The 71,820-nt window shown below is 41.1% G+C and overlaps 2 protein-coding genes across 2 annotated transcripts; both read left to right on the top strand.

The window, feature by feature from the left end:
* Nucleotides 1-17,004: 17,004 nt before the first annotated feature.
* Nucleotides 17,005-55,389, top strand: NAP1L1 (nucleosome assembly protein 1 like 1). Its single transcript, XM_065838007.2, has 15 exons — nt 17,005-17,123; nt 35,523-35,557; nt 36,145-36,233; nt 38,797-38,899; nt 42,067-42,208; nt 42,669-42,749; nt 42,991-43,119; nt 43,636-43,707; nt 44,359-44,498; nt 47,669-47,814; nt 47,906-47,925; nt 49,160-49,282; nt 50,296-50,328; nt 52,818-52,868; nt 54,664-55,389. The coding sequence occupies exons 2-15, from the start codon at nt 35,541-35,543 to the stop codon at nt 54,697-54,699; spliced, it is 1,182 nt and encodes a 393-aa protein (XP_065694079.1). The 5' UTR covers nt 17,005-17,123; nt 35,523-35,540; the 3' UTR covers nt 54,700-55,389.
* A 940-nt stretch (nt 55,390-56,329) lies between these two features.
* Nucleotides 56,330-67,100, top strand: PHLDA1 (pleckstrin homology like domain family A member 1). Its single transcript, XM_065835902.2, has 3 exons — nt 56,330-56,347; nt 62,264-63,162; nt 63,407-67,100. The coding sequence occupies exons 1-2, from the start codon at nt 56,330-56,332 to the stop codon at nt 63,155-63,157; spliced, it is 912 nt and encodes a 303-aa protein (XP_065691974.1). The 3' UTR covers nt 63,158-63,162; nt 63,407-67,100.
* The last annotated feature ends 4,720 nt before the right edge of the window (nt 67,101-71,820 follow it).

Below are 71,820 nucleotides of genomic sequence, written 5' to 3'. Positions count from 1 at the left end.
CTTGCTTGTGTGCTCATGCCTGGTTCAGAGAGCTGGCAGGAACTGTGTTACTCCTCCATTCTCCACTTCTTCCTTGACTTAGCCAAAATCCAACAACAGCTTACGATGTAGAGTGGGAGAAATGGCACAGGCAAGAGAAAGATTGGTAGGCAGGCAGGCAAAATGAGTAAGTTCATAATTACAATTTCCTGCAGAAAAGAAGCTAAGATTATCTGGATTATTTCACTGATGTTTGAGATCCTGCAAATGAAGATTTAAAATAATTCATGTAAATATTGCATCTAAGGAATGGCATAGCACATTTTCACATAGCCCTTTTTTTCCCTCCTTAGCATCTCTCACCTGAAAACAGTGGTGCTAAATGGCTCTAAGGAGGAAAAACCTTATCCAGGCAAGTTGCTTGACTGCTGAAAATCCATTCCATGCACACACCATCTCTGGGAAAAATTCAGTGTGATCTGAAACTCCATGAAACAGGGAAAAACCATGCCTTCCTTCCTTCCTTCCTTCCTTCCTTCCTTCCTTCCTTCCTTCCTTCCTTCCGACTAAAACATTAGAAACTATGAGGGAGAAAGGCAAAAATATTTATTGCATAGGGTTATTTGTTGCTTCTTCAGAGAATTATTACTAACTCACCTTGCTAAAGTTTTCTCTTATATGGAAGGATCCCTTGTACAGGACACTTGCAATGTGGATCCCAGCATTGGAAGAGCTTGCCCATGTGGATATGCAGCTGTAGCAAAAGGAACAAAACAAAAAACCTGGAAGTCCAGGAAATTTCCCTGTACATAAAGTTCAAAAAACAGAGTTCTGACCAACAGTGCAATAGAGCTTTATTCAATTCACTTGACTGGGAATAAAAGATAACTGAAGAAACGTAAGTGAATAGCAAAAGCTGCCCTGTGAGAGTTAAAAGGAAGGACCCACTCAGTGTGATGATGTCCTGACTTTAAGGACTAAGCACCCATTTTATTTCACCCACTCCAGATTTTGTTCTTACACAGCTCTATTGCAAATCCTTTTTTTTTTTTTTTTTTTTTTGTAAACTCTCCTAAGCTGCCCTGACTTCAACAGTATTCTTAGGGGGATTCTGACTCCCTTATCCTTCCAATGAAAGGATGCTTCTCTGAGCAGAAGCAGGTATCATGTTTCTTTCCTACCTCCCTTCTTGTCACCAACTATTTAATTCACATCTAAGTTATTTAAGGGATTTAGAAGCTTAGTTTTCTAAACCCTGCTTAAATGAAATAAAATTAAAACCACATTCTGAATGGTATCTGAATTCAAAATGAGGGCAACTTGTCTACTCCTGCTCCCAAAAAACAAAATGCAAGTTATGTTTTTGCTGTGAGCTCAATCCTTTCACTGTCTCCTTGATGTGCCTGGGAGGGGATTAATTCCAGACTGACCCTCGGATTTCTCTGTGGCTTTGGACTGAGAGATTTTTCAGGCCACAAACACCCTCTCCCAAAGATCCATGTCACTTTGGGAAGCAGGGGGAGGGCTTTGGGATACAAGCATCCTCCTTGAGGATTCTCCAAATATTTATGAGATTTTTGTTGTAGCTCCTCACACTGTTGTTAGTACTGTTATTGCTAAGGAAAAAGAAACAACAGCAATAATAATAATGATAATTAATACTTATTATGATTGTTACATGTGACATCTTTCAGTCTAGAAAACTAGATTTCCATGTTCTCTTTTTATTTTCACTCATTTTTCTGTTCTGACTTTTCTTCTGTTTTTTCCTCATTAATCAGTCTAATATCCCACTCACAGTCCTTTCCTTGCACTTTCTTGCCTCATTCCACTTTAACCTTGTAACTCATACATTGGCCATTTAGTTGCTGTTCCTGATCTTCACACTCTTCTGTTCCTCTGGAACCTACCAAAGACCACTGCTCATCTCACATGCAACAAAGAGTAAAAATGTTGATGATAACAAAGCCTGAATTAGGGTACATCACCTTCCAGCAGACTTTCCTAGCTGGATAATATGTACATTTCAATATAACCATTAATCACATAACTCTCTGTTGCAAAGAACCATTACCCTGCTGGGTATGTAGGAACAGCACTACTTAGGCAGGAGTAAGGAAAAGAAAAGGAAAGATAAAAATTCCTTAACTATGTGAAAATGCTATAAAACTTTTCAATGTACATAGGAGAACTATATGTTTGTCCCAGGTGTACTAGAGCATGGTGGGACTTTGGGAAAAAGGTGTTGAACCAGATGGAAAAGACACATTTTAAAATATCTTGAGAAGAAGAATCTGTTGCTTTCAGAATAAAATAGACTGAATTCAATATTTGGTTGAACTGACAGTGTCTGAAGGTTGATCACTGAAAGTTCCTTCTCATCCAGCTGTTTATCTTACACTCATGAGAAAAATAAGACAAAAGCTGTTACCACTTCTCTGTTGTTTTGTTAAGGTCTGGGGTTGTTGTCTTGATCTGCCACGCTTTTTTAGCCCTCATTGCAGAAAAACAATAAATGTCTTCCTTATCCCATGAATTTTTAAATTCTCATGAAGATGGGATCTTTCTCTTCTCATTGTGTGAGGCAAGCATTGGCAAAACTGATCCTGAAGCTGAGTCTAAATGTGCCTCAGTTTCCTCTTTCACTTTCTATGAATTACCAAGGAGAAAGAGCACCTATTTAGTATCCTCCAAGAAAACTCTCCTCATGAATATTAGCTAGAGGAAGGCCATGTAGGATCCAAAAAGACTTCCCCAACAAAAAATCAATGGAATATGTATATTTCCAATAAAAGCAAATATTTTTGAGAGTTCACACTTTCCAGTGAACAGCTGTTTCACTGGAAAATTCCTGACCAGCTGTAGCATATGGAAAGACAAGGTCACCATGACTCAGTGTTGTCATATTCTGTCCCTTGGAGGATTAATACGGATCAGTAATAACTGCAGCAGCCAGAGCAATTAATAAATGAAAAGGTACTAATAAGCAGGTTGATGAAGTCAGCAAGAGTCAGAAATTTCTTATCGGTAATATTTTTGTCTCTTTTTGATCCTTTTTACACCACATGTTGAGTAAAAAATAGAGGGTTTCTGTTTGTAAGGCCTGACCACCCTTTAATAAATGGAATTACATTTGATGATACTATGACTGCAAGTAAGTGCCTGGCCACTAAAACCCTGAGTTTCCCCAGTCTTCCTGCAACCTGTGCTTCTCCTTTGAAGTTCCACAAAGTTCATTACACTTTGGGACCTGGGAGCATCTGTATTCTGTACATCAAGTCATCAAAGAGGAGTGACTACACATTCCCTGCACATGGCTTTCTTCTCTCAGGCTGAGCAATCCTGCCTGGTGAGACCCATAATGTTTGCATGGCTGTGAGTAAGATCCACTATGAGCAGAGAAAAATCTTATTCTCTAGGTTCATCTGATGTCTTCATCATAACCTCAGTTTGAGCTGTAATCCAGGAAATCCTTGCTAGATGCTCAGGCTGATGCTCTTTGTTGTCTTCCTCTGCTGAGGGCTTTGGGCTGGACACTGTCTTAATGAAATGACTGTGCTGCATAGGGGAGCTCCTACCTCCCAGGTTGACTCTGCAGGAACAGAATAAACCTGAACTGAGAGCAGCCTGTTGGTTAAATGCAGAATAAGGAATGACAGGGCAAAGGAAGAGAAGAACAAGTAGGTAGTTTCAATTTCGCAGCTGCCTCATCCTTTTCCTTTAGAAAACCCTTATGACATTATATTATTCCTACCCAAATTGTCTTTGGGGGTTTACTGGAGATTTCTTAAATTAGAGTTTGCCTTGTTTATTTTTCACCGCCATACATTTCACTTACGGCACCTGCAAAATGCCATTTGTGCTTGACTGGACTATTCTGAATGCAAAGTACAAATTAAATGCAAGGTCTAGAGCCCTGAAAAGCATTCTAAAAGCATGTCATGATCATAAAGTTAAGAACGGGATACACAGACTGCAAACCTAAACTTTCCCCCTAAAATTACACAGTGGCCGTAGGTAGCCACTTGTCCTACTGAGGAGCTTCTGAAGCACCCCAGGCACCAGTGGAAAGGAGAACAGAGACAGAAGCAGTGTCAAGCTGCATTTCACAGGGCTGCAAGCAGAAATGTCTGTTTCCAACAGGAAGAAACCAATCTGTTAAGAAATAATACAGAGCAATATATAATGTTGCTTTGTAGACAGGAACATTAGAGCAGAGTAGTAAGTCCTACAGCCTACCCAAGAGGGCAAATGCATCAAAACAGCCAATTTGGGAGAGAGCTGGGAAGGCCGATAAGTGTGGCTGATGACACGCCATTACTTGGTAAGGTACAGTGCATTCCTGCTCCAAGTGACCCACTTAATGGTTGCATACTCCCAGCAAACATAACTAATGCAGAGGAGGCAGATGAAATGCACATGCTCGTACTAAGGAAGAAAAGAACTTCAATTCTACTGTTTCAGGGCAATAACCTCATTAAACAAAGGCTGGATACAGGGTAAAAAAAATCAAAGGATGAAAAATCAAAGCGGGAAGCAAATCTAGGTATCACTGAAAGCTGCCAAGCTGTTCAGTTCAGGATCTACGCTTCTAGGGACCAGCACAAAGATGTGTAACTCCATCCTTTGCTGATGCATGCTTTGCCTCCTGCTTGCCCTGAACCTCTGATCAAACAAATACAGAGCTCCCTTTTAAAGTTATTGGTCTTCTGTCACCTGTGTCACATGGGTGTACCTGTGTCAGTGGGAGTCTGTTGTCTAAGTGGGAGAGTGCCACCCTGAGCTCCCAAACACATGGAGGAGCCTTAATCCTGGGTGATTTTCAATCCTCTTGAAGTAGCTATGAGGGACATTCAATACCTGCTTTTTCCATAGATTCACTGGAATGTATGGACACCTAACCTAACACTTCAGCCAGTCTTGACCATGTCCCTCCAAGCTCAAACTTAATGACATTTTACAGTCTGCAAGCCAGCTTCATTATTTTTCTTTCTGAATAATGCACGAGGAAGATTAGGCCCACAATCACCTATCACTGCCTCTGCTTCAAAAGTTTTTTCCAGAAAGAAAAAAAAAAAATACATTGATAAGTATACTACTGAGAGTAAAGACCATACTTATAGACAATGCAAGCAGTTAATTAGCTGCAGCTAGTGAATTAAAATTCAGGAGGCCATACACATTTTTATTTCCTGAGAAGCTGGTCTCTCGTCTTAGTTATGTCTAAGGAGGCTTTTATTAAGGTACCAAAGTTCAAACAGAATATAGTAATTATTTTAATGATTTGTAAAACCTTACATCTTTCCTTACAGGACCCTCAAGTCCTTGCAGATGCACTTTGTTGTACCTGCCTTCCCAACCACCATTTCTACCATTGGTAGAAAAATGAAAACAAATATGGGTAACACTAGTGGGGTAGTCTGACCTTAAATAACAATTATCAGTCATGGTTACTGATTACAGGAACTGAAGGATAGACCCACAGCCAGGGGCCAAGCTCAGAAGGGCAACACTACAGTGTTGCTCGTTTTGTCTCTGGATAAGGAGCCAGCGGAGCTGGGGTCAGACTGGTTATTTAGTAGCAGGAATGTGGGCAAAAGGAACAGAATTGTGGTGGGTATACTCAGCAGCTAACGAGATCCTAGGAGACTGAAAAACATCCAGGTGGCTGGCTACCACCGTCTGCCTCATGGGATTTGGCAGAAATAGCCATATCCTTAGGTATTTTTGGAGTAAGCAATCGGAGGGTCAATTTAATGAAGCAGGACTCCTCCAGTCCATTGAATGTCAAGAGCATATATTTGCAAAGCAGTATTTCATCAGCTCACATTTTATCATTTAAAAAAACCGTAGAGCTTTGAGCATGCTAGACATTCATGAATATTTTGAGCAGTGCTTGCCTATGAATTTATATCCCATTTACAAATGGGATATTGTATTACTATCCCTCTAATATAAATAATTCCACTTTCATGTTTTAAGCTGCTCTGTAATGTGTAAGGTAGTCTAAATAACCATGATATTCTAATGCAGATATTTATGTCTGAATATTTAATAGGGAACAATATTAGAAAAAAAGCTTGAGTGTTAGATCACATAGTAAAATGTAGTAGTTGATAGTAGTAAATGCCAACCAACCAAACAAAAAAACCCCAGCTATTCTAAAGTGGTGCTTTTTTCAAGAAGTTGTTTATGCAACTGTCCTGATTTTGGCTGGGATAGAGTTAATTTTCATGCTAGTAGCTGGTATAGTGCTGTGGTTTTGATTTCAAACTATAATAATGTCGATAACACACTGATGTTTTAGTTGTTGCTAGGTAGTCAAGGACTTTTCAGCTTTTCATAACAAGCTGGAAGGGGGAACAGCCAGGACAGCTGACCCAAATTGGCCAAAGGGATATTCCATGCCATATGACATCATGCTCAGTGTATATCTGGGGGGAAGAAGAAGGAAGGCGGGACATTTGGAGTGATGGAGTTTGTCTTCCCAAGTAACTGTTACCTGTGATGCAGCCCGGCTTTCCTGAAAATAGCTGGACACCTGCCTGCTGATGGGGAGCAGTGAATGAACTCCTTGTTTTGCCTTGCTTGCAGATGTGGCTTTTGCTTTACTTGTTAAGCTGTCTATCTCAGCTGACAAGCTTTCTCACTTTTAGTCCTCTGATTTTCTCCCCTATCCCACCTGGGGGGAGTGAGTGAGCGGTTGCATGGTCTTTAGGTGCTGGCTGAGGTTAAACCACAACAGTAACACATGCACATTTGGATTAAGAAGTCTGCTTTCTGTCTTTTCTCTTTGTGTAGTTTTGCACATCAGATTACCTCTTCACCTGTATGGAGCCTTACTTGGATGAATTCTCCATGCTTAAACACTGCTATATAACCACATATTTTTAGCTCACTGCAGATTTGATCTCCCAAAGGCCACATACTCACTATAGAAGCTCTAGACTACCATCTGAACCTTTCAGTAATCTTGGCCATCTTTCTTGTTCTTCTAGCATTTGCGATAATACTGAGGATTGTGGCTTCCTGGCACAGCAAATTACTGAGAAAAAGTATGCTAAGGACAAAGACCACATCTGCCCCAAAACAGTAAGGCTGTCCTGATGGAAAGGAGCAACACATCTGATAAGACTCGCACGTCTGCCCACACCTGGAGTTTTGTAGCCACCACCAAGTCCCAGCAAGTAATTCCACAGCATCTGAGGAAGAAGTGACACAGGTGGTCACTGACAGCAGATAGGTGACCTTGGCAGGAAAGATCACCCTTACAGCCCAAAGCCCAAGCCAAACCACCAGGCTCTACACATACTCTCTGCATTTCAGAGCCAGACACCACTGTTGAAAACAGAAAGGAAAAACAGCACTAAACATGCAAAATAGGTATACTGGGTGATTTGTGTTCCAGGTGCTCTGGGGCACCACGAGCTTTGGCAGGTAGGAGCTGCCCAGACTACTTCTGCTGTTCAGCTTCCTTTTCTTCACTTTAGATGTTAAAAATAGTGCTAGAGAATTTAGGTTGATTCAGTAAATGCACACACATACATTTGAGTTCATCCTTTAGGATATTTATACAGTCCTAAAATTACATTTGGCCCTTTGAAAGCAACTGTGAGGCTGATGTGGCCCCCAGTGAAAATGAGTTTGATATCCCTGCTCTAGGCCTTGTATTGTCAGTAGACAGAAAAAGGCATTTCTAGGGCACAAGTCATTCCACCTCCAAGCAGACAACTAAAACAGCCCAGGTGAATTACACTGTACAAAAGCTTATATTTCTACGCTATTAAGGCAACCCAGAAAAGTTGAGATATTGAAGCTGAGAACATCTGAAGTCAGGTGGAATTCATTCCACCCGTTACTTTTAAAGGCTTTGGTTACTTCACGTAGCAAATCCCACAGCTTTCAACAAATTTCCTCTTTTATTTTTCTCCCATCCTTTGCAACTTCCCTTGATTTTTCTGCCTAGTTTCTGCCCTTCATACTTTTTCAGCTAATGTAGCAATACCACAGAGTTCTTAAAAATGGCAGGTCTGCTTATTGCAGTGGGAGACAGAGAAAGATTAAAAGTAAAAGCATCAAAATAAAGCAACAAAATGAAATGACAAGCAAAATCTCTCAAGCAGTTTTATCAGTACCCTCAGCCTTTAAATACTGTTTAAAAACTGCCTAAATTAGGCTGCAGATATGATTTGAGATGCATAGAGATTATAAGACTAAATGATGGAGAAGGAGTCTGCTCTTCTGCAGAACACTAAAATGCTATATTTATAACTAGGACCCAGCATGGCATTATAGAAAAAGACCGAACAAACAGCAGAGTATATAGCCAATTTTCAGTTCCCCAAGTATGAAGGTTTTATTTCCCCATGCAAATCTGTCATGCAAATGATGGAGAACAATTTTGATCTGACTTACACATGGACATTTTGGAATTAATCAGACAGACCATGTGAGGCCTGTGTATGTTAGACATGCTGTGCTACTCTTCCAGTGATTTAAAATTAATAGCATTACACTACATTTTTCACTATGAAAAATTTAACTGAGACTTTTTTCACAGCTTTTCAGTCCCACATCCCCAAACACCAAATGTCAACAAGGCTTTTATGTAAATATCACAGAATCACGTAATAGTTGAGGCTGGAAGGGACCTCTGGAGATCACCAAGCCCTGCTCAAAGCAGGAATAGCTAGAGTTGGTTGCTGAGTGCTGTGTCCAACTGGGGTTTGAACATCTCCAAGGATGGAGATTCTGTAGCTCCTCTGGGTAACCTGTGGCAGTATTTCATCAACCTCAGAGTGAAGATTGTTTTTAAGATGTTTAAATGGAATTTCCCATATTTCTATTTGTGCCTATTGCCCCTTGTCTTTTCGCTGAGCACTGCTGAGAAAAGTCTGCCTCTGTCTTTTTTACTACTCCATCAGTTGTTCATAAACATTGATAAGATCCCCATGAGCCTTCTCTTCTAGACACTAAACAGTCCTGGCTGTCTCACTCTGTCCTCATATGAGAGATGTGCCAGTCCCTGACCATATTCATGGCTCTGTTCCAGACAGCATATATTTATGTCCATCTCTCTCCTTTACTGAAGAGCCCAGGACTGGACCCAGCACTCCACATATGTTGCTCCAAAGGTTGCTTCACACCCCTGACCAGTTCTTCCTTGTTTATGAGGTCCAGCAGAATGCCTCCCATCATTGGCTCCTTGATCATCTGTGTCAGGAAGTAACCATCACTGCACTCCAGAAACTGCCTATGTTGCTTGTGCCTTGCTGTGCTGTCCCTTCAGCAGATATTGGGGTGGTTTAAGTTCCCCATGAGGACAAGGGCCTGTGAACATTATGTTTCTACTGGTTGTTTGAAGAGGGTATATAATCTACTTTGTCCTAATTCGGTGGTATACAGCAAACACCCATAATGTTGCCCTTGCTGGTCTGCCCTCAGATCCTGACTGGTAAAGGCTGCACTGGCTCATAATCCATGTATAGGGAGAACCCCACACATTCCTGCTGCTCTCACATAAAGGGCAATTCCTTCTCCTCCCTCTCCTCAAAGGACACCCAATACATCTGTATCTCTCCATGGCAACACTCCAGCCATGTGAGCTCTCCCATTATGTCTCTGCAACCCCAGTGAGATTGCAGAAACAGCACATAGAGCTCAAATTCCTCCTTTTTGCTCCCTGTGCTGCATGTGTTAGTGTACACGCATTTCAGAGAGGTGCACAGTTGTGCTGATTTCCCAGGAAAAGTGTGAGGGCTTACCTCATAATGTTGTCCTCTTGGCACTTCCTTATTTAAGTATAGAAGCTTGAAGCCCCCGTCAGTCCTGTACTGCTGATTTTAAGGTCTCTCTTGTGCACCCTGCCTGTTTCACTTGCCAGCCCAGTCCACCACTTCCTCACTTTACTGTGGGTTGCCATTTCCATCCCCCATCACTCCCAGTTTCAATCTCTCTTTAACAGGTTCACCAGTCTGTTGGCAAAGATGGGTTTGTCCTGCTTAGTCAGTTGGGATCCCATCTCTTCCCAACAGCCTTTGATCCTCACAAAGGATGCCAGTTCATAAAACCCATATCCCTGTCATTGACACCAGCTGTGCAGTCAGATGTTGATCCAGAGGAACCTTCTACTGTCAGTCCCTTCCCCCTCACTGACAGGATAAAGGACAAAACCATTTGTACCTCCATGCCCTTGCCCAGAGTTATGTAGTCATGCTTAATGCAGTCCCCAGGTAGTAGCATTGGTGTCCACCTGGAAGAGCAGCAGGGGTTAACAATCTGAGGGCTGAACAAGTCACATCAATCTCTCCAGAATACTCCAGATCTGAGCCCCAAGGAAGTAGCAAACCTCCTTAGACAGCAGTTCAGGTCAATAGATGGGGGACTTCATGCCCAATATTGCAGCAATATTAATATCCAGCATGATCTTCTGATCAAAAGTTTGCTTTGGTTATTGCAGTAAACAGGATCTGAGCATCTCAGAATCCTATCAGTACAAACTCTTCCAGACGCCCTCTGTGACAGTGTGGGTGTCAGTCCCTGACAGACTGTCCTGAGAAACTGTATCTGGGTACTTGGAGAGAGAAAGTGAGATACTGTAGCCATTGACCCAAACGCAAAGGTCTTCAGCTGAACATCCCTTTCCTCTTTCCCCCTCTCAGCTCTAGCCCTAAGCCAAAGCCAGGGAAGAAGCAGTACAGGATTAAAAAGAGAAAACTATCATTACAAAACGTTTTAAATATGTACCTTTTCTTCCAAATTTACTTAACAGAGTTTGTTTGTATTGCTATCTTGACATTCTTCAGACAGCTTTTGCTATGCAGCTGATCAGCCCTTGAATGCCAGCCACTTGAAGGGCTGTGTTTTGAACAATAATTTATTTTGAGACACTAAGTTATATAAAACCTTAGGTTTTTTTTGCTGACTGAAGTTAGGTAGCTGCAATTCTTCCCAGCCATATTCTGCACTGCTATGTGATGCCAAAGCACCTGCCTTCAGGCAAAACTGTTGCCCGTGTTGCTGAAAAACAAAATCAAAATCAAAGTTTAAAACAATTTATTAAGATCAAGTATTCTGTATCTGTGTCTGTGCTTCTTTAAGGTTCACCATCTTCTGAGAAATCAGGCTGCAAGGGAGGAAGGAACTAGCTCTCCTGTGTCAGGTCATATTCTGACTAGAGGTTCTGAGGACTTTTTTTTAAAGGGCAAGGTCAGAGATTAAATTGGTAATTGCCAAGTCATTGAAAATTAAACTGCTCATCCAAAAGGGTCAGTCTTAGCAAATGTTTGAACTCAGGAGGTGTACGGGACAAAAAGTTCTAAAATTGTCAGGTTTCATTTTGGCATTTTTTAATAATAAAATATAAGATTTGAGCTTTATCATGATTTTTAATTGCAAAAATTGGAATTAATGCTAGTAAGGACAGAGTGAAATGATAAAAATAAAACAAAACAATTGAAGATGATACAAATGGAATGTTTGGATTTGCTCTATCTGTGATTTTTAGTGGGAAAAGGGAGGGAGGGATGACAGTCCATGAGAATGGGTTATTGTCTTTTCCTTCCTATTTGGGATGCTATTTTTTCATATGGCTCAGAACCTTCTCTTGCCCAAGTCTGGGGCTTAATATATATCCTTTCCCTGCTGGGGGTGCTACTGTGGGTGTTTTCAGCAATGACAGAGAGTTCTGGTAGTGTGTAGTATTCCGTCCTGCAGTGAGAAAAGAAATGAAATCAGACCAAACTCCAATTTCCAAATGAAACATGTGAAGGTCAAAGAACCAAAGCAGTTTAAGGGAGTGAGCTTGCTCCTTTCGTGTATAAGGTAACTGTGACAAAGTTGGGCAGCCTTTAGGCAATATATTACGTACATCCTTAGGAGACCCCAGCAAAGCCCTTGACTAAAACTATCAAATTTCATGGCATTTTGTTTTATCATATGAAGTAACCAATAATACTAGAAACAAGTACCCGTCTGGATATAGTTTTACTGTAATGTTAGAGTTAGATCCATTAAGACCAACTACAGGGACTGCAAGAGATACAGCTTTTTCTATTTAATATCTTTTTTTCTTATGGCTTAACTAATTTATATGCATTATAAAAAGATTTGTTCTAATGTAATAATTTAATAATTTATCAGTTTCCACATGCAGCTTCTTTAAAACATCTATTCTGCAGTGATATTTCAGTTAGCACAGCTGTTTTTCTGATAGATTTCACTGTAAATGCAGTATTTTTTAAATAACCCCAACCTGCAGTGAGTTCTAGCCCCCAGCAATAACTCTAAAAAACACCAAGTCCACTGTACTTAAGATTTTAACTTCTGTACTAACTTCAAAGTACTTGTACATCCATTCCTTCATTGATTTCAATACACCCATATAGTCTACTTTTTTCCTCAGTTTATCACTCCACATTGTATCCCTATTTTCTTCACCTCTCCCCTAGTTGTTATTGTTTGTTTTCTTTTTGTTTGTTGTTTGTTTTCTTTTTCCCCTGTTACTTTTGGTTTATATCTTAATCACAATCTAGTCCCTGGAGAATTAAAAATATTCAGATATTAAAGATGTTGAAGGTTTATTATGTCAAAAAGTGTATAATCGCATTTCACTTTTTCCAAACCATGTCATTTTTCTTTGTCTTTTATGACAGTATCTCAAAGGTTGCACACTCTGTATTTCTTTAGTTCATTGCTACCGCTGTCTGCGAACGTGTGCCCTGAGGGAAAATCTGCTCTTGTTTCACAAAGCAGAAGCAAGAGCAAAACAGAAATCTGTGAGAGGTGTTCATTCAGCTCTACATGGGGATTTGCATGACTTGCCATGTGATAGTTCAGCAGAACTCTCTATGCTGTCTGTGGCACTGTTTATGAGCTACGACTTGCTTTCTGGAATGATGTACTTTCCTTTAGAAAACAAGTAGTTCCTCAAAAAGTAAACAATACGTGGAAGAACTAGCAACAGCTCTGTGCTGTATCATTCATTGGCTAGCCATGTAATTTGGAATAATCATTCAGTAAGAGCTGAAAAGAATCGCTTTTTGCCACAAGAAAGCAATTCAGTCTTTTAAAAGGAATACTCTGGATTCACTGTTTTCATTGTGTACTGGTAAACCTAGTACTTCCGCAGAGGATTTCATCGCAATTTCAAACTGTACTGAGGAAAAGGCAGCTCTTTGTGGTACTTTGGGAACCTTGGGATTTTTATTCTGTAAATAGTTCAGTGGGGGTGTTCTCGTTTTCAGTGACTGATGATAACTTCCATGGTGACTGTAACTCAGCCAGCCACCACAGACAGAAGCAGATGAGAAGCAATCATATCATCCCTTGTTGTAACTCGGTGCTCACATGAGGACCCCATCCAACAGATTTCAGGAGGGATAACCTTGGGCAACCAGTACTTTGGAAAACATTCGGGGTGAACTGACCTGAAATCAGCTACGATCAGAACACAACATGAGGCCAGGCTCAGAGAGCTGGGGTTGTTCAGCCTGGAGAAGAGAAGGCTCTGGGGAGACCTTATTGTGGCCTTTCAGTACTTAAAGGGGCCTATGAGAAAGATGGGGACAGGGTTTTTAGCAGGGTCTGTTGCAACAGGATAAGGGGTAATGGTTTTAAACTAAAAGAGGGGAGATTCAGGCCAGGCATAAAGAAGAAATTTTTTACAATGAGGGTGGTGAAACGCTGGCCCAGGTTGCCCAGAGAGGTGATAGATGTCCCATCCTTGGAAACATTCAAGACCAGGCTGGATGGGGCTCTGAGCAACCTCATCTAGTTGAAGATGTCCTTGCTCATTGCAGGGGGGGTGGACTAGATGAACTTTGAAGGTCACTTCCAACCCAAACTATTCTATGATTCTGTGTGGTCACAGCTTTTCATACATCACAGGTTTATGGCACTGAGCAGGATCAGAGTCCTGTAAAACTGAGCCTTTGGTGGGTGCCAAGTGTGCTTGGTATTCTGAAAGCCTATCTAGGTGTGCCTGTAATCAAATCCGTGTCCATACTAAGGACCTTTTGCATTTTTGTTAGTTCAAAAGGGACTGAAAGCAGCTTAGATGTTCACTGAATTGCTTGCTACAGAGGAGTTTTTGATCCGAAGTAAGCATACCGAGCTACATGACCTACACATTTTCCTAAGCCAAAGCACTGTCACGCTAGCTTAGCTGCAGCCTGAATGCAGCTCAAGCACACAGGACGCATGCTGTGCTTAGGCAGACTGAGCCTGGATGTGTCAAACTCATTCATTGCAACAGGCTTGGCCTTCTGCAGCAGCTTCAGTGCTTGACCTTCAGCCCCCTCCAGATACAAACCCAGGCTTGTGCTCCAGCCCGGAGCGTCCTCACGGCCTCTGCCTGGAGATGGCCCCTGCCTGAGCCTCCCTCTGCAGCCAACCTGCAAGTCAGTGATGCAGAAGGTGGGGGGAAGGACTCAGAAGTGAACGCAGCTGATAAGGCCTGTGCACTCCAGGGAGAGGTCAGATTCCCTGATGCTTAATAGCTTAGTGAGTGAGACACTATCCAGGCAGATTGAAACTAAAAGTTGCAGAGCATGCTGTGAAGCATGGGAAACACACAGGAGGATGAAAATTCAAAGCAGAGAAGAATATACACGCCATTAGAGCTCAAGTACAAGTTTAATTTCAACCCAAGTCAAGCTTTAAAGTTTCTTGTTGTCATGGCCACACAAATGTTGGGATAAGTCAAACTATTCTGACCGCAAAACAACCCAAAATAGAAAGATTGAATGTGCATACAAGTCAGGTATTGTAAAAAATAGGCTTGTCTTTTTCTTTCCATAAACGTGTGATGGCAGGTGCCATGTGGAAGCAAGGTGGTGTGTGTATGTCCTCCACCTTGTTCCTTCCTACTTAGCTATTCACAGCAACTGTTGCTTCTCAAAAAATGTTTCTGTAACTGTTCTTCTAAAACTGCTGAAGAGCCCCAATACAAGGACTTTATTTTGCCTCATGAGAAGGGGTTGACCTACCTGACTAATGGTAAAACCCCTAAAAGACATCAGTGAATTTTGGATGAAAAGGCATTTCCCTCCAGTCTAGAAGTAAGTTTCCAGTTTAGACCTGCATAGATCCATCCCTACTCCCTGGCTCCTGCTGTCAGCTAGTTTACTCTCTACTCGACACTGCTGGTTTCTGCATATCTCATCACTCCTCTGTAGGGGTCACTGGGTCTCACCTCTGGGTTCTGCATGTCACGAGGTGGCAGGCTGCAGAAGGACACGCCAGGCGAGCCGCCGCCTTGTGAATCACTTGTTTACAAATGATTGCCACTTTAGCTGATTGAATAAAGGGAATGTCTGCAATAGCATATAATTGGTGTTGCAAGAAATACCAATCGATTGCTCATTTTTATCTGCACAGCTCTGTTCATATACCCAAGCATGGCACATCTCAGATAAATAAATAATTAGCACCTAGTACAATTTTAAAATCTGAGGGTTGCAAGAGGGCTACAGATTTTAAAATCACATAATGTCGCCATCTCTCTCCCTAATTCTTGTCACTTGGACTATGCTGTGCAACCTTTGCCTGGATCCTTTTGCCTCCTTACACTACTGCAGTTTCCAGCTATTTTAAATGGCACGTTATGAAAAAGCCCGCATCCCAAAATTCAATGTACTGGGGAACAGGACATCCTTAAGTTCCCTGCATAAACCTCTGTCTTGCAGGTGGGATTTCTTTACCAGAAAGACATCTGCTTATGGGGGCTGAGACTTTACTGCTGTGCACTGGAACTGGTGTGGCCCTGTACAGTGAAGAATAGAATCCTTTATCTTTTGCTTGTTCTTAACATAGATTGTGTTGCAGATGCTAAGCAAATTTTTTGCTTTCTGTTGTCATTTCTATTATTTAAATAGCTACATTTAGACTGCAGATGATTGCTTTAGACAAGCAGATGCACAAATTTAGTAAAATGCAGAGAACATACAAATATCTGGTGATTTATCCTCAGTAAACAGCTCTTATGCCATTGCCCCATGTGTCTGTCCATCCCTCCTGCCTTTAATAACGTTTGAAATCATCAGCTTATTCCAGCCAAGAGAAGCTAGAAGTCCCAACGACATTTATGTTTCTATAAGTTTAGTGTAGATCACAGATGTCTTCCCCAAGTGTGCTCCATGCTCAAGACCATGTGCACGGGAGAGAAGCCCTGGGAAGTAATCGGTTTTGGGAAAGGCTTCACTTGGAGCTTGCCATTAGGCTTGAGAGGCACTTGCAGAAACCAGGCTGCTTAGATCTCTGGCAGGCAAGCACGGCAAGTTGAAATGGGAGGGCTGAAGCTGTTGCTGCTGGCTGGCTGTCCCGGGCCAAGGCAGGAGCAATCGAAACTGATGAAACAGCGCTTGAAGCACCATGGTTTTGAGCCTGGTCTTTTACGGTAAGCTAGTGCTGACTGTGGTTTTATGGTATCTGTGGCCTTTGTGAATAGGGTTTACCTCTTTGAGTAAATCTGTGTACCTACTTGACAGGCGCTGCTATTTTGCTCTAGTGCCTTCAGAGACCCTCCCAGTTCATGTTTAAAGCAGCACTGAGGTCGTCAGGGTAGCATTACATCCCGGCTCTCTGGCAGGTCCACCTCGGCCACCCTCCCGCCGGGCAGGAGCGGACACAGTGACCCACCGACTGGGGCACAGCTCTGGGTGCCACAGAACACCCCAGGCCGGGCGGCCCCCAGCTCCTGGTGGGTTTGCGGGCAGGATGCCGCCCAGCCGCGGGGCACCCTTCCCCTCGGGCCCGCGGCGGGGACGAGGAGCCGGCCCGAGGTACGTGAGAGGACACACGTCCCGGGGGACGACACGCCCGGGCCTCCCCTGCGCGCGGCCCGGCCCGCCCGGAGCGCGGCAGCGGGCGCGCGGGGGAAGGGCGCCCGCCGGACAAGCTCCAACCGCCTCGGCCAACGGCCGGCGCGCGCCCGAGGCGGGTCGGCCGGCGCGAGCGGGAGGGCGCGCGCGCGTTGCCAGGAGACCCAGGGCGCGCGGGGGAGGGGAGGGAGAGGAGGGAGGGGGGGTTACGTGGTGACGTTAATTCTATATGAGCGCGAGCGGCGGGAGCTCGGGTCTTTTTACCGCCAGCCGCGCGGCGCCTCCTCCTCGCTCCTGAGTCACCGCCAGCCCCGGCCCGCGCAGGTACCGGGCGGGGCGCCGCCGCCCGTCCCGGGGCTGGGGGACGCGGGTGGGGGGCAGCGGCGGGGAGCCCCTGGTCCCCGCTCCCGCGCGGGGAGGCCGCGGGTGCCGGCCCGGCCTAACGGGGTCCCTCGGCCGCCGGGTCGCAGGGGGCCAGCGGTTCCCGCACCGCTCCAGCCTCTCCCTCGCGGCCCGCGGGGCGGCAGCGCCGCTGCTCAGCCGGCCCCTGGGCGGGGAGCGGTGCCCGCAGCCCCTCTCCCTCGCGTCTCCCCGCCGAGGGGCCGGGCTGGGCTAGGCCGGGCCGCTCGGCTCGGGCCGGCGCTGAGGGGAGGCGGGTCTGCCCGGCAACACGTGGGGACGGAGCGGGGCCGACGGGGCGCTGCCGGGGAAGGAGAGGGCGGTGAGGCCGGAAAGCCGCGCCGGGGAGAGCGGGGTGTGCCTGTGTGTGTGTCCGGCCGCGGTGAGGGACGCGGGGTGCGGGGGGGGTGGGTGCCGAGCGGGCGGTGGCTGCGCACATGGCGGGGGGACGGCGGATGGCAGCGCAGTGGCCTTGTGCTGGCTCCCGGGCTCGGAGCGGCGGCTGGGGCGTGCTGTGCTGCTGGCCGCTGGCAGGGGGACCCAAAGATTCAATCAGGGGACCGGCAACTCTCTCTTCCTGCCTCAGGAAACAGCGTTTTTCGGGTTTTTGAAGTTCAACATGTCGCTTCTCTCGGTGTCTGCTAGCTGATATCACCCAAAATGAGGCCCTTGCTTCCCCCCTGCTTGTAGATATGTGCCGTGTAAATGATAGAGATAGGAGGTACAGGAGGTAAATGACGACTGTTATAAAGGAAAACTAAGAAACTGCCTGAGAGATCTAGTAACTACAACTGGAAGTATTGTCTTGTGTTTAGTATTCATATATATTTATCTATCTGCATATAAAATGTATTCTATCTACTCCACATTGGATGTTTAGGGGACTTACACAGCCAATACTTGTGAGACTTTCAGTATTTAATACAAAACCTTTCCCATTTGATTGCAGAAGAAAACACAAGCTTTTTTTCAAATGACTGTGGTATAGCAATAACATGCAGCATATTCCAGAGTTTGTCTCCAAGCACATTGCAATTTTGTGCATGTCCATTTGTGTTTGAAGCCCTATTGAGATACACTTAAATTTCACGTTTTAACTCCTTTGAGGAAGGTAGGAGAAGTGGGCACTGGCTGTGCAAGGTATGACAAATACTTTCCTCTGCTCACCTCCTCTGTTGGAGTTTCAGTGTCTGCTCTTGGAAGTTAAATTAATCAGGCAGGAGGTAGTGCCTGATTATTTTCATTTTGATCATAAAATAAAACTTGGGAGAAGAACTAAGGCCTAAGGCTGCATACAGTTGTAGGTAGTTTCTGATGAGCTTGTTAGTAGCTTGTTAGTAGCTTGTTAGTAGCTTGTTAGTAGCTTGTTAGTAGCTTGTTAGTAGCTTGTTAGTAGCTTGTTAGTAGCTTGTTAGTAGCTTGTTAGTAGCTTGTTAGTAGCTTGTTAGTAGCTTGTTAGTAGCTTGTTAGTAGCTTGTTAGTAGCTTGTTAGTAGCTTGTTAGTAGCTTGTTAGTAGCTTGTTAGTAGCTTGTTAGTAGCTTGTTAGTAGCTTGTTAGTAGCTTGTTAGTAGCTTGTTAGTAGCTTGTTAGTAGCTTGTTAGTAGCTTGTTAGTAGCTTGTTAGTAGCTTGTTAGTAGCTTGTTAGTAGCTTGTTAGTAGCTTGTTAGTAGCTTGTTAGTAGCTTGTTAGTAGCTTGTTAGTAGCTTGTTAGTAGCTTGTTAGTAGCTTGTTAGTAGCTTGTTAGTAGCTTGTTAGTAGCTTGTTAGTAGCTTGTTAGTAGCTTGTTAGTAGCTTGTTAGTAGCTTGTTAGTAGCTTGTTAGTAGCTTGTTAGTAGCTTGTTAGTAGCTTGTTAGTAGCTTGTTAGTAGCTTGTTAGTAGCTTGTTAGTAGCTTGTTAGTAGCTTGTTAGTAGCTTGTTAGTAGCTTGTTAGTAGCTTGTTAGTAGCTTGTTAGTAGCTTGTTAGTAGCTTGTTAGTAGCTTGTTAGTAGCTTGTTAGTAGCTTCTTAGTAGCTTGTTTTACTACTGTACCCATTTTACAATGGGAAACTCCTTAAAGAACAAGAAAGACACTGTGCTTGTATTGAAGTGAGCTAAATGGCTTACAGTCTCTTGGAAATGCAGAAATTACCTTAATTCTTAGGGCAGAATAAAATTTGAAATCTACATAAGCTTGAATGACTTTATTGCCTGTATACCAGCTGAAATTTTGAGTTACTCAGGTTTTCAGGTACCTGAGACATTGATGTAAGTGCTTGGAATAGGCTACTGATACCTGTATTTCCTGTTTGTGTGTCTCACTCCTATAGGAGCAGTGTATACTAACAATCTTCCTTCCCTCCACTTTTCCTGTATTTCGTGACAGGCCTTGCATATCATGTGCTCTGGTTTATGAGGACAGAGGTTTGTTTATTTGAGTGTATGTGGAATCAGGATCTTGTACACAGGTGGTACGATCTGGTGTTTTTCAGGGCCCCTTGTCCTTCTTTGGCATTCACAGGGCTAGGAAGCAAGGGCTGGGGCTGCTGGCAGTGCACAGTAGTCTACGGCATCTGTGCAGCCAGCCCGGTGCTACAGGAAGTGCCAGAAGCACTGGGTCTGCTGTAGTGCTCTGTGTGTACAGCACAGTAATGCTCTTGCCATCATGACATTTCATCGAGCCCCTGCCTCAGTCAAAAACTGTTCCTGGGAGCTGTCAGGGGACTTGGTATGGTGTTCTGCTTACTGAGCACCCTGTAAATGGGTGGTCTTTTTTTTTCTTCTTGCATAGCTGACAATGTACGTGTGTGCACAAGTGAAACTGAAAGCAGGGCATTGTGGACTTGTATGTTATGAAGCTTTTAAACAAACTTTTCATAACCTTGAGTGAGACCTGAGTTTTCCAGGTTGAGACAGTGTTCATTAATACAGAACTCCAGATCTTCAAGTAAACTTTGGCTTACTGTACTATCAGTTGCTTTGTTCTAAGTCTGTTCCTTCACTTAGCTCCTAAAAGTTGAAGTAACTGTAACATGGAGAATTTAACTCACTGTGGCAGAGATTATATTCCTTCAGCGAATAAAATAGCTTGAGGATTTGAATTTCAGTAATGAAGAATCTCAGGGGAGGAAAGACAAGCATCTTCTGTATAGAATTCTTGATCACATCGTTTGGTGAAAGACAGGTTGTTCCAGTAGGCCAGTGGGTATAATGAACATGTTTATGGTATCTATGCCTGTTTGTTAATATCATTTTAACCTGGTTCATCTTTAGATTCTTGTGGCATCATTGCAAACATGCTGAATCTCAAACTGAAAGTTTGGTTTTTGTTTCTTTAAGGAACTTTGGGAATTGGACAGACTGCAGAAAATGGAGATGCAGATGTTCTTAAAATGCCTGTTTTTCTGCTTTTGTATGTGCATTCAATGGAACTTCAGCTCTGGGCTTTTCCATGAACTGATAGTGCTTTGGTATTAGTGTGGTACTTGTAGGCATTTACACAGAAGATAGTACTGTACAGACAGAAACAAGACTTCTAAATGCTGATTGTATTTTGCTGGAGCTGAGGAGTCTTCTGAGTTAGATGGAATGCGTTCACACAGACCAGAAGCTAACTTCTCATTAGGAAACTAGCTAGTAAATAATAGAGCAGAATGGTATTGTACAAGTGGTGTTTAATCTGAGGAACGCTTGTGATGATGGGTTTAAAGCTTATAGGCCGGTTTTCATTTGTAAATTACTTTGAGCTCGAAAGTGATTGTAATTGAAGTTAATTCAATCTAGCTGATCATTACTCAGCTCAGAGGTTTGTGCAGTTCCTCATCACCTCACTTTGTTAATTTGAAGAGCAGATCTGGTGTCATAATGTATTTGTCTGGAAAGCCAGACGTGCCTGACAGGCATCATAGAAGTTGCTTGAAGATTCGTTTGATGACCTTCTGAAAAATTAAGCTGTTTAGAAACAATGCATGAGATTTTTGAGGACTTCCTACACTCAACAAAGATAATGCAAAGGAGAAAAGCGATTATGAATATGGCTTCACATATTTAGTGATAACTTTGACCTTAAATTTTCAGGAACATTACATATGTTGCACAATAAAACTTCAGTTGCATTCAGAAAAGAAAATGAGACTCTGCTAATTTACTTTTGATACTTTGTATTTAGTTTAAAAATATAAATAATTTGAGATTTGAAGTAATTTAAATTCTCCCTAAAGATTAATATTTTAAATGAATTTACGTATCACTAGAACATAATCTGCATCTTAACTACTGTCAAAGGCTAGACTGGAGATCTTTCCTAGATGGAAAGCTGTTTATGTTTTAATATTTGAAATCAGAGGGTACATTTGGGGGCTGAATATATGCTTAAATGTACATTTGCACAGACATAATTTACAGTGGTGATGTCTGAGTTTAAAGCTTAACTTGCAGTAATGACTAGGCAGTTGTACATCAGCTGTTTCACTGGGTCATGTAGACTTTAGACCAAAATATTACCAGTTTATCCTTAGTACCTTTTTAGGACCCAAAGGTGAAAGAAACTTTTTAGATATGAAGACTTCTGTTTCTGGGTGTACCTGTAGCTGTGAAGCCTTCAGTTGCTGATTTGACATTAATTCTTTAAAAACAAAACAAAACAGCAAAAAACACCACTACCAAACTCTCACCCAAAACCTGAGAGATGCTAGAGATGCTCTCATTTTTAAGTGTTGGAAGTTCTGGTTCAGATGTTTGACTAAGCAGATGAGTCTGAAAATGGAGTAGAGCAAAACTCCAAGCTTTGAAGACCCAGGGTAGAACCATAAATGCTTGTCATCTTTTCTCACTGTCTTCAGTAATATTAGTTAACGCCAGTACTTCATCTAGATGTTGTGTAATATACAGTGTTTCAAAGGAAGGGTTCTTTCATGTTTCTTGTGGGATGACTGGCCATTGATGGGAAGCTTCTTTTTAGTTCTGGCTCTGGTTAAAAACCTGGTTTAAGCATTGAAAGGTTAAGATGGGGGGGACACAGGAGGGGACATAAAATAAAACAATAGTTTACATCCACACAAATTTTTAATCAGTTCTTTTTGAGCTTCCTTTAACATAAATATATTAGTGTCATTTATCATTGTTCAACTCTCAAATACTATTAATCTCAGATTTAAGTTGCTTCTGTTCTGCAGGTGTTCCTGTGACTAGACCCTGAACTAGTTTATTTCCTCTCTTCCAGAATGTTCAGCAATGAATACAGTATTTTTTTAAGGATATGACACTGAAGTGTATAATGTTATTTTGCATTGTCTGTTTTAGTCATCATGCAGTCATTTCAGATCTTGCCTACTTCTGCGTGTTGAGTGGAAGTCTTCAGTAGGCTGTGCACAATTATACCTGTGCCTTTGCACAGCGATTTTTTTGCCTTTCGAATTCTAAATTAGTTTGAATTGTTTCTTTTAATATATGTTAGTTTAGCTTTTACTACTATGTATTTTGCCTTGCTTGGATCACCGTTTTAAGTAGATCTTTGCTCCTTCAGTTTTGGAGATTTCTCATCTTGACTTTGGATGGCTGAATATTATTCAATATATTCATTAACAATTTGGACGAGGGAATTGAGTGTACTATCAGCAAGTTTGCTGATGACACTAAGCTGGGAGGAGTGGCTGGCACGCCAGAAGACTGTGCTGCCATCCAGCAAGACCTGGACAGGCTGGAGAGTTGGGCGGGGAATAACCTGATGAAATTTAACAAGGGAAAGTGTAGAGTCCTGCATCTGGGCAGGAACAACCCCAGGTTCCAGTATAGGTTGGGGAATGACCTATTAGAGAGCAGTGTAGGGGAAAGGGACCTGGGGGTCCTGGTGGACAGCAGGATGACCATGAGACAGCACTGTGCCCTTGTGGCCAGGAAGGCCAATGGCATCCTTGGGTGTATTACAAGGGGGGTGGTCAGTAGATCGAGAGAGGTCCTCCTTCCCCTCTACTCCGCCCTGGTGAGACCCCATCTGGAATATTGTGTCCAGTTCTGGGCCCCTCAGTTAAAGAAGAACAGGGAACTGCTGGAGAGGGTCCAGAGTAGGGCAACAAAGATGATTAAGGGAGTGGAGCACCTCCCTTATGAAGAAAGGCTGAGGGAGCTGGGTCTCTTCAGTTTGGAGAAGAGGAGACTGAGGGGTGACCTTATTAATGTTTATAAATATGTAAAGGGTGAATGCCATGAGGATGGAGCCAGGCTCTTCTCAGTGGCAAACAATGATAGGACAAGGGGTAATGGGATCAAGCTGGAACACAAGAGGTTCCACTTCAATTTGAGAAAGAACTTCTTCTCAGTGAGGGTGACAGAGCACTGGAACAGGCTGCCCAGGGAGGTAGTGGAGTCTCCTTCCCTGGAGACATTCAAAACCTGCCTGGACATGTTCCTGTGCGACCTCACCTAGGCGTTCCTGCTCCAGCAAGGATATTGGACTAGATGATCTTTTGAGGTCCCTTCCAATCCCAAACATACTGTGATACTGTGAATATGAGCTGGTATAAGAGCTTTATTTTGTTCCTCGTGTGTGCAAAGTAACATCATCAGAAACCTGCTTGCCGTTTTTGAACTGGGGATATCTTCATGAAATGGCCTTTTGATTCTTTTATCACCTTCACTGTTATGGAGATATCAGGTGGTACTGCTGGTAGTAAAAGCACAATTGAGTGAAATTCACAGGAAAATGCTTCTGAAGATTGCTTTGTAAATAAGGCTCGAGTTCTTTGGCTCTCTACCAGTGTAGTATACCTTACAAGTGCTTTTTAAACTCTGCACCTGTATTCATTTGAAAGTGACTTACTGAAACCATAACCATGTGTATACTTCTGCTGGGTCTACTACCAATTGTAACATCTCACCCCTGACAGCCACCAAAAATGTGTCAAAGTTAGATTGATGTTGTGTGGGTTTTTTTAAGTGAATGCTAGCTTCTTAGTTGAAAACCAGACATTTTAAGATTTGCTGTTTAGTAATGGCTTTGTTTTGATGGAAAAATATTGAAGTGAAGATAGCAAGGAAGTTGCTAAACATGTTTTAGAAATTTTAGTGGCTTTGTGGGGAGTTAATGAATTTACAATATTGCATTCATCAGATGTTCCAGCAAAAAACACCCTTTTGAAACCTATGTACATTTTCCGGTTTGTGTTTTTACTTTCTTTTCAGATACGGATGTTTAGATGTTTTTTTTAAAGTCAAACTGTGTAAAAACTTCAGTGGTGCAGTGTGTGAGCCTTGTAGATAGCAGTGTAACTGCCAGTATGGTTGTGTTTGATTATGTGTCAATCTCAGTAGTCAACTGACACTTTCCTTCATTTGATGTGGCATGCACAAGTTGATCTTTTAAAATGTTAAAATGCACCCTGCTACCTGAATTACTTTGTTAAAACACTATTTTTTTATCACTTTGACACTAACAAGCTGAATACTTGTACCAACATGAACTGTATAGAGAAATACTCACATAGGAAGCTTTAATTCTTTTTTTTATAAATGAAGATTCTGATTTCAGCCCTTCAGCGTGGCTGTTGTTTTTCTGTTATCAGTGATGGAAAGAAGAAACTGCAACAAACTATTCTGATCAGTTTGTTGAAAAGAAAAAATCTTATTTGGGTTTTTCAGATTTGAATTTAAACTTCTGGATTACTTTTCTAATCATGAAAGATTGCCCTAAATAGAAATTGGTAGGTATTCTGCTACAGAATCTTGGCATCCAGAACAAAGGCCACGTTGTGTATTAATTGTCCTATTTTTAGAACACAATCAGGGAGCTCAGATCAGTAGTAGAAACAAGCATGCAGATATAATTCACCCCTCGTTTTAAATTGTAATGCTGTAGTCCATTTCCATATTATGGAGACTCTTGTTTTGCTATGAGAGTAAAGAGTAAGGCACTACCTAGAATTCAATAAAAATGCTACAAAACTGGAGTTCAGTATTTGACTGAATCTTCGTTTCCTGATTTTAAAATTAAGGGGAAAGCTCTAAAACGTGTTTCCACATGAACAAAAGGAAGCCCTGCAGTTACTAGTGGCTAAGTAACTTAGCTATATATAAATGATCACTCAGTCCTGTTTTGACGAATCTGAGTTTTTCCCCATCATGTAACTGGCATTCTCTTGCAAGTTGTAGAGCACTTTAAACTTGAAATGCGGAAAATGTGTTTTCATGCCATAACATGTATTGTGCAGAGACCTGCAAGCAGTAGTGAAATAGTTGCATTGGCAAATGGCTGAAGTTGGTGCCTTTACCTCAGCAGTTACTATGAAAAGTGAAAATTGCCACTTGAATGGGAGAGAGCAGACAGTTTCAGTTAATTGTGTTGTGTTACTAGGTTCAGTCTTATAATGATTTAGTGTTTCTATTCTCAACAACCAAATTCTGAATTTTGCCGTGTTATCACAAGGTAAGATGTTTCACATACTGTTTCACAGTAACTTCGAACTTGTCTAACCGTGTTTGAGAGTTATTCTAAAAGGTACTTACTGGTAGTGGCCTCCTTCGCTTAGCCCTACTGTTACTTATGCAATTGCAGGTCTAGCCCTGTACAATAGAAATCCCCAGCACTTTTTTTTAACTTTACAGCTGTTCAGCCATTGCTGATGAAAGGAGTGGGGTATGCATAGCTAAGGAAGAACTGTGATAAGCTTTCCCAGCAGCATTTGCTGGTTATGTTGGCTTTAGCTGACTGAAAAGGTGGTTCAGCAGAGAAACTTGATGTTCCCTTTACAAAGGGGGTGTATTACTCTCATGGTGATGTGAGTCCTTCCCATCTTGGTCAATTTAGCACTTCCATATAGTTAAATGTTCTGAGTATGTTTTGTGAGACACCACTGCTCCTCTGAATTTCTTATTCTCTGCTTGGTCCAGAGTACCTTACTCAGGCTTCTGCTAAAGATTCCCATATATTGCCATGCCAGTTAGCATTTCTGCTGTTGACTGTGTGTCTTTTGGACCTAGTGGATGAGTTGGTGCTTGCATAATAAAATTGCAGCAAAACAGAACGGTTTGAGTTACTGTATCCAGTTACAGTGTCCACTGGCACATTCTTGTTACTGTATTGAGGAACCTGGATTACTTGCTTCCATTGACCATTAGCTCCTTAATTTCTCTACAAGACCTTGATAGCTTTTATAATAGTACTATCTTGTTTATTATCTCCTGCTCTTGTTTTCTGTGCTTGTATTTTGACAGACGATCTTAATTAGCTACTCCAGATTTGAAAATTTAATTTTGTCAATTTTTGCTCTCCTACATTAACAGTCATAAATATTTTGTTAACAGAAAAACTTTGAGGGGCTTTTAAAAGGAAATTGTCTCTGGAGAGTTCAGTGGCTGATAATGTCTTTCATCAAATAGATGTGGTCTCTTGATGTTCTAGCATAGGACTACTCTCCTCACTTTAAACTGATTTTTTTTTTTTTTTTACCTTCAGCTTTCCTAAGAAGGTGTGGTTTTCAATAATATGGATGCTATAATCCCTGTAACATGTTACTTGTCTACCATGTTAATGATAGGCACAATATCCCCTTGTTACATGACTAGTTCCCATGCTAATAATTTTCATGAATTTGATTACAAAAATAAAAAATAAACACTTGGTCTTCTGCTTCATCACCTTTTCAAAGAGGAGCTAAATGCTTTCTTAGTTACTGCTCAACTGAGTGATTCTTTCTCATCTATGAATTTTTGTTACCATAGCTTCTACTAACAGTTGTGAAATTATTTATATGTGGTTTTTTAGGTCTTAGTGCCAAAAATTTTGAAGTGTGTAACTCTATGCCATGTACTGTGTACTTCTTAAAGAGCTCACCCAGTTCTAACATTGATGTGAATGAAACTGTTCTATGCAGAGCATCTGAGCTCTTTAAAGTTAAACCTCTCTTAGAGGTTTAAGCAAACTACCCCAAACAATTGTTTTGAACATCTACAATCAAATAACATCTTTTGATCATAGAATCATAGAATGGTTTTGGTTAGAAGGGACCTTAAAGATCATAAAGTTCCAAGCCCACTTCTGTGGGCAGGGACACTTTGCTAGACCAGGTTGCTCAAAGCCCTGTCCAACCTGGCCTTGAGTATTTCCAGGGACTGGGGAATCCATGACTTCTCTGAGCAGCCTATTCCAGTGCCTCACCACCCTCATGGTGAAGAATTTCTTCCTTATACCTAATCTAAATCTACCCTCTTTCAGTTTAAAACCATTACTGCTTGTCCTATCACTACATGCCCTTGTAAAATGTAGTTTTCCAGCTTTTTCATATGGCTCCTTCAGGTACTTGAAAGCTGTTATAAGGTCTCCCCGGAGTCTTCTCTCCTCCAGGCTGAACAGCCCCAACTCTCTCAGCCTGTCTTCACAGGAGAGGTGCTCCAGCCCTCTGATCATCTTTGTGGCCCTCCTCTGGACTTGCTTCAACAGGTCCATGTCCTCTTTATGTTCGGGGCCCCAGAGATGAACACAGTGCTCCAGGTGAGGTATCACAAGAGTTAAGTAGCGGGGAGAATCAGCTCCCTTGACCATGCCTCTTGTGATGCAGCCCAGGATACGGTTGGTTTTCTGGGCTGCAAGCGCACATTGCTTACTTATGTTGAGCTTCTCATCAGCCAACTCCCCCAAGTCCTTCTCCAGTCTGCTTTCAATCTGTTCTCCTCCCAACCTCTATTTGTGCTCGGGATTGCCCTGGCCCAGGTGAAGGACTTTGCACTTGACCTTCTTGAACTTCAAGAGGTTTCCGCAGGCCCACCTCTGAAGCCTGTCAAGATCCCTTTGGATGGCATCCCTTCCCTCCAGTGTGTTGACTGCACCACATGGTTTGGTGTCATTGGCAAACTTAGTGAGGGTGCACTCAGTCCCACTATCTATGTCACTGACAAAGATGTTAAATAGTGCCTGTCCCAATACTGGCCCCAAGGAATGTCGCTTGTCACAGGTCTCCACTTGGACATCAAGCTGTTGACTGCAGCTCTCTGAGTGCAACCATCCAGTCAGTTCCTTATCCATGGAATGGTCCATCTATCAAATCCATGTCTCTTCACTTTAGAAATGAGGATGTTTTGCACAAGTCTAGTTAGATGTCATCAGTTGCTCTTCCCTTATCCACCAGTGCTGTAACCCTGTTGTAGAAAGCAACCAAATTTGTGAGGCATGATTTGCCCTTATGGAAGCCATGTTGGCTGCCATCAATTACCTCCTTATTTTCCATGTGCCTTCGTGTAGTTTCCAGGAGGATCTCCTCCATGATTTTGCTGGGCACAGAGGTGAGACTGACTGGCCTGTAGTTCCCTGGGTTTTCCTTTTTTCCGTTTTTTAAAAATGCGGGTTACAATTCCTCTTTTGCCATTAGTGGGAACTTCACTGGACTGCCATGACTTATCAAATATGATGGATAGTGGTTTAGCAACTTCAGTTTCCAGGTTTGTCAGGTCTTGCGGAGTCATCTCAGCAGGTCCCATGAGTTTATGCACCTTCAGGTTTCTTAGATGATCTCAAACTTGATCTTCTACAGTGGGTGGTTCTTCCTTCTCCCAGTCCCTGCCTTTGCCTTCTGTGACTTGAGCAGTGTGGCTGGAGCACTTTCCAGAGAAGACTGAGGCAAAAAAGTCATTGAATACTTCAGCTTTCTCCATATCCTGGGTAACCAGGTCTCCTGTTTCCTTCTGGAGAGAGCCAACATTTTTCCCTAATCTTCCTTTTATCACTGACATACCTATAGCAGATTTTTTTGTTGCCCTTGACATCCCTGGCCAGATTTAATTCTATAAGGGCTTTAGCTTTCCGAACCTGATCCCTGGCTGCTTTCAGTTTCTCTGTATCCCTCCCAGGCTACCGGTCCTTGCTTCCACCCTCTGTAGGCTTCATTTTTGTGTTTGAGTTTGTCCAGGAGCTCCTTATGCATCCATGCAGACCTCCTGACATTCTTGCCTCATTTCCTCTTTGTTTGGATACATTGCTTCTGAGCTTGGAGGAGGTGATCCTTGAATATTAACCAGCTCTCTTGAGTCCCTCTCCCTCCAGGGCTTTGTCCCATGGTACTCTGCCAAGCAGATCCCTGAAAAGGCCGAAGTGTGCTCTCCAGAGGTCCAGGGGAGTGAGCTTGCTGTGTTGCCTACGATCTTGAACTCCACAATTTCATGGTCACTGCAGCCAAGACTGCACTTGAGCTTCATGTTCCTGGTCAGAACAAGGTCCAGCATAGCGTCTCTCCTTGTTGACTCCTCTGTCACTTGGAGAAGGAAGCAATGCATTCCAAGGAACTTCTGGAGTGCTTGCCCCCTGGTGTGTTGTCTGTCTAATAGATATTGGGGTGGTCGAAGTCCCCCATGAGGACTTGGGCTTGTGAATGTGGGGCTGCTGCTGCTCCTGTCTGTCTTAGAGGTCCTCTTCACTTCGTCTTCTTGGTCAAGTGACCTGTAGCAGACCCCCACTATAATGTCATCCATCCCTGCCCTCCCTTTAATCCTGACCCATGAGCTCTCAGTCTGCACCTCATCTACCCCCAGGTGAAGTTCCTTGCACTCCAGCTGGTCATTGACAAAGAGGGTGACACCCCCTTGCTGCTTGTCTTCCCCTGCCTGTCCTTCCTAAAGAGTCTGTATTCTTCTATTCCAAAACTCCAGTCATAGGAGCCATCTCACCACATCTCCATGATGCCAGTAAGATCAGTCTTACAGATGTGTGCATGTCTCTTGTTTATTCCCCATGCAATGTGCATTTGTATAGAGGCATTTAAATTGGGCACCTGATGAAGCTGATTTTGATGGATCTCTACATTACTTTAATTTTTATTTCCTGATGCTGAGTATGTAAAGCAAAATGTTACAAGTTGCCCTCCTGGAATGCTAGGCAAGAACTTGAATTAACTTTCAGTTAATATATTGTTCTTGAGTTTCCCAGTAACAGTTGAACTTGGCTGGTATGATGTCATTTGTCTGGCACTTTTGATTTCTGCATGCATTGCAAATAGTTCGCAAGACTTAATCCTGCTGTACAACTAGCTGTCCTCCAGCTGGACCTCTTTTCTTCACTGACTTCTGACTTAGTCCACTTAATTATTTTATGTTGCAAATTTTTAATCCCACATAGGGTTCGTTTGTTTTAGGTGTTTTCTGTTAATGTGTTACTTTCAGTTGCCCACGGCTTGCCAGAGACAGAGAGAGACTGATGTGCTCTTCTATGGACAGGCTGACTTATTTGCACTGCTCTGGATTATTGACTACTGAGGAAATTAGTTTGGGCAAAAGGGTAGATTCCTTTTAAAGATGTGAGTAAACAAGGCTTGTCTGTAACTTAGGTGAAATATCTTCAAAAAGCCTCATTTGCATCCCTTGAACTACTTCAGAAATTTCTTCTAGTTGCTATTGCAAGCTAACTGTGGGAGCAGTTCCTCTAGAGAAGGCTAAATGGTATTTCCTCAAAGGGAAGGAATGGGTCCTGTTGGTGGTATGGTAGCCAGAGAGATGCTGAACAGCTGAGATCTGTTGGCGGCCTGCCAGCTGTAGGGCTTGTGAAAAAAAAGCTGTTGTTTTGCTGCAGAAACTGTCTTAGGAATGTCTTGCCTCCTCAGCTGACTCCTGATTCACCTCACTGTGACCTGTCTTCCCAAGGCTGAGCGGATGTCAGGGTAATCTCATACTGGCATACTTACTTGGGACACTTGAAGCTGACCTTCAAAAAGAAAAAGCTTCTCAGCGGAGTGTTTGTGTCCTAGCTGTAATGTTGCCGGTGCTGCTGTGCAAATTCAGACTGGTTTCTGTGTGGATAAAGGCAGACTGGGAAGGGCTGAATATTTACAGTTTGTGTTTCTGTTTTCACTTGAGCAAAATTACTTAAAGAACAATAGCCCCTGAGAAGTGTGAAAGCTTACTAGTGGGTAACTTGGGGATCAACACATGGCAATATCATTATTTATTTCTTCATGTATCAAACTACATTTCTTCAAAAAACATGACAAGTCAAAGAGGTGATATCCTTTAAACATCATAAAAATAGCAGATTTTCATACTGCTTAGTAAGATTTAGGTTTGTAGAGAGTTCTGCCAATTTTTTGTAATTCTGCAGGAAGCACTCAAAACTGGCTGAGCTTGTACTGGATTAACAGTCTCCTTTCAATTTTAAAAAAGGACTCATTTCTTGTGATGGCAGGTAGGCTTGTGAGCAAGTTTAAGCTGCCTGTATGAAAGATGTTTAAAACTTCAGTCTTTGGAAAGCATGCACTGCAGTTTGCTTTTCTGTGCTTTTGTTTCCTTTTTTATAGTGTTAACTTCCTATATGTTATCTTTAAAGCCCTGCAAAGATAACTATTTCTTTTCCTCTGCATATTTTTCCATTGCGCAGCAAAACATTTTAAGTGAAGCCTCTGAGCGCCTCTATATTTCACCATAATGCAGTGCTACTGATTGTAGCTGGTTAAATAACAGGGAAACAAAGTATTTTACAAATAAAGAGGTAATTTGCCTGCTGGCTTTTGGACAGGGCAAGAGGCTACACTTTACTGGTAATCATAAAATCTAGGCCCCCTGACAGCAAGAAAATATTCAAGTAGTATCTCAGCACAAAACAGTCACTGAGACACTGAGTCTTGAAGTAACACCAACACACCAACTGTAGCCAGGTTTGTTATAATCCTGCACTGGTAGCGGTGAACTGGTATCTCCCAGGGACTACTTCAAGGAGCAACACCAGTGAATGCTTGCTGCTCACATGCCAAGGTGCAGCTGCTGTTCACAATCTTAAGTGCACCTATGAAACAAACTGGGAAGGATGTCTCTGTCTTTTTTGTGGAAAGCTGAGTGATAGAGTACTACATCCAAATATTTAGTTTTGGGAAGATACTGCAAAACAAATAGTGCAGTGATGTGTTGTAGTATTGCTGATTTGTGGTATAGATCATATCTGAAGCTCTCACTAATAGGTTGGGACCTTGTATTAGGTGGTGTGCAATAACAGTGGAAGCTGTTTGCTCTTAATGCATTTTCTCAATGCTTTTCTGCCTCTACAGGTGGTGTGTGTTTTTTGTGGGTCTTTTGTGGTGTTTGTTTTGTGTGGTTTTTTTTTTTTACCAGTTAAACTGTGTTTGCAGAGAAGCTTATGATTGCTTAGTTATATGACAATAAACTAAAGGTGATGCAACTATATATCCATGCTAGTGGGTTGCAGAGATTAGTCTAAATGTCTGCTAATGTAGTCCTCTTGACATTGTCTCTCATAGCCTCCTCACAAAAGAACTGTTCAGAGCTGGTAGATGACAGAGTCATGAAAAACAGTAGTATCTCCTCAGTTTGAAGAACTGTTTTAACTACAAGTGTTCTGATACTGAGTTGTGTAAAAAGTGGAGGGAAGATTAAAGGATGAGACATGAAGAGATTCACGCAAGGAGGACAAAAAAATGGGAACACAGTGGAGGGAGGCACTGAAGTTGATAGCTACTTGATACAGTCTGGTTTAATTTCCAAAAAGTCTTTAAAGAATGTTATCCAAAGACTGAGTAAACTGGGCCATAGTTGGAAAACATACATTGTTGGCAGAGATTGCATGGTATGTATAAAAGCCCCTTGCAACAAGGGGAGGCAGATGCTGGACTTCACGGGGTTCTGTAATGAGATGAATGCCTTCAGAATTGTCAAAGTGATCTTAAAAGAGGGGAGATCACCGAAAAGATGAAAGTTGGTGATGAAAGACAGTTGTTCAGACTGCTGAAAACAAGGGCCTGCCTAAGAATTCAAGAATGTGGAGGCTGCTGGTGAAACTTTGTCTGCTACAGTGTTGCCCAGCATAGAAAAATTTGACTTATTTATGATCTCTGAGCTGAATGTTGGAACTCAGAAACAGAATTTTAGTGCTTTGATACTTGCATGATACAACATCAGTTTACCTGCACAGTTGCAGGGAAGAGGAGGACTAGTTTATGAAATAAATATTTATTATGAGATTGTCAAATACTTGCACTTCCTGAGTCAGTGTGGTGTTTGTGGTAATGTTTTTGTTTGTGTGGGTTTTCTTTTCCCTTTTTTTTTAAAGATTTTGTTTTGGTGATGTTTTAATGGTGTGTTTTCAATGTGATTGAAAGCTAGAAGAGTTTCTAGAGGAATTATTGCCATGTCGTTGCTTTTTTTTTCTATGTATCTGCTGCTGTTGGAGATGGGATGAATACTTCTGAAAGTTTTTAGGCATCACTTGGTCATAGCTAATCTTGTGTCCTCATTTAGAAAAATGAACTGCAGATGTTGGTCTGTTTCAGCAAACCTGTATCTGAGGTGTTTCAGCTGCTCTTCCATCTAGCCCACTGGCTTGGTGAGACAACAGGGGTTGTGTTGTCACTGGCTACACCTTTGAAAGACTTGCCTCAAGTTTTGTGGAAAGTGAAACTGTATTTGATGGGGAGAATGGACAGAGGAAATGTTAATCTCTGCAAGAAGCAATAACAGTTTGTGAACGTTGTCACATTTGCATAGAAATGTATGATCATACAAGGCAGGTGTACTGTGCACCTCATATTTTTTTGCACAGTGATACTACCGGTCTCCTAGAAAAGGTCCTGCATGAACATGAAGTTAAGAGGAAATGCGTAAGGAAAAAGTTGCATATTTTGCATGGATAAAATCTTTTGCAAATCAGAAATAAAGCTAATTGTTAGCTTTCTCAAGAAATAAGGAGACATCTAAATGTGAGTGGTAATTGTAGTATGTTTTCAGTTTCTATAGGTCTTCAGTCCATGCTGTCTTTTGAGAATGATATCCAAAGCAGAGTCTTTGGAATAGTTTTATACGCCTCTTGCATCCATATGTAAACCTGAAGTGATCCAAACTTGATCTGAATTTTGTAAACTTCAAATGAGTCAAATTTTACTGGAATTCTTGGATTTCTTGTCAAATTGTTAGCTGTCCTTTGATTTATAGTAGCACTACCATTCTATTTGATACCAAATACTGTGCTGTTTTTCTGAAATAGATTGACAAGTAGTTGGTTATTTAGTTTTTCTACATAGTAGGGAATTGAACTTTTTTTTGATCATGTGCAGTCTCCTAAATACTTCATTGACACTGTGAAGTTGTGGTCCTGTATGATCACATTGGATACTTCCTTCCCATGTAATTTTTGGGAAGTAGTTATGATGGTGGAAATATATATTTTGATTATATCTACATAGAGTGTAGCTGTTAAATTATAAAGTTTAGATTCTAACATGTCTCTTTATATTGACTGTTAATCTCCTGACCTTACTAGGATTGTGCTCTTGTGTTTCACACTTTGGATAGATGAAATGCAGTTTTCATATTTTCTGGAACATGTGCCTCCAATGCTTTTACTAAAATTCACATTGGAACACATATTAAGGAGTTGAACTTTCTGAAAGAAACTTGAATTTGTGTAGCGTACTGGACAGCAGTTAAAATGGGGGCTCTAAAGCAGTGATTTCCATGCTTCTTGGACTAGTGGATTATTCTTGGTACTTTGTCTCCTGGAACCATTGGACCTAAGATGGCAGTAACGGGACAGTGGTTTTTTTGTGTGGTATTGCTTTGGTTAGCTTGAAGTCAGGGACATCTTTTTGGACATTAGACTCCTAAGTACCATTTTGCAGGTGGAAAATGTCATTCATCTTGTAGTATGTTTGAGAACATAGGTGTTTCATCGTATAGAAGATTTTCAAGAGTTTCAACATAAAATATTTCTAGTTACTGGAATGTGTTTGTGATGATACTGAGATACTTAAGAAAATCCTCATCAGTTAGGACATGGAAATTAGTTGAGTTAAATAGCTCGGCACCTGGCATCAAGTATTTTTTTTAATGTTGCAGTTCTATGGGTATTCTGAGGAACTACTTGGATTTGTTTTGTAAAGTTGGAATTAAAACTAAATCCACAAAAAAGTGTCTCTAGTATTAAAAGAAAAAGCTATAAGTATCCTCTGCCTGCAATTACGTACTGGAAATGAGTAAATGATTACCAAAAGAGTTGTAGCACCTTTTTTGCTTCTGTTTTTCTCAAAGTTATATTTCAACTTCATACTTGGACAGGACTAGTTTTCAATCTGTGATATTAGTACAGTGCTATAATACAAAATGCAACATGGTATTCTGCTGGTACTTCAATTTATGTGAATAAATCTATTGATTCTAAACCAGAACAAAGTTTTTTAGTATTTCTGTATGCTTTAGAGTGAGACCTTAAAAAGCGCATGGCAGATATGCCACTGTTCAGACTATAATATGTATTCGTCCTATTTATTAAAGCTGACATGGTTTGTGTTCCTTTCCTTTTTAACATTATAGCACTTGCCTGTAGACCTTTTAAGTGAAGTCTAATGCTGATTTTTGTTTTTATTTTCCCTAGGGTTCGAAATCTAGAAGAATGGCAAACATAGACAAGTAAGTAAAATCTGTGCATTATTGAGGCTCTTACTGTGTCATACACTGTACTTCAGATGGCTGTGATCTCCATATACTTGGTAGATATGGTCTAGGTAGTGATCTTGGCATGGTGGCAAGATGTGAGGTTTATATGTTTGTGGGAGAAAAGCTTGAGTTGCTCATACTAAATGGGTTTGGGGTCTTAATTGTAAGTAAATCTAAAACCTGGGACAAGGCACCAGTGAACTTACCATGTTGGTTAGAATTCTGGAGGGGAAAAACCGGTAGTACTGCCAATTACTATTGTTTCACTGTGCATAAGTTTTTCTATACTTTGAATGCTCATATTGTGTGGTATTTATGTAAAGATTAGGTGAACCTACCCTCAATACTCAAGGCCTGTGCATCTTAACAAAGAGAATGCATAGAACAGAAGGAGGCTTTTGACTAGTTGATACAAATGGGTGCTGAAGGAATTATTTTGTAGAAAGAACTAATGCAACAGTTTGCTTCTACCCACATGATCTCTAACTTGAGTTCTTTAGTCTCCTTATAGTATTTTGTAAAATTAACTTCTTGATCCTGTTATTGGATATTCCTAATAGCAAAGAACAGTCTGAACTTGATCAACAGGATATGGAAGATGTTGAAGAAGTAGAAGATGATGAAACTGGTGAAGACGCCAACAACAAAGGTAATGTTGAAACAAGGGTTTCTAAACAGCTGCATACATGTTTTCTAATTAATGTGTTACAAGGTTCTTACTGCTTAAAATAATATGAAATGGTAAAACATAACTACTGATGCATAACTGTATTTAAATTTTGAAGGACTCTTTTGCCAGTTGTGTGATTTTTATTAGTTGTCTTTAGTCCTTTATTTTAGTCATGATTAGTAACAGTTCAGGCAGCACTGGCCACCTGTAAGGATAAATAATTAGAAAAAGAAAGGATTATTGTGGGTATGTGACTAGATACTTTCAAAACTAACAACAGTTAAAGGGTTTTAAAAAGTGAAACTCTGGGTAGAAGAAAATCAGGTGCATATATGTGTGTGTGTCTCTTTTTTGATCAGTTGCTTAGTAATTTGCTGCTGAATTGTTAAGATTGTGAACAGAACAAAAATCATGCTTAGTGTTGCCACTCCTAAAATCAATAAATACTTTTTTTTTTCTCTCAACAAAAATAACCTTAACATGTATCAGAATACTTGTTTTGTCTGTGCTGAACTGTCTTACTCATACTTTGTAGTTAAACATTAGAGGCACAGTTAGAATCTGCAGGGCAAGTAGCTGAAAGAGAACTAACTAATAATAAATAATAAAATTATTTCAACTACCAATAGTGCCATATTATATGACTGCTTGAACAGAATAATAACACTAAAGTAGCATAATTTTGCTCAAGATGATGTTAGAGGCTTTGCTGTATCTATTGAAAAAAGTGTTTTCAAAGCTGGACTGCAAAATTGTGGGGAGCACACTGGTCAGCTGAAGAACAGCTTATAATAATTAAATGGTAGATTTCCAGGTGTCCCAAAGCAACCTAGAGGTGAATCATGTGTATTTTTAGTGATTAATCCCAGCTATTGTAGACAAGGATGTAAGGGCAAATTATGCCATAGGAATCTTGGAGGGAAATTGAATTTTATAAAGCAGAAACATTTTTCAGTAGTAGGGAAACCTGATGCTGTTAAGCAGTTCTTTTGCATCCATAATTCTTGCTTTCTAGTTTTCTGGTATTTTTTTATGCACAATTTTGCTTATATTTTACTGATTTATTTTTTTAAATCTAATTTCATTTTTAAATATGTCAAAGGTCTTTCTGTGGACGATAAGTATAGCAGTCAGGCTTTTAGGAAAAACCTCTTTGAAGACATAGTGTACATGGATCCACAAATTTGCAAAACAGACTGTGTGGTCAGATTTCAGTTACAGGGAATGTGGCTGTTGGCATTGGTATACCATGTGTATACTGATTTGGTGTTAAGGAATAACTGGCAACATACTCAAATGGCACAATTAGGTAGGTTTTCAAGTGTATATGAAAGTAAAATGAATAGAAAGGCCAGAGAGAACTAGATAAATTGGCAAGAAGAGTAGCGTTCACTAATATGAGGTAATACCTTTAAGAAGTAATTACATCTTGTACTGCAAAAATATAAACTGATTACAATTGTTATGGAAAACCAGGACTTTTTTGGATGTTGCTTGGAACATAACTTTTCAGCATGTAATTTCAGTACTAGGACATAAAAGTAGAAGAGAATATTCACATATGGTTACCATACTGAAGGGCATAGAAAAGGAAAATGGTATGCTGTTTCCAAAAGCTTTGTCTATCAGAAAGGATTCCGAAGCTTCACTGTAATTTGGAGGTGTCAGAAGAATGCTATATAAACCTGATATAAGGAGTGCAAGGTACATGTTTGCCTATCTGTAGATGTTGAGGACAGGGGGAAGAAGGCAAAACCAGCATGATAAAAACTGATCCAAAACTCTTACTAAAAAATATGTAGTAGTGAAATTCATTTCTGTGAGTTGAGGCACAGATTTTGAGCAGAAGTAAAAGGGTTGATGTTAATTTGGATGATGAGAACAATTAGGCTAGGAATTTGTGTTTTTTGAATGTACTTTTACCTTGTAGTAAATCTGTCTTGTAGTTTGAAACAGGTTTTCCATTGGGACAGTCTTCCTAAAGGTGATGTAAATGATAGACTTCAGGGACACTAGTACTGATACTCTGCAGTGAATAATGCGTCAGACTATTCTAATGACTAATTATTTTGCAGGAAAAGTTAGCTAAACATGGGTTTGTAAAGCAATTTTAAATGCAAGTCTGAAACTGTCTTATTTCTTTCTTTTTACCTGGGATGGAAGGAAAATCCCAATTCCAATTTTTATTCCCTTAAAATAAAAGAACATTCTTCTACCTTCCCATTCCTTAATGAATTCAAAATTAAAACAGTCAAGGCAAAACATGTTTTTAGGGGCAAGATATAAAACCTTCCATTTTAACAAAAGTGCTCAGTTTGCTGAGTAGTAGCTATTTTAATTCAGATGCTGTTTCCATTTTCAGAATAGGATGGAGTTGATCCATGCTTCCAAAATAGAGAGCTGTTTGAAGTACTTTGCCTATGCTTCTTTTACAAGTTGATATATAGTAAACTTACTGCTCTTTTGTAGCATTTGAGTAGTTTTTATTTCAAGATTAGTCCAAAAGATGCCCTTCGCACTTACATATTTTTCTTTAATTCAGCTCGGCAGTTGACTGTGCAGATGATGCAAAATCCTCAGATTCTTGCAGCCCTTCAGGAAAGACTTGATGGTCTGGTAGGAACATCTACAGGATATATAGAAAGGTACAGTATTTGTTCGGTGTGAGCAGAGTGGTATAAATTTTTTTTTTATTTATGAGCTGTATTGTCTGTAACATTAATAGTAATAAACTACTGTGCTGCTCAGATAGCAGGAAAATTAATATAGTCTGCCTGTAGTGCACATCAGAATTGAAGAGTTTTTACTTAGGCTTTTTTGAAAAAAAAAAAAAAAAATCCTAAAATATTTACAGGGGTTGACCTTATCCCCTACAATGGCAGCATGGCACACTTATAAAAGATACTTTCCTGCTACTTCGAATGTCTTTTGTAGCTTTGTCTTTATCATGAAACATCAGAAGTATGGTAAAATACTTTGAGGCCTAGTGTTTCTAATAGTCATTTTTTTGTTAGAGTGTAACTAGGAGCTAATAAAATTATGGATGGTGTATCTGCGTTTCATGTGGTCTCCTTATGTAGCAAAACTTGAAACAGTCTCTTGCTAAGATTTTCTTCGTCTGTGTTAGCAGGTAGAATTTTCTGGCTCTTATGTGATTTCTGATTGTGTATGAACACTTCACCACATCCACAGGAATAATAAAAAATACAACTGTCTTGCTGTGATGGGCTCCTACATTGCTATTGACATGAACTGTGGCAGCTACTGAGTAACAAGCGTTCTGCTGCTGCTACTCCTACTCATTCCACGTTCCTGTTATAGACCATAGCATGGAAGAAAAGCCCATTAAACCAGCAGCTATCACTAATAAATACTGGTCCAAGAAAGAGCATGGAGTCAAAGTGTACCCATGTTCTTTCTTGGCTAGATGCTGTATACTACAGGCTCTCTATGCCAAATATTTTTTTCTTCTGTTTTTCAACAGATATTAATTAACCTCTACTAATCTTTCAGGTCCTTGATCTAAGAGTGAACAAAAGTGGTAACATTGATTTACATGGCATTCTTCTAGTCAGCTGCTCTCTAAGATACTGTACCATTTCTTCATCAATTCCAAGTACAGTAGTGCATTCTTTATCACAAAAGCATTGCAACTCTGCCCATGTACCAAATGCTTACCTAACTTGCATTGCAAAAATAACTTGAAAATGTGTGTAAACTTGAGCGTGCATTTTCTCAACACATGCATGCTGACTTAACCATGCTTTACAGGTGCCTCTTATGTGCCTTTGCAAGTGTTGTTTTGATCTTATTTAACTACAGAGTCTAGACATTGAGATGGCACAGAAGTCATCAGGAATTGGGGATCCTAAAGGCCTGTTATGTGGGCTGTTAAGGAACATAAGCTAACAGCATAAGCTGCTAGGAAACTAAACAGGTTCTGAGAAAACATCTGTCTGCTCAGGCTTAGAATCTGCTAATTGCTTGGCAGCTGTCCAATAACTTACCTCTTCACCTGTGCCTGGCCACAATAATTTTAATGAAACTTACTCCCATACACTAGAATTTCACTCACCTGCTTGCAGGAGGTTGTATTCTTGTGTGATCATAATACTTGCTAGTGGCTTGTATTCAGAGCAACAGGTTTTACTTGCCATTGTTGTACTTGTGCAGTCCAGTTTGGATTTCTTGGTCTACTTCTCTGTTTTGGGTTTACTTTGTAAAAAGCTGTCTCTTTCATGAAACTACCTTTCTTCTTTTTGAAAAGGACAGAGATGATAAAGGTAGTGGATATACAAATTGTGAAATTTCAACTGGATGGCATGGACTGTGATGAAATGCAGCTTTGACACATGAAAAAGATACTAGATTCTCTAATAAAGGGCTTAAAATCTTTAGCCTGACATACCAGAGTTGGACATGCTACATGTATGGTGCTACCTCTAAGAAATTTCATAATGCTTTATATTCAGTTCCTGGGACCAGTATTCTTAGGCTTGATATATGCATGTGGCATTAAGTAGTCAATTGTTCTGTGACTTATTTGTGTGGTTATATTAGTTTTCTTCCTTAACGATATTTTTTTTCCCCTTGAACTAACTGAACTTGCTACTTAAGCTGTTGTTATTTTTGATCTTGTACTTGAAGATAAAATTACAGCAAGTGATTAACTTGACTAACTGCTGGAAAAATGTCAGAGTAGCAAGAATGTTATCAACCCTTTATGAGCATACATGACTAAATTTAAATGGTTTTGGTAGTCTGTGTAGCAGATATACTTTTGCCTGAATTGGAAGGTTAAGGGAAATCTGGGTGTAATGGTGATATACATTGCCTTAGTAACCACAAATAGTATATTCATGTTGAGCGTAAAGCTGTTTGGGAAGAGGTTTTTGCATTTTAAAATTGGACAAGGATGCTAGAACATGTCCTACCTGATAGAGGTAAGCAAGCTTGAGTAGTACGGTGTTTAAGCTAATATATTCTTGGTTATTTTCTCTAGCCTGGAGCTGGTCCTAACAAAAGCAGTTCTTTAATACTGTGTTCTAAATAACGTGACACAACTGCTTAAAATAAATATGGGAAGTTAACATGGTAAACTCTCTAGCCATGTGCTGGGGTTTGGCCCATCTCACAGGAAAGGGAGGCTGTCAGCAGTCTACCCTGTGAATCTCATCAGTAGCCTAGATGTAGGTAACTTTCTGTCGTAACAGTAAGTCTGTGTTAGCATATTTTACCAAAGTTAAAGCATTAATTGCTTTCCTTTTACACATGTATAATATGGAGGCTCATTTAGCAAAACAGCTCTGGTTCGCTTTGGGAGTGACAGTTAATGTGTTAGACAGTAGTACCAGCTGCTTTCCTTGGTGAAACAAATGTGAATTTTGAAGATTAACTTTCTTAAGCAAAGACTAACTCAATTGTCCTAAACTTACTTTCATAAAACTAAGCCAATTAATGATGACCTTTCTTAATTATGCTCAATCATATGAATGTAATATGCTACTCATTGATAATGTAAACTTATTTTTAGTATGAAGTTTAATTGCACAAGTTTGTCTCATGATTGACCCAGGTCTTTGGAATGCTCTGTTTCAAACTGAGGTTAAGCCTTAGTTTAAGGGCCTGCACTAACAGTTTCAATCTGCATGGTCCAGTGGATCATAGTTTTGATTTGTACAGCTTTCTATAACTTAGAGTGTAAAATCAGCTTTGATGTAGGTCGGCTAACTTGGAAGGGGACTGGATAAGGAGGGGTCAATATGTGCTTAGAATGCTGTGTTAGTAACAGTTCTGTTGCTGAATTTTTCAGCTTGCCAAAAGTTGTTAAAAGACGTGTGAATGCTCTCAAGAACCTTCAAGTTCAATGTGCACAGATAGAAGCAAAATTCTATGAGGAAGTTCACGAGCTGGAAAGAAAGTATGCTGCTCTCTATCAACCCTTATTTGACAAGGTATTTTAATGCTAATCTGATTTGTACCTAAAAGCTTTAGCTAAAACACAAGGGAACATAAACTGAAAGCTTATTCGTGTTCTGAATTACTTTGGTCTCATATGTGCCAATTCAATTCATTTGACACCACTTGACTGTCCATGTGAATACCAACTAAGATGCAGGGGAAGAAAGGTTCAGTCTGTTCCATGATTACCAAAATCACTTCAATATACCAGGCCTCATCTTTTAAATTGAGCAGATGTCAGATGGTATGGTAAACTTTCTGGAACTTTAGTGCTTATTTTAATGTGTTGAAAAGCTCATAGCTACAGAGTCATCTTACAGGGCCAGAAGAAAATGTTTTGATAAATAGTTAATGTATTACTAATTGTGTAACTTTAGGATTAGGAATTTACTGGTTAGAGCATTGCTGATGTCGATGAGGAAATATAAAAATGTTCTTGGTTTAATTTTCTAGCGAAGTGAAATCATCAATGCAATTTATGAACCTACAGAGGAAGAATGTGAATGGAAAGCAGATGCTGAAGAAGACATTTCAGTGAGTATCTTAATTAGTTCTCATCAATATCTCATGCTTTAGCATGAAGCAAGATTCAATACAGTAACTAAAGTTTAAAAAAAATCAGGTGCATGGTGATTGTTTGCTTAGATTATTGGTAAAAATTCTTAATGATGTGCATATGAAATCTAATCTGTACTGGTATCAGCATAAAACTCTTAATGAACCTTGTGAGCACTCTTTTAAAATTAAGAAAAACTAACATTTTTATTCTATGAAGGAGGAAATGAAAGATAAAGCCAAGCTTGAAGAGGAAAAAAAAGATGAAGAAAAAGAAGACCCTAAAGGCATTCCTGAGTTTTGGCTGACAGTATTCAAGAATGTGGACCTGCTCAGTGATATGGTTCAGGTGGGTGGTGCTCCAGAGTTGTTTGAAGTTGCATTAGTACTTAATGCAAGTGTCTTTAAGAAAGGAGTAGAAACAATACATCGCTTTGTGTGTCTGTTGGAGAGCAAAAATGGAACAAGTGACTTGGATGTCATATAGTACTTTATTCAACTGAGACCACACAGAACTCTGAAACACCTTCTTACTGTGCTATTTGTTGAACTTATTTTACCTTACTAATGCACCATTTATGCCCATAGGAGTGTGTGAGATGCATGTTAGATGTTGGTAAAAAACTGTACCGGGCGTTTCCACAGATTTAGGTTGTGTACTGCAGTGGAAACTATACAGCCACTGTTGCTATCTCTACTTCCCTACCACCACCTGCTGGTCACATTCACGAAAATGTTTCAGTGCTGTATCCAGGTTCTTGTCCTGTGTGAGACTGAATCTAAATATGGCTCTTTCACTGCAGGGTCTTAAATCTGTGTACGATTTAATGTTATGAAAATTGAATGAACTCTGTCTTCTTTACAGGAACATGATGAACCTATCCTGAAACACTTAAAAGATATCAAAGTGAAATTTTCAGAAGTTGGACAGCCTATGGTTAGTTGAACTTCTTAAGCAAGATTACTTTTGTGTTATCTTAAGACTTTTATTTGTATATTAGTAGTGTGGTCTGTGATAGCCAATTGTCTTATGGCAATCATCAAAAATATGCAGCTGCTTCTCGTCTTCTGAAAAATAGTACAAAGACTAGTCTTGCAGTATCATATGAATGAATTTATACTTAATTTAACCTTTAAGTTCTGATGAGTTAGTTACTTGACCTTAATGTCAGATGACTAAGTTTCACCTTTACATTTTGATACCTTCAGGAACCTTTTGTGTAAGTGTTATAATCAGGTATAATTTCCTTCTCAGAAAGCGGATAACTTCTCAATTTAAAATATTGAAACTTAGCAAGCTATCTCTGCCTTAGCACCTGGAAAACTGTTCATCAGGAGATCTTGTGTCATTACTACAAGCAATATATTAAGTGAAAGATCAACATGTTCGATGAAAACATTTGAATATTTACTGTACAACTTGGGCACCAAATTGCAGAATAAGTTATGTATACACGCTGCTTCAGTATTGGTAGCCATGGTTATGTTCTGTTGTATGTGTGTTTTTGGTTTTGGATTTTAGTTACTTAGAAGTTAAATGTATATATTACTAAATGGCTGAATTTGTCACTCTACAATTCTTTTTAAGAGTTTCACATTAGAATTTCATTTTGAACCAAATGACTACTTCACAAATGAAGTGTTGACAAAGACGTATAGAATGAGGTCAGAGCCAGATGATTCTGATCCCTTCTCCTTTGATGGACCAGAAATCATGGGTTGTACAGGGTAAGTGCTAATAAGTAACTTTAAGGCCATGTAACAGTTTCTTCCTTAGCATTATCCAGCTGTAGACTTCCAGCATCTTGGGAAGGTGCTAAAAAAGATATCACTACATAATAACTTGTAAATGGCTGGGATCAACTTGAGATTTTCAGTGTTTTTCTATACAATATATAAAACTATATATTTTATCGTAGAATGGTTTGGGCTGGAAGGGACCTTCATAGCTCATCTAGTCCAAGTTCCCTGCCATGAGTAGGAACATCTTCAACTAGATCAGGTTGCTTAGAGCCCTGTCCAGCCTGGCCTTGAATGTTTCCAGGGATGGGGCATCTACCACCTCTCTGGTCACCACTCTCATCATAAAAAGCTTATTCCTTGTTTCTAGCCTGAATCTCCCCTGTTTTAGTTTAAAACCGTTACCTCTTGTCCTATCACAACAGGTTCTGCTAAAAAGTCTGTCCCTATCTTTCTTATAGGACACCTTCAAGTACTGAAAGACTGCAATAAGGTCTCCCCGGAGCCTTCTCTTCTCCAGGCTAAACAACCTCAACTCTCTCAGCCTGACCTCTTAGAGGTGTTCCATCCCTCTGATGATCTTGGTGGCCTCATCTGGACTCCAACAGGTCCATGTCTTTCCTGTGCAGAACAGAGTAGAGGGGCAGAATCACCTCCTTTGACCTGTTGACCACACTCCTTTTGATGCAGCCCAAGATATGATTTGCTTTCTGGGCTGCAAGCACACATTGCTGGCTGCTGTCCAGCTTTTCATCCATCAGTACCCCCAAGTCCTCCTCCACAGGGTTGCTCTCAATCCTGTCATCCACCAGCCTGTATTGATCCTGGTGGTTGCCCTGATCCAGATGCAGGACCTTGCACTTGGCCTTGTTGAACCTGATGAGATTGACATGAGCCCATGCTTGTACAAGTCTGTGTGGATGGCATCCTGTCCCTCAGGCATGTCAACCACTCCAGTCAGCCTAGTGTTGTCTGTAGACTTGCTGAGGGTGCACTTGATCCCATTGTCACTGATGAAGATATTGAACAATACTGGTCCCAGTACGGACCCCTGAGGGACACCATTCATCACTGATCTCCATCTAGACATTGAACCATTGAGGGAGGTTGTGGAGTCTCCTTCCCTGGAGACATTCAAAGCCCGCCTGGACACATTCCTGTGCGACCTCACCTAGGCGTTCCTGCTCCAGCAGGGGGATTGGACTAGATGATCTTTTGAGGTCCCTTCCAATCCCAAACATATTGTGATACTGTGATACTAGTCTCTGGATGTGACAATCCAGCCAATTCTTTATCTGCCGAATAATCCATCCATCAAATCTATACCTCTTCTATTTAGAGAGATTGACATTAAAGACTGAGGCAAAAAAGTCGTTGAGAAGGCCAGCTTTCTCCTTATGTTGTTATGAGTTATGTTTATCTCCATCTGCACCTTGGCTTTCCTGACCCCATCCCTACCCAGCCAGACAATGTCCCTGTATGCTTCCCAGGCTACCTGTCTCTGCTTGCTGCCCCTACATTTCCTTCTTGCCCTTTAGTTTGACCAGCAGCTCTTTACTCAGCACCAGTCTTTTTGCCATTTCTGATTTCTTACACATGGGGATTGAGAGCTCTTGTGCTGTTTGGAGAGCATACCTGAAGTACACAGTGTGTGCGTAAATATGTATAAATACAAAATTTAATCAGTATTTATCTAGAAATACTGTTCTGCATTCACTACGGTGGAATTGAAAGACATGGATGGTGTTAACTTTTTCTACACTTTGATAGCTTTTTTCAAATTTTGTTTGATCGCTTATTTTAATCCTTTTGTATTTTTGACATGCAGCATTCGGGGAAGTCTGTTACAGTTTTACTTTCTCTGTTGTTGTCCAGTTTGTTTTATAGCTGTTGAATGTGCCTCTGAGTGTCTTTCAAGTGATCTATTTGAGAAATGGAGAACAGTCATGTTCTATTAACTCCAGGTTCCTCATGATTTTAAAGATCTATCACATTCCTTTCTCTGTGATGTCTTTTGTTCTAAATTAGCTATTCCTCAGACTTAATCTCTTTATTCTGCATGTATCCTTTTTCTTGTGGATGGAAAGACAAAAGAAACCTGAGTTGTACATAATTAGCCTTATTGGTACATCAGGATCCTGTGCTTTGTGACCCGTTCAGTTATTTTCATCTTAATGTCTCTGTTTTGACCTTCTGAGTGATGATGACTAATTTAGAGCCTATCACTACGTAGTCAGGGTTGGTTTTACCCATACCTTGCTGTGCAGTTACTGATACTGACTTTTATTTACCACTTCATTTTCCAGTCACTCAGCGTAATGTATTTCTGCAAATGTTCTGTAAGATTTAGTCTTAAGTGCTTGAGTAGCTTTGATCAAACTGTTTTGTCTTCTCCAGTTTGGACTGGTTTTGAAAAACATAAATCCTGACAGAGGTTGCTGTAAGATGATTCTCTGCTTCAGTGAAAATGATTTATTCCTTGTCCTTGTGTGTTAGCTAAGACAACCTCTTCTTATCCCCAAACAACTCATCTTCCTTTGAGTCTTTAAAGATATCTAATCAGAAACTTCCACGCATGTGAATGGTCTTACTGATGTGACTTCTTCATTTACATGTCCCCAGAGTTATGGGTGTCAGACAAGCCTGTGGGCATGATTTAGCAGGACAGTGTTGTGAAAAATAAAAAAGAGGCAAAAATCCCGTAAACTAACAGCTAAAAACCAACCGAAAATTATGTTCCTCCTTGATGCATTATTTTAAGGGCTTATTGATTACAATTATAGGTGTGGTAAGCTTTGGCATACCTAGCATGACCAAATATGACATTACCTTATAATGGATAGGTAGTGCTAAAAATTATGTGACATCAGTCTGTGATAGTAAACTAGGTAGAACTTGGTAGCAGATTAAAATTAGTATTTCAGAGATTGAGTGGGAAAGAGAAACTTTCAGATGAAAAAACTTCAGTCCTAAAAATGAACCTGTTACTTTTGTTCTCAAGTATAAACTCATTAAAAGGTAGCACTGTATAAACACTACCTTAACATTTATATTCACTGTATCCCTTGCAGTTGTTATAGTTCCAGTAGGTACCTGTAACAAGTGGAATGGTATTAAGTGGCAACTGTTTTGTGGTTTTTTTTTTCTTTCTTCTCTAGTTGCCAAATAGACTGGAAAAAAGGGAAGAATGTTACTTTGAAAACCATTAAGAAGAAGCAGAAACATAAGGGTCGTGGAACAGTTAGAACCGTGACCAAAACTGTTTCTAATGATTCTTTCTTCAACTTCTTTAGTCCTCCTGAAGGTAAACTCAATATTAGTTTATCTACCTTAACTTTAGATGTATTATGTATATTATGTACTTCACTCACTTTCTTTTTTTTTTTTTTGTGCAGTTCCTGAAAGTGGAGACCTGGTAAGTTCTCTTTTTAAAATAAGGGGGTAAAGGGGAAACACCAGTAAAAGAATTCATGCTTTATATACAAACTGTTTGTTGAAATTGTTTGGGAATTTCTTAAACAACTCCAGTTTTAATTGTTTCTATATTTAGCTGAGAATACTTGTGATGAATAGTAGGTATTTGAGTTTTCTTTATTAGAAGGAGTATTTGTAGAATTGGATGGTAGAGTTCAGTTTAGTAAACTGTAACAGCTTATCCTTCCTGAAAGCTACCTTGCGAATTGTTAACAGTTGTACAAATATAGTGGTCTTTGTTATTAGCCTTTGGTCTAATGGGTGGTGTAAGTCTCTCCCTTTGGGTATTGTTTGGATGATCTTCTCTAATGGCTGCATGTATCTGGTTTATGTTTTATGCTGTTAAAAATTTCCCAAGATATTAACTCTTTGACGAAGTAGTAAAACAAGAACAGAAAACTGCAAGAGCCTAGTTTTGTGTGCTCACTAGTAGAAAACTGTGGCAATAAGTGATGCTTTTCTAAGGAGAAAAACTACCGAAAACACTTAAGTGCTTTATTATGCAGCTTTAGTGAGAAATCTGATTAAAGCCTGTGGAAGCATGTTGTTAAAACTCTAGTTGGCAGGGACACCAAGAGCTGTGTACTCATATTTTTTTTAAGCATGTTTTAAATTGAAAATGACTTTGCAGATGAGGAACAGCAGAACACTTGGTGTGTAAGCAAAAGAAGTGAAAGCCTGGGACTGGATCAGAGTATTTTTAGGTGTTCAGGTGCTTCACAATGGCTTGCCTAATGAGAATCATGGAGGAGATGCACTGTAGAAATTAGAAGTAGCTTGTAAAATCTCGGGGTAGGCTCACCTGGCTAGTATTTGGTTCTTAATAGTATTGTGTGTATGAATTGAAAATCTATGGGAGGTATTAAACAGTTTTTCTATTTAGAACAAAAGCAAGTTGGGAGTGGGGAAAGAATAAAACTTAAACTCCAGAATTTTGTGTAATTAAGCTTACTGAAGAAGCAATCTCCCCACTGTATAAAGCAGGTAGGCTGTTTAAAGTGTACAACTTGGCTTCACAGTTTCAACTCTATAGAACAAGTCCTGAACCAAATAAGTCAGCACATGGGATTTGTAAAAATCTCACCACATCAAAGTCTGTGCAACTTGTGTCAAAAGTAGTTACCAGCTTATGGTTTAGGAAATAATGTTTTATTTGTATTTTTTTTTTAATGCAGGATGATGATGCTGAGGCAATCCTTGCTGCAGACTTTGAAATAGGCCATTTCTTGCGTGAACGTATAGTTCCCCGATCAGTATTGTACTTCACAGGAGAAGCTATTGAAGATGATGATGAAGATGTAAGTATAATGTTCTTTCAAAACACTAAAAACTTTGAAATAATACTGCTTTGAGACTTCGGGTAATTTCTGACCTACATTGTTGGTATCCTTAGAATGGGATGTATCAACGTTAGTTTCAGCTGAGGTTCCTAGAGTGTTCAGTAAAGAGCAGCACGAAAGTACTTCATCTTTGAAATAGTGACTTCAGAGTTTTGTGGCAGAATTAATGGTAGAAGCTGAACATTTAGAATATGTCTGAGTAGAATTTTCTTTATAAGGCATTCCTAGGATGATGTAACCAATATTTTGGTATAACTATAATGAACTGCCAGAGGAAAAAATCAGTCTGTCTAGCTACTTAAGCTACTCTGTGCTTACAAGTGATACTGGACTACTAAGTTCCTTTGAGATTCAAGCCTGATCCTTTCAGGAGGGCACTTATCATAAAAAATGTTAGCTAAGCACAAAGTATGCCAAAATATTCAAGGCAAGCTCTGCAAAAGCTTGAATTAAGCACTTTAAAGGAGCTAAGCTCAAAAAACAAACCACAAAACCCCAGAACTTTATATGGGTTAATATTTTCTCTCCTCTGCCTCCACATAAACAAGGACAGTTTGATAGTTTGATTTGGCTAAGAGAAATCCAGCCTTAAAATTAATTTTTAAAATGAAAAATGTTAGCCCTCAATCCAAAGCTGTGACTCAAGGAGGAGGAGGGAAGTGACTGACTGTACAGATTGCCTTAGACTTTGAGACACCCTACTGCCCAGAAATGTTACAAGAGTCTAATAAGTTCTTCCAGTGTTGCATGTAAGGAACTCTTAAGGTAGGCAGTTTACCAGAGCATAGCCCGAGAGACTGAATTTTGTTCGTGCTGATGCATAAAGAATTTTTATATCTGTCAGGTATAGGAAGTTCTCTTAGAGTATAATACAATGTAGTCTCTGGCATCTACTTGATTGATTTTGCTCTACTTGAGCCATAAATGACTGCATTTATGACACTATCAAAACCATTTCTTTTCTTTCCTAGTATGATGAGGAAGGTGAAGAGGCAGATGATGAGGTAAGTTAACATAAGGCTTTAACTTAAATGGTTTCCCTTTTGTAGTTTTATGTGGAATAAGAGTAAGAATTCCTTTACTTTTTGAATGCTCTGGACACAAATTTAAGTGTGACTTACGAATGTAACATACAACACATTATTTTGTGGATCTAAGGTGAATATTAAAAAGCAACAAAAAGGCAAGCAAACAAAAGAACCACAAAACACAAACTAACCACCACAAAGCAAATTAAGAGATTGCTTCTTCCATGCTCAGGATCAGAGCATCCCCACACGTAGGAAGTCGAGGAAGGGAGCCAGAAGGCCTGCGTGGTTGAATAGGGATCTGTTGGGTATACTCAAGCAGAAGAGGCGAGTTTACAGGTCATGGAAGCAGGGACTGGCCACTTGGGAGGAATATAAGGCTGCTGTTAGAGGATGCAGGAAGGCAGCTAGGGTAGCCAAGGCCTCCTTAGAATTACAGCTGGCGAGAGGGTTCAAGGACAGCAAGAAGAACTTTTTCAAATACATAGCAGATAAAACTAATACCAGAGGCAATGTAGGCCCACTGATGAATGAGGTGGGTGCCCTGGTGGCAGAAGACACAGAGAAGGCAGAATTGCTGAATGCCTTCTTTGTCTCTGTCTACTCCGCTGGAGGCTGTCCTGGGGAACCCTGTACCCCTGAGACCCCGGATGAAGCCAGGTTAGTGAAGGAGTTTGCTTTAGTCGATGAGGACTGGGTTAGGGAACAATTAAATAGTCTGGACGTCCATAAATCCATGGGTCCAGATGGGATGCATCCGCGGGTGCTGAGGGAGCTGGCTGAAGTCATTGCTAGACCGCTATCCATCATTTTTGCCAAGTCTTGGGAAACAGGAGAGGTGCCCGAGGATTGGAGGAAAGCAAATGTCACTCCAGTCTTCAAAAAGGGCAAGAAGGAGGACCCGGGTAATTATAGACCGGTCAGCCTCACCTCTGTCCCTGGGAAAGTAATGGAACAGCTTATCCTTGGTGTCATCTCAAGGCACATCAGGGATAAGGGGGTCATTAGGGGCAGTCAGGATGGCTTTACAAAGGGTAAGTCATGCTTGACCAACCTCATAGCCTTTTATGAGAATGTAACAAGGTGGATGGATGATGGCAGAGCGGTGGATGTGGTCTACCTTGACTTCAGTAAAGCCTTTGACACAGTCCCTCACAGCATCCTCACAGCTAAATTGAGGAGGTGTGGTCTAGACAATAGAGTAGTGAGGTGGGTTGCAAACTGGCTTAAAGAGAGAAGCCAGAGAGTGGTGGTCAATGGTGCGGAGTCTAGTTGGAGGCCAGTATCTAGTGGAGCGCCTCAGGGGTCAGTACTGGAGCCAATATTATTCAATATATTCATTAATGATTTAGACGAGGGAATTGAGTGTACCATCAGCAAGTTTGCTGATGACACTAAACTGGGAGGAGTGGCTGACACGCCAGAAGGCTGTGCTGCCATCCAGCGGGACCTGGACAGGCTGGAGAGTTGGGCGGGGGATAACCTGATGGAATTTAACAAGGGAAAGTGTAGAGTCCTGCATCTGGGCAGGAACAATCCCAAGTTCCAGTATAGGTTGGGGAATGACCTATTAGAGAGCAGTGTAGGGGAAAGGGACCTGGGGGTCCTGGTCGACAACAGGATGACCATGACCCAGCACTGTGCCCTTGTGGCCAGGAAGGCTAATGGCATCCTTGGGTGTATTACAAGGGGGGTGGTCAGTAGATCGAGAGAGGTCCTCCTTCCCCTCTACTCCACCCTGGTGAGACCCCATCTGGAATATTGTGTCCAGTTCTGGGCCCCTCAGTTCAAGAAGGACAGGGAACTGCTGGAGAGGGTCCAGCGTAGGGCAACAAAGATGATTAAGGGAGTGGAGCATCTCCCTTATGAAGAAAGGCTGAGAGAGCTGGGTCTCTTTAGTTTGGAGGAGACTGAGGGGTGACCTTATTAATGTTTATAAATATATAAAGGGTGAGTGCCACGAGGATGGAGCCAGGCTCTTCTCGGTGGCAAACAATGATAGGACAAGGGGCAATGGGATCAAGCTGGAACACAAGAGGTTCCACTTAAATTTGAGAAAGAACTTCTTCTCAGTGAGGGTAACAGAGCACTGGAACAGGCTACCCAGGGAGGTAGTGGAGTCTCCTTCCCTGGAGACATTCAAAGCCCGCCTGGACACATTCCTGTGCGACCTCACCTAGGCGTTCCTGCTCCAGCAGGGGGATTGGACTAGATGATCTTTTGAGGTCCCTTCCAATCCCAAACATACTGTGATACTGTAAGACAACCCCTAAGGTATCTTGCAAATTAAGTTGCAACTGATGGCAAAAGATGATGTGCTTTGTGGAGGGCAAACTAGTACACTTTGCATAACTTAAAGTAATTAATGTATTAAAGAGTATAATATAATCTTAGTTTTCTTGAAAATGTCTCAGGAAGCTGCATGTGGATAAACTAGAGATATTTGAATGGATGTTTTCTTTCAGGAGGGGGAAGAAGAGGCAGATGAAGAACATGATCCTGAATATGACCCAAAAGTAAGGAATTAAAAAAGCATGTTTGAAGTTTGTGTATGCATATATACACTTAAAATGTAAATCTTGATATTTTTCTTTCTTTTTTAGTATTAGTATTTACTCAATAGTTCATATGATGAGTATGTTTTGGCTGAGGCTGCTTTAGTCCCAGTTCTGACAGACTAGTATTGGTAGAGCAACTCTTTTTTAGAGTTCCTTCTCCAAGAATCATCTTGTGAAAGTAACTTGGCTTTGAGTACTGAATTTAGTCAGGCTTGCTTTTCTATAAACTTGTTATGCAGCAAGTTGCTGCTAATGATTTAAATGTTGTATAATTGTTCTAAGGACATGCAGAGAACTGAGTAATCCAGGTTCAGTTTTTAGGAACATGTCACAAGCTGACTGGCACAAATTTTCCCAGCACAGTACAAAACAGAGGCTGTTTCAGGGTAGATAACAGCAAGCCTTTTATTGCTTGAGGTAGCAGGAGTCAAGGTTCAGGAATGCATCTACAGCCAAGTACTAAAATGTGAACAGCCAAGAACAACTGGCAGCTTTCTTACTGCATGGGAAGGACACATGTCAGGTTGGGAAAAGTGATTGATTGCGAGCCACTCAATTCATAGCTTTTTTTTTCCTGGCTGAGGGAAAGACATGTTTAGCTAGCTGAAAGCATCTGATGGTGGTAGGTGAAAGTGTCAGTCATGAAGAGAGAGTCTGTGTGAACTAAAGATGTCTGCTGCAAAATACTCTTGTGATTTCAGAAGAGGCAGTATTATTTTTCAGTAGGAATGGTTTGAGCTACAAAGTACTGTTAAAAGAATCACATAATCTTAGCGTTGTATCTAGAAAGATGTGTAGGGTACAGAACTATTTTTCAAAATGTACAACCTGTTGGTGAGGTTTCCTCTGCTATAGTGTATTCAAATTGCTTCCTATCAAGAATACTTTGGAATCAAAATTAAAAATCTCCAAGATGGACTTCTTATTTCCACTATTTCAGGTTGCTTTTTGAGGCTAAACAGAACTGAGAAAGGGCAAGACTGTACACTCAGTTTTGGAGAGAACTGCCAAAGGGCTAGAGACAGTAGTGGTACAATAGTGTATTGACACAAAAATAAATAGTTGTAAGCTGATCACAGACTGAAAGACAGCTGAATTTATTAAAGCACTGCACTCCTAGAACAGCTATTCAGACCAAGATAGTGGAGTAAAACTTGCAACTCAACTCTGTCCCCAAAAATTCTTTTCCTTAAATTGCATATTTCTGTGAGATATTGTTGCTTGTCTGTTTCAGTATAACAGAAGAAATTTTCCACGTTAGGGTTTTCTAACAACTGGACTTTATTGCAAAAGACATTTCCGGAGTGTTAGGAATGTACCATGATTTGGTGTTTCATTACATTGCTCTACAGGGGCTTCTGGAGTAAGGTTGTGCCCTTGTTGCTGACCACACAAAGTTTATTTTGCCTCAAACTGCAGAAAGCATGGATACTTCTGAGCTGGGTGGTTTTTTACTGTGTGCAACTTTCCTTCTCCTTTTTCCAGTTTTAGTGTCTTTCAGAGTATCCCACCACACTTAATTCTGAACTGTTTTTTGTTCTGGATAATAGCCATGCACTAACAAAGCCAAAATAAATGCAGTGTGGCTGTTGCCACATCCAAAGGCAGCAGTGTTACTAATACGAAGCAATTACTTTAAGGGAAAAGATGATGGAAGAACGTGAATACTGGAACTTGAGAAAGCATGCTTAGCAATATTAATAGTTCTTTCAAAACACTATCTTTAAACTGATATTTCCTCTTTTCTCAACAGAAGGATCAAAACCCAGCAGAATGCAAGCAGCAGTGAAGCAGTGTGTATGTGGCCTTGAGGATTACCTGCACTGTAATAGCCTAAACACAACTATTAGTTACTTACAGCCTTATGTTTTGTATCTTGGTAGAAATAAGTAACCAATTTGTTAAAAAAAAAAAAATCAAACACATAAGAACCAGTTTAAAATGTAGGTTCAATCTACCTAGCATTTTAACAGTATAATTTTCTGCCAATATGTAGAATGCAGTAAATCCCCTAAAGCATGAATGTTAATTCATTGCTACATAGTTTGGTTCTTGTGAAGTCTTTGTCATGTAGCTATTAGACTGCAGCTGTGAAGATTATCAGAACTGTTAACTGAGACCAATATTTCTTTAGAGAAAACTCTCTCCTGAAGAACCAACCAAAGTATTTTTCAGCCCAGTAGTCTGAATGGGTTTAAGTCTGCTTGCACTAGCTGTGCCTTCATTACCTTGTTATAGAAATGGCAGTGACTTGTACTAACTAGGAGATGATGATGCATTTTGAATTTGACTACTTGAGAAGACTAGTATAACTTGTTTAATTTCCAATGAGACCACATTAAACGTTCATAACTGTCAGCTTGTTTATGCTATGGGTTTTGTATTTTATGTGACATAGTGATCTACAAAAGAAACCTAGTCATCATATTAAGGTTATTGTTTACCACTGGGGTGTGAATAAAACCTAGTATTTTCAAAAGCTAGTCTTGTTTTATTATGATGTGTGTATCTGCATGTGTGAACTAGTAAGGCATATCTTTCATGCTGCAGTTCACTTTTTACTGGAAATAAAAGTTGAGTTACTGAAAAGTAAATTGCGCAGCATTTTGAAACAAAGAAAATAGTTTGTGAAGTTTGATCCATACTTTCCACTGGCAGTGTGATACTTGTGAATCTGAGCTAGAATTTTGGTGATTGGTCATTGCTGCCATTTTGGAGAAGACAAGTTTTTAGAAGTGGGGCTAGATCTGGTAAAGGACTTCAGTATTGCTGCACCTGACTCTGAAGCACTGGTTATTAGTGTGAAATGTGGAGCCAAGAAAGGTGCCTTGAATTTCCAGTCCTTGTAAATAGGGCTTGGTTGTCCTGAACAAAATTTGCTGTGCAGCAGCATAAGGAAGTGCTAGAAAACTTGGCTGTATTCTAGTCACTGTATCAAACATCTGCAGAGGAGGAAATAAACCCCAAGGAATTTGTTTCTCCTCATCTAATATTCTTTTCACTGTGCTTATGCTTGTATGTTCTGGTTCATACTTCTTCCATATTGGATGTTCATTGTCAGTTGATACGTATGGGGTAGATCTTTCTTATGCTCCTGAGTTGTGGATTGAATGTGCTCAGCTTGAAACTATGAACTTGAAGTCTTCCACTGGAGTTTTCCCAGTCACTAAGGTACTGCTATACTCTATGCAGTCTTGTCCTTCACATAACTGTAGAAGTTCTGGTCTTTTAAGCAAGTACCCAGATAACTTTTTGAAGTATGAAAAGGTCCAGCCTAGCCATGGATCTATTTCTACAGTAGCTACCTTTTTTTCCACTGATATACTGACTTAGCCATAGAGGGTTAAAGGTTTGAAAAGAGCAGGGCAAGCAGGAGTCAACAGCCATGTGAGGATGGAGCTGGTGGAAGAATGTCCAACATGTCTCTTGCTTGGAGGGTAAGTAATAGAAAATATGGCTTATCCCAAGTGCCCTTCAGAATCCTCATGCCCCCTTAGAGGAAGGTGGCTTAGTGTGCTCTGACTAAACTGTGTGTTTTGTTTGTGTTTGGTTTTTTCCTTATTCCTTGAACATTTAAATACCACACTTCATTCTGAAATGAAGGCTTCATCTTTCTCTCCAGATATTTATGGATTTAAGGGCAAGGAGCTCTTGTTATCTATAGTTGTATATAAAACAATACAGTCAAAGCTGTGCTCTTAGGTAAACCATACATCATAGCACAGTAATGAAAGGTTATCATCACATTGTCTGGTAGCTGTGTCTTAAAGTAGATACAGTTGTGTGCTTGTGCTGACATAAATCCTGACATAAAATGCTTATCCTTTGAAGCACTGACCTTGTCAGGTGTTTGTGTATCACTCTGTCTCTTTTGTGAATGTTTTCCAGGATGAAGTTTAAATTTGAACTTCAGGACACGCAGAAATCAAACTGGTGACATGTTATGAGCTTGAGCAGTCAGTTGGGGGGCTTTGGGGTTCATACTTCAGGACATGAAAAGTATCTGAAGTCCTTACTTAGATCTAGCCCACTTTTACTAACAGCATCTGGCAACTGTATCTTAAAAAGAGAAAGCTCCATTAAAAGTTGTCCAATGAATTTCAGAAGTTGCTATTCTAAGGAAATTGTGTTTGTGTTTTGATTGCTTTTTCATTAATATCTTCATACCCTACAATGGGCTACCATATTTGAAAAGAGGAGTTGGTAGATGTCAAAGCTCACCTGCAGTCTGCAAGATCCAGAGCCATGAATTTGTCTCCATCAGTGGATTTTGCTAAGCTTCTCTCTAGGTTGGCTTGCTAGTTCTTGTGCTCTCCAGACTGCGGCAAAAGGAAGGACATAATCATATAAATGGTGGTGCCATTTCTTATGACATCAGTTAAATAAAGACTGTTTTGGTGCTCAACGTAGTTTTGTGATCAACACTCTTGTTTAGCAATTCTGAAAGGCAGTATGTAGCAGGAACATTAAACATTCAACATTGATTGGAGTTTTGTGACTCATTCTTTTCACTTACGGATTTATACGAGCTGTAGAGAAACTCCTCATTTAATATTAGAGAAATTACCTTGTTAACAAGTTCAGTCTAGGAAAATGTGTCACTGAAATAAGATTTCTTGGTCAGTTGTTGAAGTACTGCACCAGAGTTTAAGGTTGGTGTAAATGGTACCTTCTGTCTAGTTTTGATTGCTGTATTGAAGGGAGAATTATCTTAAGGAAAAAATGGGGGGTTGGTGAGGAAAGAGGCGGGAGAATTAAGTGAGACTTTAGGTGAGAGGGAAGGGCGCTTGAAGCTTGAGCTTGATGGGTGGGGATGCATCTTGGTAATTCTACACTTTCAGCAGTATTGACAGTGCTCTTCAATGTTTTGGAAGGCATCTATCTCTGATGTGCAAGGGACTTTGGAAAAGCCAGGCAGGAGCAGCTGCAATGCCAATAGCCTGAGTTTCTTTGTAGAATCATAGAATCATTTTGGTTGTAAGAGGCCCTCAAGATCATCAAGTCCAGCTGTTAACCTAACACTGGAACTAAACCATCTCCCCAAGAACCTCATCTGCATGTCTTTAAATACCCCCAGGGATGGTGACTCCACCGCTTCCCTGGGCAACCTGTTCCAATGCCTGACAACACTTTCCACAAAGAAATTTTTCCTAATAACCAATCTAAACCTCCCCTGGTGCAACTTGAGGCCAGTTTCCCTTGTCCTATCGCTTGCTACTTGGCAGAAGAGACCAACACCCTCCGTGCTACACCCTCCTTTTAGGTAGGTGTAGAGAGCCATAAGGCCTCCCCTCAGCCTCCTTTTCTCCAGGCTAAACAGCCCCAGTTCCCTCAGCTGCTCCTCATCAGACTTGTGCTCCAGATCCTTCACCAGCTTTGTTGCCCTTCTGTGAACTCTCTCCAGCACCTCAGTGTCTTGTAGTGAGGGGCCCAAAACTGAACACAGGATTTGAGGTGGGGCCTCACCAGTGCTGAGTAGAGGAAGATGATCACTTCCCTTGTCGTGCTGGCCACACTATTCCTGATACAAGCCAGGATGCTGTTGGCCAAAAACTGCTGGCTCATGTTCAGCTGGCTGTTTTAACACCCACAGGTTCTTTTCCTCCAGGCAGCTTTCTAGCCACTCTTCCCTGAGCCTGTAGTGCTGCCTGGGATTGTTGTGACCCAAGTGCAAGACCCAGCACTTGGCCTTGTTAAACCTCATACAACTGGCCTCAGCCCAACTATCTAACTGGTCCAGATCCCTCTCTATGACCTTCTTACCCTCCAGCAGATCAACACTCCCACACAGCTTGGTGTCATCTGCAAACTTACTGAGGCTGCACTCAACCCCCTCATCATTGATAAAGATAAAAGTTCATTTGGTACTGCTGTGGGTTATAGAGAATGCTAAGGCAATGGACCATGCTTTTGATTTTGTTATTGTAAATCTTCCATCTATTTATGCCTGATGTACTCTGGAGTATATACACGTATTAGTGAGATGGATTTTTAAAAGTGAAAGTCTGCCTCCCAATGCTCAGTGCTTCAGTGTTCTGTCAGCAGCAAGCTCCAGTGAAACTCCTGGCAGATGGTAAAGATCAACAAAATGCTTTAAGAAGGAACCACTTATTGTCTAATGACTAATATAACGTATTGTAACACATCTCTGTCACATATTTCTCAGTCCTTGGTTATTTTTTTTTTCCTTCAGTCCAGCAATGACCATTTTATATGTCCTTTAAGTTTCCCTTTTAAGCTTTCGTTTTAGCCACTTCTCAGTAATGGAAGAAATGATGATGTTTAAGGGTTGTCACTCAAGATACGTTTAGCATCCCTTTGAAACTCATAGTTGATAGCTGGTGTCAAGCTGCTGTCTGCAGGTTCATTACCCAGGAGAACACTAGTAAAATTATGGGCCTTTTAGTCTTTCATGGTGGTTTCCCAAAACAATATTTCAGGGTTTAAAATGAATAGTTTAATTACCCTTACTATAATTACTTTTTAATTAAGCTTACACATACAAAATTTTGACAACTTTAAGTTAGGGAGCTCATGATACAGGAGACCAGTGTATTTAACAACCGTATGTTTCTGTTAACTGTATCAACTTTGAATATGGAAAAGGAAAAAAATCAGTAAGGAATAAATGGACTTAAGATGTAGAGACTTCATCAGAGTTGTTTTTTCCAGGTTGTAGTATTTCAGGTTCGACAGTAGGAGGCATCTGCACATCAGATATTTCTGGAGGAACAGATGCAGAATCTGCACAGTATTTAGTGAAACCTTAATAAAGGCAGCAGATATGGAACACTTAATATAATTGTAGTTGCTTAAATACATATTTAAAGAGAAGTGAAGTAAAATCTCAGTGGGATATGTAGTGTGCTTAATGGTGCTGAATGTGTTTTCTCAAAATGCTAATGGAAGAAACTTTTCTGGCAGTTCAGTTTTGATCTCCAGTCTAGGAGAATGAAGTTTGTTATCCTTTATTGGCAAATTCTGCACAACTAAATTGGAATATCTTATTCTTTTACCATGAAACTCTAAGCATTTCATCTTACCCTAGTCTAGGCTTTCCCTGATCTGGTGGTTTTGGTCAAATGTAGTGTATTTTAAACAGCTGTTAATATTTGTTTGCTTTACAGAGCACAAGTTTAAATGGATGCTTTGCATGTTTACTTGTCATCACATGCTGAGATGAATTTCACCAGGAATAAAGCATTAGCAGAGCGTGTCTATCGATGTTTAAAATTGGGTTAAAAATCTGACATTCAACACTTCACAGAAGTTTATGCCGTGGAATGGTGAAGTAGAATAAATTTAGAATTTAGTCAGTTTCTCCTGTATATTTGATGAAAATATTTGGTCTTCCACACTAGTCTCACCTTTTTTTTTTCCTTTGATCAATTATTAATTACTATTAGCATTGAGAGCAAGTGAAAAATTTCACATTAAATTATATATAGATTTTGTTAATGTTCTTAATTGTTACAGTACAGTGTTCAGGAGGATAAAAGTTCTCAAATGCTTCTTACAGAATAATGTGTGTGACTCCAGGCTCTCAGGCTGGTTTCCATCCTACTGGTTAGTGCATTTACTTGGAATCAAATAGTTATTCACTGACACCAATGGAGCAGCAACCACGATTGTACAGGTGAATGACTAGAAATTAGTCTTCTGTAGGTTTAGTTCGATGTCCTATGGCTTACATTAATTCAATATTTTAATATATTTTGATATACATGAATACATTTTAACTCGTTTGTTTTAGTTTGACGATTTCAAAATCAAGTCTCTTCTCATGTGACACAATCAGGAGTGAAGATGTAGATGCAAAACACATCGGGTGAAGAGGCAGGAGATTCTCTTAAGTCCTCAAGCCGTGTGTGAGGCTCCTTGGATGTGCACCAGCAGCTGAAGATGTAGATATTTGTGCTGGGGAATTTAGGCTCAAATGGCAGTGGACAATGGCAAATGGTGTTCAGATGTTTTGGAAACTAGCATGTATGCCTGATAAATAGGTGTGAGATGGTTGTGAGAATGAACTGTATCTTAATAGCATATATATTAACTTCACAGAAGGGATTAGTCTTTAGATAAATGGATGTTTAAGATATTAAATCTTTTTTTTTGTTCAGTTTGTGACTAGCAAGTTGCCTCTACTGATTTGAATGTCTTCAGTTATGTCAGGAAAGGTAAAACAGCTAAATAATTTTAATTGCCATCGTTACCTAAATTTTTTACCTCTCAATAATTTATCAAAATTAACTCTGAACTTTAAGAGGAAAAGAATATGAGAGGAAATACTTTTTAAAATGTTATCAGAGATAAACTCCATAAAACCTATCATTGATTAATTGATTTTTTTTTTTCTTTCAATGTGCTCTCACTGACCAGTGCAATCTGCTTCCCAGCTGCCAAGATTGCAGTGAGGTGTGTGGGTTTTTTTAGGGGGGGGGTGTGGTGTTTTTTTTTAAATGGCTGTGTTAAATGCACATTAGAAAAATAGTGCTCTCACCCATAGTATGAACCTTCCAGCATTCAGCTGACATGGGCATTGTCAGACACATTCAGTTATGTGGGCTTTTGATTTAGGTCTAATACATCAAAGGACTTTAAAGTGACCTAAGGTTAATATTAAACTGTTTGTTTTCTACTCGAGTAAATGAATTCAAAAGCTAACCTCAGGGGAGAATCCAAACAGTAAGCAAATGTGTGACAACAAAGCCAAATAACAAGAAAAATGCTCTTAGGTCTTTGCCAGTTTGGTTTTGTTTGTGAGTTGGGGATATTGTTTTTTTTTTTTTTTTTTTTTTTCCTAGTCTACTTTTCAAATTTCCAAGCAGTAAGGCTCTAGTGTTTCCTTTTGGAAGCCATATAGATACTTGCTTTCTTACACATTACTCAAACTGCTGCAGAGAGTAAATATGTGTTTTATGTGTAAAGAAGAAGCTGCTTCTCCCCAGCACAGCCGAGAGCAATGCAAAAGTGTAGGGATAAAGCTGCCCTCCTAGGCTGTGTTTCAGTCTCTTTCCTTAATTTTATGGAGCGATGATCGTTTAAGTATCGGGGTATTGCTGAAAATTGCACCGGTTTTATTGGCCTTGAATGAAAAACAAAAGGGGCTCCTTTGCCGTTTTTCCCCGGGTGAGGAAGGCTGAGGAAATTTGTTCCGATCAATACTGCTGAAATAGCAAATGAGCGCTATCAAGTGTCTGAATCGTCACTTTAATCCCTGAATTCGCCTTTCGTCGTTACCTACAGCGGTGAAACCCTTCCCGCGGCACCGTCCTGCTCCGTCTTTGCCATCGCGCTTTAGGCGGAGCGGCGGGATGCCGGGGGCAGGCGGTGATGCCCGCCGCTGAGCGCAGGGGCGGCGGGGCAGGAGGAGCTGCCCCCGGGAGCGCAGCCCCCAGTTCGGCGGGGCGGGCTGGGCCGGGAGGGGCAGCCGCTCCCCTCCGCTGCGCACCGCGGCCGCGCCGTCGGGCTTCCCCGCTGCCGGCGGGAGGAGCCGCCCGTTCGTTCCGCTGGGTGTCACTCGGGGGTGGGAGAGGCGCCTTCAAAAGCCGAGGGGAGGGAAGGATCCGCCGCCCCAACCGCCCGCACCGGCAGCGCGCCCGCCGCAGACCGCCACGCCGCGGTACGGGCGGCAGCCGCTCCGCTTCCTGCGGGTCGGGGCGCTCCCGGCCCTCCGCCTCGGAGCCGGCGCGGGGCGGAGAGTCATCGGCTGGTGCCGGCTGCCCCCCGACCCCAGCCCCTGCGGGCGGCGACTCCTGGCCCCGCCGGCCCATGCGAGAAGGATGCTGGAGAGCGGCTGTAAGGCGGTGAAGGAGGGGGTGCTGGAGAAGAGGAGCGACGGGCTCCTGCAGCTCTGGAAGAAGAAGCGCTGCATCCTCACCGAAGAGGGGCTGCTCCTCATCCCCCCCAAGCAGCAGTCGCCGCCACCGCAGCAGCAGCAGCAGCCGCCGTCGCTGCCGGCCGAGCCGGCGGCCAAGATCAAGGAGCTTCACTTCTCCAACATGAAGACGGTGGACTGCGTGGAGCGGAAGGGCAAGTACGTGTACTTCACGGTAGTGATGGCCGAGGGGAAAGAGATCGACTTTCGGTGCGCGCAGGAGCACGGCTGGAACGCGGCGATCACGCTGCAGATGGTGCAGTACAAGAACCGCCAAGCCATCCTCGCCGTCCGCTCCACCCGCCAGAAGCAGCAGCACCTGGCGCAGCCCCACGGCCCGCGCCTCCGCAGCGCCTCCAGCTCCGCCTAGCACAGGTAGGGCCGCCGCTCCGCTCTTGCCCCGGGCACCGGCTCAGCCCCTGCTCCCGGGGCCCGCTCCGCTCCTGCCCGCGGTGCCCGTTCCGCCCCTGCCCCGGGGCCGCACTCCCCGCCCGGCGCCGGCCCCGCGGGTGTCCCGGGCTGGACCCGGCCCTGGCCCCGCAGCAGCGGGAAGAACCCGCTCCGGGCACCGCTGCTTCAACTCACCGGGTGCCCTTTGTGCTGTGCTGTCTTATTGCAGGTTAAGTTAACGAAGCGCTTCGGGGAAGCGGGACTGAGAGCGTTCGTTGCGGACGTACTTCAGTTTGGTCAAAAACTGGGCAGACGCCGGAGATGCAGGTAGACTGGAGACAAGCGGTGCAACAACCTGAACCCCAGCTAGCTGCTGCTGCTGCTTTGCCGCCCTCGGTGCCGAGAAGCATTTCAAATCTATTATTTATGAACCTTGGAAAGGATTCTTTGGTGTGATGAGACTTCGAGGAGACATGATGTACTGTAACTTTATTTTAATGTATTTTATTTTATTTATTAGGGTTGGTTGTTCAGGTTTTTTGTTTTTTAAAGGCTTGTTTGCAAGACATTTCTGAATGTAGGCTGTATACAACAAGCAAAAGAAAAAACAGCGTGTACATTAGCCCCTAAAGAAACTAAAAAAAATTGGTTAGTTCAGCCATGTGCGAGTTGACAACGGAGTTTTTCATTTTTACCTGAAATACACTGTATAACGCTAATATGGAAAGTGTAATGTGTGGTTTGGAATTTGACTGAAGCCCATGCTGCATATAAAAACTCTTCCCTTTAACGAGAATATCAAATACATTCTGGGTTTTAAATTATTAGCTTTTTAAATATACGCATGGTGGAAGATGATAAAATCTTATGCAATCTTGGTTGTTCAAAAAGTAATGCTGATTGTTATTCTGAGATCAAAAACCATTGTTTTAAGGTATGAGTGGAAGGGAATCTGACCAACTTATTTTGTGATGCAGGAGTCGCACTTGGACTCCACTTACCCATTTGATGTGCTTGCTCCTAGGCTGAAGAGCCAGAGCTGAGCTGCGCTTAGGAGCATTTCTTAGTGTTTGAGTTCAGGGCTCCCTCTTCACGGTTGTTTTTCACATGGGCTGAGCTCTTGGCCTTTGTTGAAATTTTGTTGGAGATTTTTAAATGTCTTGCATTAAAGTAGCCCCTAGTTTAAAAAACGTCTGATCTACGTCTTAGCATGCAAAGGGATTATTTTGGTCACAGTTTTCGTAAGCTGAAAGTTGCTCTCTAGCTGAGACAAACTAGATTAATTTCGGTGTTTAGCAGTGTCAGATGTTGGGAAGGATGTGCAGTCTCGCCTTGAAAAATGTTGACGAAGCCATGAAGTTGGAAAACAAAGGGCTAATTGCACAGCTGGTGTGTCTTCCTCTGCCTCTTAAAAGTCAGTGGGAGTTTGGCTGTGGATGCTGGTGAGAGCAGGATGGAGCTGTTGCCCCACGACAGCGGAAGGAGCCAGGCCAATGTGCTTTCTAGGACAGGGCCCTCCAGGTGATGGACCATTTTGGGTTGTGTGCTGCTACAGCTCCGGTTCTCCGGTTTGAAGTAAGCGGGGCGGTTGTAAGCGGGACTGAGCGATATGGCCCGTTATCTCTGGTTCAAGGTGAAAAGTTGCAGCTGAGGAGCTATTTATTTTAACTAGTATGATGAGGAGAGTTGCTTTTGGCCCCTTTACAAGTGACATGAATGTAAACAAAAATCTTTTTAGCCATACATCCAGGACTTTGCTGTTCGCTTAACTGAGGTGTAGCTTGACTGTGAAAGCCCCTGCATTCTTGATTCAAGCTGTTTCTGTAAGCGTTTAAAGTGAAAGACTGAAGTGACACTCAAAGGAAGATCTCAGAATTGGCTACTGTATTTGACAGTCTCTTCCTCTTCACCCTAAGCTAAGCTTAGTCCTGTAAGGAATAAGTCGAGATCTCTTTTACGCCTCCTCTTTTGTTCCTTGCCTCCAGGTCTTGGGATTGCATACTAGACATGCAAAACATATCATGGTGCAGAATTAAAGCCCAGACCTCACTGGTCCTCTGTGCTCCCAAGCTTTTCTTTCCAATCTGGCCCTTGACAAGGCTGCATGACAGGCTTGGAATGGTAGATTACAGCTGTCCTAACGAAGTTATTACTTTGAGACTAATCAAAATCGAAGGTGGCCTGCATCTTCTAGGATTAGATTCGCTGTCTTGGCAATCATAATAGCCAATTTCCACATCTCTGTATATCTGCCATTATCATTCCGCTAATGCTTGGATGTTAGAGCTGCAAGGGGATTCTCTAATGAGCTAGTCAAAGACTCACAAAATAGACTGTAATTTGTAATTTGGCTCCTCTCTTTAGAGTCATTAATTACAGTTTACTGAGTAACTAATCCACCTTTTCAGATATACAGATGTATCGCTGATATCTCACCTACTAAAATACGTTTTAGCCTACTGAAAGATAAATGTAATTGATGAAAATTAATTCCTGTGTGATCAGAGACACACGTATTTCTCGAGGAGAGGCAGATATTCCTGCCCTCAGTGGATGCAAGCCCCTGAATGCCACAAAAGTCTATGGATCTAGCCTGAAGCTAATTTTTTTTTTTATTTTTTGCTGCTCTTCTGGAAGTATTTGTGCTTTGAAAATGAAAGATGACAAATTTAGTAATATAATTGACATTAAGGTTTGAAGAAACAGCTTTCACTTGAATTTGTTGTTCTTCTTCACCAGTTCAAGGTCAATGTTCCACTTTCACCTCATGTTTCTCGTTTTAAGTTGGCCTGAAGGATGCTCTCAAAACCATTTGGACAGATACATTTAAACAAACTTTTGCCAGTTGTCATTGCGTGCTGCGTCACCTTTTTAGAAACATTGGTGTCAAGCCAAACTCTTAGCGTGAGAGATGGTCACGTCACAAAATCCACCTTGAGTTGTCCCTGTGCCTGCAGCCTGAGCTGGTGGGGTGGGTGTAAGGATCAAACCTCCCCCGGTTGCCTCTGGGACGGTCTCCTGGAAACCAAATGGGAACAAATTGGCTGGGGTCCCCTGGGGACAATCAGACCGTGTGGCTCATGCCATGTCAGTATAAATAAGGCTGAATTGTCTGATGTGGACAATCCGACAACTTTCTCACGCTCTGAATTCCCTGATTTTTTAATTTTATTTTATTTTTACCAATAGTAATTTTAGACCAAGAAATCGTTTGATGTTATAAATGAGGCAGTTCTGGGCTTTTTTTGGTTTGTTCCTGTACTACTGTATAATCTTTATTGGAGCTACTTGGTTAAATACTGTCTGGTAAGCAATGGCTATGAAAGTAGGTCCAGCAGATTGTGCTCCATCTTATTGGAGCTTTGAAAGAAAAGTTGTGCTGTCTTTCCCCTTACAAAAATTAAAATAATTTAAAAAAAAATTAAAAAGCCAAAACCATGACAGCATATGGCTGAAATAAATTAATTAGAGAATAAGAAAAATTCCAATAAAACACACACAGGCAAATGCTTGGTATAGTTAAGAAAATTGTGGACAGTCATTTCCTAAAGAGGTAAAAAATAATACATATCTTAATTTTAAAAAAAAAGTGATCAAGAGGCAGACTCAGCAAGAAAATTCAAGCTGTGGTGACTGAGAAAATTGGAGGAAAAGGAAGATCAAGTGGATGTTTTCTCTGTGACATCCCGAAGTATTTCCTCTTTTTTAAGGTTCATGATATGCAAATGCCAGCTTCTAAATTATAGCTGCAGTGATATACCAAATGTTTTCTAGCATATCCTGTTGTGAGCAGAAGTATCAGCGTCATCACAAAAAATATGTGTGTAAATATGACTCATAAATGATTTCTGAGAGATGTGATTTATTTTTCATATTTTTCAAGATGCATTCCATTTCAAATAAAGAGGTATCTATTGAAAGAGCGCTCAGTATTTTGGAGGAATGGTTGTTTGGTGGGTTATCTGTTATGATTAAAGCCTGAACAAAGCTTTTGCAATGTCTGAAGCTCAGTTTAAGGGCCTAAGAGGAACATGTAGATCCCTTCCAAAGGAAAGACTCCCTTAGATGCTCTGTGTAATCTTTACATGTAGCACAATTATGGGGCTCAGAGTCCTCAGTTTTGCTTCTTGCTGTGTGTGATGTGTGAGCAACCACACAGAGTCCTACAAATTTCAGTAATACTCAGCCTGGTCTCACAGTACACATAGAATATATATTTGGGACACAGATTTCAGGCTTATAATCTTTACCTGTGAATGGTGTGACATTAGGAATCGAAAATGAAGCATTAAATGTGCCTTGTATCTCTTTTTCTTTCATGTATTTGAAGCACTGTGATTGAATGTCAAGTAAACTGTAAGTAGTCCAGAAAGAACACCCCCACCCTTTGGCATATCCTCCAACCCATTCTCTTCTAGCTTTGTGGGAAAACAAATGAGGTACGACAAGAAGAATGTGTGATGACTTCTACCGCTTTGGGTCTCTACAGAACTTCAGCCGTTTGGATGCCTTGAAATGCCCTGAGGTATATTTGTACTGCAGTAGGTCCTTATTTTTGAGTACCTTCCAAAAGTGTATTCACTTTAGTGGCATGATGTACATTAACATGGACTTACTAGTGCTGTTTGCCTTCACTGGAGAGATATCAGTAACCTCTTTCATAAGCAGGCTGTTGCTATAACAAGTACAAGTTCTCTTTGCAATAGTAAACATCCAAAATACAGGCATTTGGACCTAATACTTGGTACACAAACCATGGCTTAAAGACCTTACCTCTCAGAAGTGCTTTGGAAAGCCAATTAAGCATCTGTAGATCCATTGTCTATTCAAGGGTTCACCGTTGATTACAGATTTTAGAGATGTCCCGTATGAGCTTTCAATAACGGTGATGAATAAGTATCTTTCTGAGGACATAAATATAGTAGAACAAGAATTTAATAGTTTGTAATTGTTTCTGCTTCTGCATTGATGGTGATCTCTTTATAAAGGTGCATTGAAAACATTTTTCTCCACTGTAAGTTCTAATTAAGAGGATATAAAATAAGGCTGCTCACATATTCATGGCACATATGAAATGGTCCTAGAAATTGGGCTATTATTTTCCTAGTGGGGAGTATTGTCTCAATAGGGTTTTCTTAAAAGTTATTTCTCATCTAAAGTAGGATAGGAAGAACGCTGAAACTCAAGGATCTATGCGCAAGGTACAGAGATCAAATCTGGACCTGAATCAGAGTCCATTGAAGTCAAGAGGAGTTTTTCCAGACTTAAGACAGATTTTGACCTTTTGCAAAAACAGTGGCTATTTCTCTTTTTCTGTTTAGAAAAGCCAGGAACAAAACCCCAGAATCTGGACCTCTGCCCATAATCTGTGCCAGCAGTGATGGTGTGTGATTAGGATAGCACTGACATTCTGACCTTTCATCTTACCCAGTGACATGAGGGGGATAGGAAGAAGATGAAATAAAACCTATGTTTTCAGAGAAAAATAAAATAAGAAATGAGACCAATCTAAATGTCTTCTCTCATATCTGAAATGAAATCTAGACCACAACTGTCTCTTGCAGTTTCATTAAATTCACAGCACAGCTGAAACGGAACAATTTTCTTTGTAATTGAACCCAAAACAGAACTAAACCAAAGCTGCCTGTTTCTAAGCAGGAGCATCTCAGTCCTTCCTAGAAAGTGTCTAAACGACTTCCCTCACCTAAACATGCCTCTTTTTTAAATCAACTGTGTGAAGACCACAAACGTAATTTTTAAAAAAAAAAAAAAAGCTTATTTCAAATTTATAAAGTTATGAAGAGTATTATGAGTGTTTGTGATAATGTTTTTTGTCTTTTCACTGAGGCATTTTTGATGTGTGAGGTAAGGACCTTGGAAACACCGTATAGCAGTTACATGCTGCTCACAGCATTACTTCATGCCTTCTGCTCTGAAGATGGGCAGGACAGAAGATGGTGACTTTGGTCCTGCTAAAAGATGAACACCCTGAAGTTGTCCTGACACCCAAAGGACCTGGGAGCTGCTTGGGACCTCACAATGGGGCTCAGTCACCTATGGCGTCTTGGCCTAATGCTACACACTTAATTTACAAGGAAAGGGGCATCAGGTCCTGAGTGACGCACTGGGAAATGAGGTTGTATTGCTGGCTGGCACCCACCTGAAGCCCCTGCTCTGCATCAGCAGCCTCGTTTGATTGCAACACCTGCAAGCTTTCCTTAGGAGACTCGTAGGGAAAACTAGAGGTGAGACTTCTGTGCTGAAGTCCTTGGGATTTTTTTTTTTCTAGGAAAACATCAAAACAGACACATTTACCCCAGTATAGACTCATCATAGACACTTTAAATTGGCCATCTTTACCTCCCTTCCAAGTCATTCTGCTAGATGACTCCACCAATGCCAGCCATCACTGCAGGGAAATGTTTGTTTGGATGGGAGTTTGAACTACATTTTGTGTAAAATTGTACTATGACAACAGTGGATTTCACATAAACAAATTTTTTATTGACCCTACTTCATAATCTGTCTCTTGCAATAGTTTGTGAATATAGCCACAGTAGGTGAAATGAACCAGTAAATACATATAGAATGACTACCCATTACAATGAAGCACGCAGAGATCTGTGGTCAGTAGAGTATTTTAAATGAGACAATTTACCCCATGTTTTGTAAGGCTTCCAGCAAGATGAGGAAATCACTGCTTTTGTTTTTAAGATCTTGTCAGTGTTTCGTAAATAATTCTGATATTTATGACCATACATATGGCTTTGATTATAACTTGCAGGAGGCTCAAGAATTGGGTCATATACTGTTTAAGAGAGGATTATTCCACTAACTGTTATTTTTGATAGGATTTGTCGCTTAGCTTTGGGATATTTTGCACCCACTGCCGTTTACAAAGGTGAAAGTACAGCGTGTAGTAGCAGCACTAAACCTGCGACTTCAATGGAGAACAAATCCAGCCTGTTCTTGGCTTGGGTGCCAGAGCCAGGGTCCTTTGAGGGAACGGCTCTCCTTCATGTTGCTGTGTGCTTTGGACCCGGGCCTGGGGACGATAACTCCCTGTACCGGCGATAGCACCTCTCTGCAAGGCTCTCAGCCCACTTGGATATCATATCTCTGTTTTGGAGAAGAGGAAACTCGGGACCGGAGAGCCTGTGTCGCCTGCCCAAGGTCGTGCCTTGGGAGCTGGAGAGCAGCATCGCCTGTAAGCAGGGTCCCCATCCCTGCGTGAGAAATGCTGCCTGTCGCAGCAGAGGCTGTGTCGTTTCTGTGCTTCGTAGGGGACCTTCCTTAGAGCCAACTGCAAATGCAGTGTCCAAGTCAGTGCCACAGGTCCTCGGATGGAGACCCAAATGAGTGACTATACCCTGCCAGGTAAGTTCCAGCCTTAAAAAATCGTCGTGTTGCAGCTATTTGTCCAGTGGAGATAAGAGCAATACAAAGTACTGAGGTTTCACGTGGGACTTAGCTGAGTCTTTGGATGACTTCAGATTATTACTAGGCATTGTGCGAACAGCATACTAGGAGTGAAGGGATCTGCAAGTTATTGCCCATTTCCGGAGCCATTAAGATCCTCTATTTACTGCGGATTACAAGGACAAAGAGAGGTTATCAGCCCACTAATAACTTGAAAGGACTGTATAGATATGAACCCACATTAATGCAGCTTTTCCAGCCTGCTAACTGCTTTAAATAAAACACACGGAGAAAAAAAATAAGAAGGGATAATTTTCTTTTCTCTACCATTATACTATCACTTGACCATTTCACTCAGAAATAATGAGTTTTGAGAGAAATCCTTTTGGACAGAAATCCTTGTCCCAGTTACATGTTTTTCCAATACCAGGAAAAAAACCTAATTGATGCAAAGGGCTGTAGTAGCTCACAGACAACCAGCTTCTCCTAACCTGCTGCTGGGGGCTGATGGAGCTGTGTGAGTCTATGTGAGTTTCACAGCAGCCCGTTAAACCATCTGTGAAGCTGAAGACTCCTCCACACCCTTTCCTGTGCCAGCGGTAACTACAATATGCAGGTGACCTTGGCTACCAGCTTTTCTTGTACACAGATGAAGATGAGAAATATTACTCCATTATTTTAAAAGTCAGACTTGAAGTGGAAAAGCTATTTCTTCATTGGCTTTTTTTGGCAGCTGCCACGACTCTTAGCCAGTCATGGAGTGGTGCCTCCAACTGGGTTAGATGTGTACTGGCTGCTTTTTTCATTTTTATCATGGATTGTTAATATTTCCTGTTCCACTAAGCCACGTTTCCCTGGTACTCATTCCTAGTGCTTGGCTCCTAAACAAAGTCACAGCTCTTGTCACAAGGCAGCGGGCTGCGTACTTATCCCTTGCGCGAGTGATGACTGATGGCTCACCAGTAGGGAAGTAACGCTGACAGCTCTGCTCCCGGGCAGCGAATTGTCAGCATTCCTCACCAGGGCACCCAGCTGGCCTGGGAAAAGGCTGCTGTTTGGCAGGGGGGCCTCTAAAATAGGCTGCCTGTCCTTCCAGAGTGAAGGAAGATGGAGAGTGATGGTCGGTCGATTTCTTTCTGAGCGGAGGTGGAATTGGACATGTGAAGCTACAGAGCCCAAAGCGACTGGTACAATTCTGCAGGCACAAGCTGAGTAGTCGAGTGT

This window comes from Patagioenas fasciata, chromosome 1 (genome assembly GCF_037038585.1).
Source record: "Patagioenas fasciata isolate bPatFas1 chromosome 1, bPatFas1.hap1, whole genome shotgun sequence".
In the NCBI taxonomy this organism is placed as follows: Eukaryota; Metazoa; Chordata; class Aves; order Columbiformes; family Columbidae; genus Patagioenas; species Patagioenas fasciata.
Note: the sequence above shows the minus strand (reverse complement) of the source record. Positions and strands in the feature narration are given on the sequence as shown.

Bases quoted from the DNA above. Each gene is read 5' to 3' on its own strand.
- NAP1L1 (XM_065838007.2), top strand. The intron at 36,234-38,796 runs GTAATGTTGAAA...TCTTTAATTCAG, and splicing joins TGAAGACGCCAACAACAAAG to CTCGGCAGTTGACTGTGCAG. The intron at 44,499-47,668 runs GTAAGTGCTAAT...TTTCTTCTCTAG, and splicing joins GAAATCATGGGTTGTACAGG to TTGCCAAATAGACTGGAAAA.